Source organism: Delphinapterus leucas, chromosome 1 (genome assembly GCF_059928025.1).
Source record: "Delphinapterus leucas isolate spDelLeu-1000000601 "Yukka" chromosome 1, BTC_Dleu_Yukka2, whole genome shotgun sequence".
Classification (NCBI taxonomy): Eukaryota; Metazoa; Chordata; class Mammalia; order Artiodactyla; family Monodontidae; genus Delphinapterus; species Delphinapterus leucas.
The window spans coordinates 44,105,270-44,177,358 of record NC_143129.1 but is presented as its reverse complement, the minus strand read 5'-3'; the positions used below and the strand labels follow the sequence as shown (position 1 = coordinate 44,177,358).

The 72,089-nt window shown below is 44.4% G+C and overlaps 1 protein-coding gene across 1 annotated transcript; it reads right to left on the bottom strand.

Moving 5' to 3' along the window:
• Positions 1-17,219: 17,219 nt before the first annotated feature.
• LOC149750489 (uncharacterized) lies at positions 17,220-65,853 on the bottom strand. Its single transcript, XM_089909157.1, has 5 exons — positions 25,539-65,853; positions 25,337-25,396; positions 23,961-24,067; positions 21,726-21,885; positions 17,220-19,153 (listed from the first exon to the last, which is right to left on the bottom strand). The coding sequence occupies exons 1-5, from the start codon at positions 25,559-25,561 to the stop codon at positions 19,090-19,092; spliced, it is 414 nt and encodes a 137-aa protein (XP_089765283.1). The 5' UTR covers positions 25,562-65,853; the 3' UTR covers positions 17,220-19,089.
• Between the last annotated feature and the right edge of the window lie 6,236 nt (positions 65,854-72,089).

Sequence of the window (72,089 nt, the reverse complement as noted above, 5' to 3'; positions counted from 1 at the left end):
TCAACCTAACAATTGAACTCATACTGAATATTTTATGCCTGCAAATTTCTTTTTAATTTTCAAGAGCACTTTTTTTGGTCCTCTTAATTCTCCTTTATTAAGTGTTTTGTTTCTGTTTCATAGATGCAGTATGTCTCCTGTTATCCTTCTGAGAACATTGATGATATAAAACTTTACATTTTTTCCCCCTTGGCTTATCTCTGTTTCCTATAAGTTGTTATTTGCTCTTTGATATTTGTGTCTATCTTTCCCATTGGAAGATTCCCTTAAATGTATGGTCATCTGCTCATATTTATGAACAAGCACTCAAAAGCAAACTGAAATCTCTGAGCATATAAGTTGGGGGTGTTGACTTTTGAGCTTCACTATAAGACGATCAGTGTGAGCTATTTGCTGGTAAACCTCCAACGTGGAAAATCTTTAACTTTTTCCTTTTGAGCTGTCCAAATTTGCCAAGAAATGTCTTTCAAACATCTATCTTATAGGTCTAACTGCAAGCATTCTGGAAACTGATCGGAGGGAGAAGGCTCAAGGTCACAAAATACTGAATATAAGTTTCCGTTTTGTGCTTCTTTACGGTATGATCTCTGTCTTCAGCTCTGGTTGGTGTCTATCATTCCAAAGACTTCCTGTTTTGCTTTCTTAGAGATTAAATCTCAAGTCTTCTTGGGTGCGGAAGAAGCAGTAACCCAGTAACTTGGAATGGGAGAAGAGATCTGGTTGTTTAATTTGTAAAATTTTAAAATATTTATACATAATACAATATACAAACATTATGCACAAATTATACAAGCAACATATATAAATTATGACTATTAATTAGATAAATAAGAATTAAGAACTAGGACATTCTAAATATTTTTGCACCTGCATTTGTGCTCCTTCTTTTTCTCATCTCCTTGCCTCCTTTACCATCCTAACCCAGAGGTAATTACCATCATGAATTTCGTATTTATCATTTCTCTGCTTTAAAAAATAGTTTGATATGTATATCACATATGTATATATCCATAAACAATGTATATTTTTGGTTTTGATTATTCTGAGATTTATAAGAATGTTATCATACTATATGTAGTTCTTCTATAATTTACTTTTTTCATTCAAGGTGTGTTTCTTAGAGTAACTGCTTCTAAGCAGACATTAGATCAATAATCCTGCTTTTAGTTCCAACTTCATCCCCACTTCCAGGATTGTCTTGTGCTGCCAATACCTGAGCTGTTGGAGTTTCCTCAGTATAAATTGCTTTACTTGTTGGATTTCTCTACTACCAACTTAGGTTTTAACTTTTTCAAGTTTGTGAACTCACTAAGTTACTCTTTTTTCATGTGTTTTCTAGCTTCTGAAATGTTGTTGCTTGTGCTTTTTTGTTTTGTCTTTGAGAGTTTAGGTTTTAAATCCGTTTGCAATAACATCTGTGAGATTTTAGGAAGAAACAAATGTAGCCGTGTGTCTGATCTGTCATAATTACTTAGAAGTCTTTAATTCTTTCCTTTGGATGGATTGAAATCACCCAAGATGGTCTAAAATGACCAGATTTCAGTTGTTCTTTCTACCAGCCCCACTTGCAGAGCCTGCTCTATAGATATGTGTGTATTCATATGTGCATTTGAGAGAGCGTGAAATCATGTCTATGTACAAGTGTGCAGATAGAGCTCCAATCCTAATTTTTTTTTACCATTGGTTTCATGATAATTTTTTCGAGCATATTAAATGTCTATTATATGTCACACATTGTAATAGATGCACAAAGAGATAACTCATTATGGTTTCTTTCCTCAGAGAGTTTATACTATAGAGAAAGAAAAAATATAAACCCATGATATAGTACAGTATGATACATAACTGCCTTGAAATTGCAAGGCATTGGGAATAGATGGTCTAGAATGGAACAAGGGGAAAGAGAGGAGGGTTGGAGTAGGTAGGGGCTTAGAGAGGGGGGTGAGGCTTTAATGAGCCCTAAGGGCATACTTCAGAAGAGAGAAATGGGGAGGCCATTCCAGGAGTGGGAACTCTGTGTACCCTCTCCCTGGCCTACTGAGTTCTAGCTACACTAGCCTTTCATATCCCTGGCCAATATCTGCCCTCTTACAGAAAATATGCTCACGCTGTTTCCCTGCTGGCATCCTCTTTCTCCCATCCTTCCTTTAGCTCACTTTAGAACTTAAAATTTTGCTTCCTCGGGAAAGCTCTCCTCCATCCTCTCAGCCCACACTCCACTCCACACCTGCGGCAAAATGTTCTATTCTCACATAATGCATTGGACTTTTCCTTCTCATTTTCTCCACAAATTGTTAATTGTACATTTATTCGTGTGATTATTTGTCTAACATCTATTTTTCGCATTCAACAAGAAGTTCCAGGATGGAATTTTTCAAAGTGAGATCCAAAGAAATTGTTATATTAGAATCACCCAGGTTCTTTGTAATATAATCCAGATTCCCAGATCCACCCCAGTCTCACAGAATCAGAATCTCTGGGTGGAGCTTAGCAATCTATGTTCCAATCATTCCCCACATGATGCCTGTTGTCCGCTGCCTGCTCTGCATCTATAAAATGCACTTAGGTACCAGTTAAGTTATTAGGAGGAACTTTCCGCAAGGACCTGAAGGGTCCTGCGGGCAAGATGATATAGCATGAGGAATCTCATTCTCAGAAGGTTTGTAAATGCAGCTTTAATTTTCCATCAGGTGGGTAGATTTAAGTTCTTTCTTAGCCCACGCCAGGAAATCCAGATCTGTGAAATGAATGTACTTCTTTCTTATGCCCACAGGACGTCAGTGAAACGTTAGGCCTATCTTTTAAAAAAAATTCAGAAGAAATTTCAACGGTGCTGTTTTAGAAATAGACTGCTTCCACATTACAAAAGGTAAGCTTTATTTACTAATAGGTTTCTCGCGTGAGTGTTTGAGTTTCTATGCATCCAAAAATCCAGCAGTGCCCTGCTCTTTATAGGGAAAGGTACATTCGCCTTCAGGTTCATAAACTTTAATCCAGCAGTAGGCTTTCCAAAATGACTGTCCTTGGAGCTCTGGGAGTCATTTTAAGGCAGAGAAAATTCTCTGCTTTAAATTTCTCTCAGGCACCTCTTGAGAAGAGTTCAAGATGTCTGGCATATGCTGATTCACATGTCCCCCCAATGGACGTGGGGCAGAAGAATGATTAGCTGAGCACAGAGGTGGGCTAATGCAGGCTCAGAGAGGCTAGACCACCTGACTAAAGACACACGGTAGTGGAATCAGAACATGGGTCCACTTCCTCATCACCCAGGGCCTTCTTTACAAGATGAGATTCGTGATATGGGGTGTTCAAGCCAAGTGTTCTCTTAGCCGGTTTATACTATTCTGTATGTCTTTTATGGAGCTTCTGTCTGGAGATCAACAGTTGGTCTTTTCCCTAGTTCAGTTTCTTTTTTCTTCTTTTAGCATCATGGTCATCAAGTGAGAGTGGAAGAAGTAGGGTCAGGGAAGAGTCCACTGTAAGGGGCAAAGGGGTCTCTGTCCACTTCCTGAGCCCTTGTCACTGCCCTGGCATAAGACCCAGGCTTGCCTTGGGGCTGGCCATAGTGACTGCTCACCCCAGACTCTAAGGCTTCTGGACTCTGATGGGTTTCCTTCTCTCTATCTCTTTTATTTTCATGAAGCCACCCATGCAGGTGGCTTCATGACTAACACATCACAAATCCAGAAAGTGCCAGGTCTATATACCTGACTCCAAGAGAAAGATTATGCTGATCTACATTAACTAACTCATTAATTAATTAATTAGCTTACTTGTCAGATGACGCATGAGGAATTCCTTCATGCCAGGCATTTTCCCTTACACTTAGGGTTTCAAAGATGAGCAACATGTGGGTGCTGCTATGAAGGAAATTGTTTCAAGGGGAGGAGGTTGATAATAAAACCATTAATGACTGAGTTACATTCTGAAAAATGCTACAATGGGGCATATCTGAGAGAATGTAGAGACGTAAACAAGAGGACTTCTCTTGCTTCAAGTGGATAAGTTGGTAAATGACATTTTTTTTGTACATCCCTGAGAACATCCCATGGAAGATTCGTGGCGGTTGTGGAGTGAAAGACAAGGAGAGAAGGAAAAAACATACCTGTGGACAGGGCCTGGGGCTCTTTCCCTTACAAGGCTCCCAGTGGGATTGAGGAATATGGTGGATCAGTTCCACTGAGTGAAATGTGTTGATAAGTTCAGTGTGAAGGGCTCCTCCCTTTGGAGACATCCTGGACAGGGCAGAGCCTTCCAGACCGCAGAGGGGATGCTCCTGTCACCCACCATTCCCTTCCCAAGAGTCCTTGGTCAGAGTAGAGGTTCTGAGTGAATCCTGAGCACCAGTTCCCCTGGATCCACTGAGAGGCACATCTGGCCAAGTCACAGGAAGGCAAGGACGCTCCAGGTCTGGATTGATCTGGATTGGTCTAGATCAGTTCTGCATATACATTCTGAGGGCTGACAACTTCTCCCATCATGCAAACCTTTCTTCTTCCACTCATGTCTCTACTCTCTCTCATTAGATGACCAACTCATCCTTGCTGGCCTGGGATTGTCTCAGTTTTCAAACTGGAAGTCCTGTGTCCCAGGAACCCCCTCAGTCCTGGGCAATCTTGGATGCTTGATCATTCTATTGTTTTGCCAACAATAAGTGGGAATGACCCAACTAGACAAAGAGTGCCAGGCTGGCTCTGAGGCACCCAGCACTATTGGGTCCACACCCATGCCCAGCTGATCTGTTAAGTAGCAGGGATGATTTCTCTAGCAAACCCCACTGCTACTTCCAAAGCAAGTATATTGGTTTCCTAGGGCCACCTTAATAAAGTATCACAAACTGAGTGGCTTAAAAGAGCAAAAACTTATTGTCTCACAATAGTGGAGGCTAGAAGTCCAAGATCAAGGTGCCATTCTTCCCCTGAAACCAGAAGGGGAGAATCCTTCCTTGCCTCTTCCTACCTTATGGTGGTGGCCACCAATTCTTGGCTTGCAGCTGCAACGCTTCAATCTCTGCTCTGTTGTCATGTGCTGTGTTCTTCCCATGTGTCTCTGCCTTTGTGTCTCTTATCTCTATAAGGACACCAGTCAAATTGGATTAAGGGCCCACCTTATCCAGTATGACCTCATCTTAACTAATTACATCTACAATGACCCTGTTTCCAAATAAGGTCATGTTCCAAGGTGCTGGGGGTTAGGACTTCAACATATCTTTTTAGGGGGCATAATTCAACCCATAATAGCAAGCAGGTGAGAAAGGATGGATTGGGGCCACTTTCTTTGCAAGGTGGCTGTGTACACAGCAGGCCCTAAAGCTTCATATAGTTTTCCTTCAGACAGCTTAATTGGCCTTTTGTGGAGCTCTCTTTCTGTTCCTATCTTTTGGTTTTTGTTTCTGTTTGTTTGGCTTCTTTTATCTGTTTCTCTGCTTTTTCCTTTTTCCATTCCCCAACCTACTTTAAGCTGCTGCTCCCAGCCCCCCACGGTACCTTCCTTTAGAAGAGCTCTGCTTTCATTGCTCTAGGACTTACCACAACGTTCATCTCAGCTTGAACCCCTTCCTTGTAGTCGTTGTTTTTTACATTCAGTCCTGGGATCTACAGAAGGGCTGGAGACGTGGCGGTGATAAGGGCAAGGAGACCCCATATAAAAGAGTATCACTGAATAATAAAGATTTAATCTGCCCAGAACTCTCTTTATTCCTTTGATCTCTTCTTCATATTGTGTTTTTCTTATATGATTTCATTTAGCAAAGGAGTTCTGCTTTAAAAAAAAAAAAAGAGAGAGAGAGAGAGAAAAAAAATTACAGCTCTAAGACATAGCGAGAGGAGTCTTCTGTCCATAAGGTTGAAAGTCCAAGCTGGTTGGTTACCCGGAGAGCTGTTAGAGAACTGAATAAGCATTCAGTGTTAACTCTGGCCTGAGACCTTAGAGATCACCCCCTTCAGTGTTTTTCACAGTTATTAAATATGTGAAACCCCACTCCACCTTGACCTGTCCTTTTTCAAAAGCTAAGTGGAAGTCCATCACTGCAAACAGATACAGTCGTCCCTCAGTGTCTGGGGTGGTGGTGGTGAGGATTGGTTTCAGGACCACCACCTCATCCGCCCACTCTTGCAGACACCAAAATATGTGGATGTTCTAGTCCCTTCTATAAAATAGTGTAGTATAGTCAGCTCTCTGCATCATTATTGGATTCAGTTGGTTGAATCCATGGATACAGAGGGCTGACTGTGGCAGAGGTTCTAATAGCCCCCAGAGTCCTGCCTCTTCTCCTTTCCCTTTGGCCATTGCTGAAGGTTGAAGGAACTCTTTATGTTTTGAAAACTGTCAAGTGGTAACACAACCCACAAGTTTTAGATGAAGATGGGGCCCAGATAGGAGTGATGGTTTGCCCAAGGCCCCACAGTGCTTGTTGGCAGAGCACCAAGTGGAGGTGAGCTTTCCCGTGGTGAGAGCAGAGCTCGGGTCCCCAGCCAAGAGCAGAACAGGACTCCTCTTGCTTTGACGTCCACCACCCTGTCTCTTGGCTGGGAATTTTAACCTCTCATTGCTCCACCCGTCCAGTGACCAGCTCTTAATCATCCTTCAAAATTAAGCCCAAGCACTGCCTCCTTTGTGGAGTCTTTCTCCACTGCCCATGCCAACTTAACTCTTCCCATATTCCCACCCTTTGTCATTCATATCAGAGAGGTTCTTATATTCTACCACATAGATTTGTCTGGGGTCAGTCACTGACGCTTCTTATTAATCTATAATGTGCCTCATTCCAAAAAGATTTCAGATAGACATTTTCCCTGCTATTTGGGGTGTTCAGCAGTGTAACTCCAGCATCTAGCACAGTGCCAGCACATAGTAGGTGTAGAGTCATTACTTTTATAATGAAAGAATTATACAGCTGGATGGAAATCAACTTATGCTCTAAGCCAAGGTACCCCAAGCTTTAATGCACTTCAAATCATCTGGTAATTGTGCTAAAATTTAGATTCTGATTCAGGAGGTGTAGGTTAGGGCCCATGATCCTACATTTAACAAGCACCTGTGGATATTGATGCTGCTGGTACTCAGATACTTTTGAGTTACAAAGAGTAGATTGAAGTATGCTCTGTTAACCATATTGAAAACGGACAGGAGAGTAAGGATAGAGCAGGGATAGTCAAGGAGTCCAAGGCACATCCAGGAGTGCACACAGCTGAGCTTCAGAATGAGCCTTGCAGAAGTGTCTCCAGTTAGAGATTCCTGTCTGCCTGGGGCTCAACTAGAAATGGACTTTAGAATTGTTGACTTGGGGAAAACGCAAAGCCGTCAGGAAGTTCCCTCACCATTCAGCGTGATACGGCCTTCAGAAGGGAAGATAGACTGGGAATCTCAGCAGTACTTTCTCACCTTTGGAAAAGAATATACATTTTTACAAAATGCTACACATACACTGTCTCAAAGATTCCTAAGGGAGATGTGTGATACTCCATCGTGTGGATGACAAAATGGAGACTCACACACATACAGATGGCTTGTCCAGGGTAACTCAGGCCACAGGACACTGATGAAAGGGATACTGCAATTAGATTTTCATTACATCTATTCTTATAGCACTTTCCCTATCCTAACATCCTTACTATTTTAGTATTATAACTTGTTTGAATAATTACCTTCCAGGCAAATTGTGACCTAGTCTGAGGTGTTTGTCATCAAACCCTTAGCACCTAATGTGAGGGTCTTGCACCTATGAGGCACTCCAAGAATATTGGTTAAATAAAGGAGTATTGAGTTTCACCATCGGAAGGTCTCCACTTATACACTCCATCAAGATTGTGGGTTGTGTTCAGTTGATTACAGTACAGTACTAATGGGGTCTAGGCTGTGGGTTTGGTTACCCTGTATGAGTGGCACAGCTTTGCCCTCTTCCCCACCCATGCTTCTCAACACGCGCAACAGGTTTTGTGAAAATGGGACCTATCACTGATTCAGGAACTTGGCCTCCTGAAACAGAGTCTTTGGGGATGGGCCTATGAGTCTGCATTTTAAATAAAATCCAGTGTGATTCTTTAGGGTTTGAAGATCTTTGATTTAGGCTGGTCAGACACATCTCCCCAGAAAGAGTTAAAAATCTCTGTCACCTCCTACTCTCACCCCTGTGACTCACTCGGACAGGATTCAGACTTGTCAATCAGTCATGATTTTTCTTTGAAGCCCCTTAGAATTAATTCCACTCCCTTCCCTGAAGGGCTTAGAGTGGGACAAGCACACTTGGCTCAGGAACAAACAGAAATTCTACCCCAAATCCCCATCTTCTCCCCTCTCCTATCCTCCCTGCCTTGAGAAACAGCTCTAGTCCCTCCCTTCCCTGCGTTGGTAGAGAGGAGAGTCAGTGTGAGCAGGAAACTGATCAATCTACTGGTAGACATCAGAGAGATAAAAATCCAATCTTTTATACCTTTTTAAAACCTGCCTCATGGAGAGGACAATAAACCAGGACCCCCTGTACTCCGAGGACCTTGGTCGTTCTTTATCCATGTTGAGATAAATCAGAGAAATTAAGTTCTCCTCAGAACGCAGTGCTTCTCTTTATGCTCAGTGCTTTCCAAACAGCAACTCTGCTGCCAGGGTTTCTGCAGCCTCCCCCCCAGTGCTGCAAGGATGGGGCGTCTCTCCTCAGTTCTGGGACAGCTGATTCTATCACTTGACACAGCAGAGTTTGAACTCAGAGGACCGGATTCAAATCCAAGCTCTACCCCTTACCTGCTCCATGACCTTGGGCAAATCACTTAATATCTGTCTCTATTTTCTCAGCTCGAAAAAAAAAAAATGATCCTATTTTTCTCTACCTTTACTAGGGCTTTTGAGGACAGATGAGATGATTCTTGTTTTGAAAAGGGTAGAGCTGTGAACTATTTTAAGCAGCAGTGGACCTGAGCCATATCCTGAAGTCCCCTCCACCAGGGGTTCCATCTGTAGCCCACAGAAGGTGACCTGCTGGGGCTTCCAGTAGTCCACAAACATTGGTGAGATCAGAGTGCTGCCATTCTTGAAAAATTCACATTCCCCAGCTCTGCCAGAGTGCAGATGGACTAGTGGTCCAGGTATCACATCCAAGCAACCCTAGGAAGAAATGAAGAGAGCTGGCTCGCCCCACGAGGTCAATGGAGAACTCAGGCTTCCATTAACCTCTGGGGATTTTGACTCTACAGCTTCCGGTTTGTATCAAGAGAGCGGAAGTTGCTTATTCAACTTCCCCATAGTTTTCAAACACACTAGAGGAAGGTTTGGGGGAGCTAGGCAGGCTGGCTGTTCACACTGTTAGATTTTGAGGGACTCCTGGCCCAGCCCATCATCTGGGCTTCTCCTCAACTGTATCCTCACCCATCAGCACATCCCTGGGTCTTGGTACTTCAGGTCCATGACCTGGGAATGACCTATGTAGTCAATAGGTTCTGAGTACCAGGACTGACACAGGTTTAGAGGGTTCTAACCCCTTCATGCTTTTATCTTTAAGAGGTTTGTTATTTTCTTTGCCTGAAAATAATTCTATACGGGCAAGAATTTTGAGAATAGTGACAGGGGCTGGCCCCTCATACAACAGGATAGAGGAGCTGGCTCACTGGGCCTTTTAAGAAATTCTTAACCAGGAAAACAATCGCATCTCAGGCTGTAGGTGGCAATGTCTCTTTTTAAATGATACAAATGATGTCAGTCTCCAGTGGTTTCTCATTATACTTGAAATAAAATCTAAACGCCTTACCCTGGCCTTTGCCTACAGCCCTGGGCTCACCTTAGACGCTCAGTGTCTCCCACACTGGCCTTCTTCCCGTTCCTCTCATGTCAACCAGCCATGATCATTCCACCTTTGGGCCCTTTGCAGTGACCATGTCTTCTGCTCAGATTCCCCTTTCCTCTCCTTTTGTAGGACCTGGCTCTTTCTTGCCCTCAGATCCCTCCTTAAATGTCACCTCCTCAGAAGGGCCTTCCCTGACTACTCAATCTCCTGTTTGCCACCATCACATGATCCTATTTTCATTCTCTGCAGAGCACTCAGCACTCTGATATTTTTCCTATTTATTTCTTGATTTCTGTTTCTTTCTACTAGACTGGAAGACAGAGATCTCATGTTTGCTTCGATATTCCCTGCTCTTAGTATAGTACCTGGCACGGAGCAGGCCCTCAGGAAATATCTGATGACTTTGAAGGAACTGCTTTTAGAGCTGGATGATCAAAGCCTCAGTTTCTTCCTTTGTTAAGTGGAGATTGTAACATTGACTTTGCAGAGTTTTAAGTGTTTAATAGGAAAGAATATATAAAAGTCAGACAGAGAAAGACAAATATCATATAATATCATTTATATGTGGAATCTGAAAAAATGATACAAATGAACTTATTTACAAAACAGAAATAGACTCACAGACATAGAAAACAAACTTATGGATACCCAAGGGGAAAGGAGGTGGGGGAGGGATAAATTAGGAGTTTGGGATGAACAGATACACACTATTGTATATAAAATAAACAACAAGGTCTTACTGTATAGCACAGGGAACTATAGTCAATATCCTGTAATAAACCATAATGGAAAAAGACATGAAAAAGAATATATATGCATAACTGATTCACTGTGCTGTACACCTGAAACTAACACAACATTGTAAATGAACTACACTTCAACTTGGGGAATTCCCTGAGAGTCCAGTGGTTAGGACTCTGAGCTTCCACTGCTGGGAGCCTGGGTTTGAACCCTGGTCAGGGAATTAAGATTCCACAAGACAAGCGGTGCGGCCAAAAGAAAAACCAAAAAACCAAAAAACAAAAAACCAAAAAACTATACTTCAGTTAAAAACAAAAGTGCCTTGAACATAGGAGATGCTCACAAAATTAATTATGAATTAATTAAAATAATTCCCTTCCTTCTCCTTCTCCTCCTTTCTCTGGCCATGGCTCTGCCACTTAGGAGCCTATGGCCTTTGTGAGTCATTTTTGTTCTCTGGGCTTCGTGAGGGGAAGAGAATGTCAACAGGTCATCAGCACAGATAGTCTGAATTTACTGTTTACCAGGGGGAAGGAAACGATGTCTCTTTTTCCCCAGCCGCAGGGCCTAAAGGACTTCCTTAAGTTAGTGCAGAGATGCCCCTCCCCTGCCTAAATGCGCATGGTGGGGGACTTCAGAAAGGAAGCTAGTGAAAGGGACTACTCTTTGAATACTAAGCAGGATCTTAATTTCTCCTTGAATTGACGAGCATTATATTATGGCCCTGCCGTTGGCAGATAGGGGAAAACCTTGATGGTGGCTGAATTAAATATGGCTGGGATTTACAGTGGAATAAAAGGTCCCAGAGTAATATGGCTTCTTTTCTCTGAACCGTACATTGGAAGCCCTGTGCCTGATCGGCTACTAAATCTCCAGTCCTGAGGGCTTTTAGATGGAGAGCTCTGGAAGCACCCACCTGGCAGCGAAGGTTCCAGCAAATGATATCACCAGAGGTTTTGCCCTGCAAGTCGTGCTGGGTTGAAGGGCAAAGGGACCTACCATATTTGCATGGTGTTGATGACATCACACTGGCTAAGAGGACTTCAGCCTTTCTCCAATCATCTCAGGGGATGGCCTGAACAGAGGGCAGCAGACGAAGGGCTGGAGGGAGCATAGGCAGGCAGCGTCATGGTTCAGCTGCTTGGAGTTATTTGCACAAGTTCGATAAGCACCTCCTCCCCCTCCCTCTCTGGAAGAATGCTGCAAAGACGGAAAACAGTCAGGACCAGTGACTGCCTGGGGCCATGCCTGCAGGGGCCATGCCTGCAAGCCCCTAAGGACATTTTCTTCGGGAAAATACGCTGCAGCATTTTAAGGAGCATAGTCTGGGTACAGGAGAGAGTAGAGTCCTCACTTGCTTGAAGTCTGGTGGGGGAGGGGCAGAGAACAAGACAAAGGCAGGGAACCTGTTTCATTGTCACAATAAACTTCAGGTTGGGTAGGACTGTGATTGATGTCATTGTAGGAATAAAGAAACCAAGATCCAAGGAGATCAGGTGACTTGTCCACAGTCACACAGTTGGGAAGCAGTTACTAAACAAGAAACAAATTCCCTGGACACCTCAGGCCCTCATGCTCTCTCCTGTTAAAGCTGCCTTCAATCCCCCTGTTCATAAAGAGGGGTACAGATGGTGCTGGGGAGGATGTGAACATGGTGATGATGCAGGGGTTTGTCCTGCTGCTTCCAGCCTTCTCCAAGGCAGGGGAACAGGCTGCGGACTATGAAGGCTGTGAAGACAGAAGCTAAGATATTCAGAGCCTTTATGGGGCTTAGAAAAGATGCCTACTCTGGGTAAATGTAACCCTGTGCCAGGCCTGGACTTTAGCCTCAACTTATCCTTCAGGCTGCGTACATTTTTGCAGAGAATAATGTACACATCCCTCCACATCTGCTCTGCTGACAGGAATTCAAATCTCAGCTTCAGAAGGAGGCTTTCCACCACCAAGACTTGCCATTTGCCCCTCTCCTCTTCCCTCTGCTCTTTTAAGCAACTCCTTTAAGGAACTGTCTGCTAAAGACACCCAGACATCTTACCCTACTGCCTATCTAGGACTTTTTTTTTTTTTTTTTTTTTTTTTTTTTTGCGGTACGCGGGCCTCTCACTGTTGTGGCCTCTCCCGTTGTGGAGCACAGGCTCCGGATGCGCAGGCTCAGCGGCCATGGCTCACGAGCCCAGCTGCTCCACGGCATGTGGGATCTTCCCGGACCGGGACACGAACCCGTGACCCCTGCATTGGCAGGCGGACTCTCAACCACTGTGCCACTAGGGAAACCCTATCTGGGACTTTTGACAGAACCCCACCAGACCATTCAATCCAGGCAGGAAACAGAAAGCCCCAGAGGTTGGGAGACATGCCCTGAGGCTGACAGTCAGGTGGGATCCACCCCAGGCATCACCCCTTCTGGTGTCATCTACCATCTTTCAGGTGTCTTCTACTGTCTTCTCAGCCACTCTTGGAGTGGTCCCAACCCACCTCTGAGCCAGTAGTCATTAAGCTGCTTTGGCTAGAGCTTCCATGGACACATAGCAGGATATTAATGTTCAATCTGCTTTTTTTTTTTAATGTCAACAGCTCAACTTACTTTTTGGCTTTTTCTTTGCTACATTAAAAGTCAATTTCTCTTAGGTGACCTTCTCTTTAATAAAATACAAATATTTTTCTTACTAACAACTGTGCTTCTGAAGACCAAACCCTTCCTGGTATAAAGAGAAAAACCACTATTGTGTGTGCATGTGTGCGTGTGTATATGTGTGTGCGTGCACACAGGTGTGTATGTTAATTAACTAGGATGTCATTAAAATTTCATTTAGGGGTCTTATGAAAGAGAAGAATAAAATAAAACTTTTGAGTTGAGGGCAATGTGAGTATGTTCTGCAAATGAGAAGAGACTGGGAAAGAAGGAAAAAGAAGCGGGGTCTGGTTCCAGGAGTGTGTTGGAGTAAAACAGCCAAGCTGGGGTTCCAGGCAACTGGGCATCAAGGACCAGTGTCGGGGTACTGTTTGAGTTTCTAGGAGGTAGGCTGGAGCAGGATGTTTGTCCAGGGACAACGTACCTAATATTCAATTCACATGAGGGGACCACTTCATCTGCCCCTAACGTCCTCATCAGCCCAAAATCCAGTGACTTGCAAGTCTTTTGTCTACCGTCATATAGATATGCACAAAGCTGTCTCTCTGTAGAGGTCCAAGATCCACTGTAATGGTGGAAAGGGATTTTGAGCAGGCAGCAAGGAGATAGGGAGAAGCTGATGTACCTGTGTGAAGAGGTGAAGCTGAGCAAACAAAGGTCCATGGAATTAAACATGTGGGGCTTGATTTCTCAGATAGGTAACCTCCTCAAAGTTAATAGGATTATTTTCTGGTGAGATCAAATCCAATTGTAAAGGTATGAGGAGAGCTTGCGATTGAAGAACACAACTGCAGGCTGTTTTATGAAATAAAGTATCCTTTGGTCATGAGTCAAGTTTGCCCCATGATTTAACTTAAATAAAACCCTGTAAAAATCCACACTATCTTGGAAGGTGGATTTTCCTAAACCTAACTAGAAATGCAGCCACTCTTTAGCTCCTCCCTTAGAGGAGAAGCAATAGGCCCTCTTGGACAGGAGATAGCAATGCATCACAGGGAGCCCTCCCATCTTCTCTACTCACATTCAAGCTGGAACGTATTGGTGAGGTTTGCTGGGACCAGACTTCTCAGAAGTTAAGACCCATTGGATGCTGTGGTTAGAAAGGATCTCAGAAGTCATCTGGTCTGCCCTCACACCTGTTATAGCAACATCCTGCTCATGACAGATGGCCACTTGAGGACAAGGACCACTGGGTCTCATTTGACTTTGGTTCCCCAGAACCTATAACATCATTTGTCAAGTAGCAGGTGCTCAATAAATATTGATCAAGTTACCTGCTGACTGAGTAAATGAACGCATCTCTCTCAGTAACAAAGATTGTCTCCTTGATCAAAAGTCTCATTGGGCTCTTCTGAACTCTCTTCTCAACTAGGCTCTGACTCTTGTGTTTCTGTGTTCAACTTTTCATTGTCCAGTTTTAGCAAGAATTCTGCTAACTCAGTTTAACCAGAATCCTCCACCCTCTATATCTGATGGAGTTTTTCATCCTCCACCATTCCCCAGCTGATGTCTGATCACCCTGGCATGCCTTCAGCAAGAATCCTATTAGGTTAATTTAGCCAGAATCCTCTCTTACCCCTGATGTTTCCTCTTAGTAATTTTTAATCCTCTGACTCCCTCTCTGCTCCTCGGCTGTAAATTTCCACTTTTCCTTGTATTTGGAGTTGAACCTCATCTCTTTCCCTTACTATAAAACCCCATTGTAGTAGCCACCCCCCACCTCCCGCCTTGAATAAAGTCTGCCTTACCATCTTTTGATGAGTACCATGAATAATTTTTCTTTAACATCAAAGCTATTTGGACACCTCCAGGGACAGGATGCTTACTATCTCAGAAGGCGATATATTGTTTTTGTAGATCTTTCTGATTATTAGAAAGTTGTTTAAATTGAGTCAAAGATGGATTCCTTGCAAATTTTCTACATGTGTCCTGGTTCAGTTCTCTGAAGGCAGCAAAAAAGCTTCTTCCTTTATTCCCTTACTATAGTTTTTGCTGTCCTATTTTTCATGTGCTCTTTCTTCAGTAGCCAGTGACCTCATGCTTTTCCTTGCTGAGCTGGAACATATCCAGTGAAGTGTTTAACTCACAGATGCCTTGCCATGGCTCTATGATTTAGGTCTCTCCTTTTCTCTTGGCCGTGTTCGTGTTGAATGAACTTGTCATAGGTACCATCCTTTCTCAGCTAGCTGCTACCGTAAAAAACTAGCTGAAAGAGAAGATATCTCTGGTGGGGATACTATTAGTGATTTTTTTTTCTTCTTTACATTTTCTTGTAATAATGGAAAATATTTACAATGAGAACGCTTTACTTTAATAATCAGGAAAGAAAATCTATAAAGCTATTTCTATTACGGAAGAAAGATACTGATAAACTAGCTTATAATAGAGTGCTGGTGAACAGCATTGGCCTAGAGAAACTTTATCGAATATCTACTGTCGAAGAAGAAAAAAACTCCTCCACTCTACAAGGTTCATTTGCCTGGTCTAATAATTAAATTGAGATAAGACAGATTAACAGGAGAAAAACAAATTTAATTATGTATGTACAGGAGCCCCATAAGAATATGAGACCCACAGGAATTCAGGCAATTAAGACTTATATGCCATCCTGAGCTGAGGAGAAAAGGGTAGGGGTCTAGGGCTTCAAACGGAAGGAAGACAATTTACAGGAAGATGGGAAAAGCAAATGTTTGGTAAACAAATGTTTGCCATGCCACACAGAGACAATGGGACACAGAGAGGAATTTGGTCCACAGGCCCTGCCTAGCTTCTCCCCACCCAATTTGCCACACCTAGCCCATACTCTTTGTAGCTATCTTTGGTGATAGCTCTCTTCCTGGACCAGGCCCTGAATCTAAATTCTTTTGGGCAGTTAAGGGGAAAGGTGAAAAGCTCTTCCTGAGTCATTTGGGCCTTGAATGTCTTCAGCTCAAATAAATCCACATGGCAAAGTGGCACATTTTGGGGAGGCTCATTCTGAAATCCTCCTGTCCTGCCTTTAAAATTTATTCAAGAAATTTTATAGTCCAGAAGCTGAGCTGGTAGATTGTTCCATCTATTGAACCAGTCTCTTAGTCTGAAAATAGATCAGTTTAGTTAAACAGTTGTGTCTCATTTTAGGAGGCAGTGAGGCAGGTGGGCTCCAAAAGTGAGGCCTATGGTGCAAGCAATCAGGTACTTTATAAGAGGCATTTCTATGGAAACAAAAGAAAACAATGGTTAATGATTGGAGCTGACTATAATCTTAGTTTCTGAGTTCTGAAGGCAGTCAGTAGGGAAGATTTCTCAATGTCCAGCTCATGGCACTTCCAGATGGAGTGAGGGCAGGCAATGTCAATCTGATATATTTACTGGATTGCAGTTTGAATGTCTCTGGTGATTTTTCTGAGTAGCCACACAGTAACAGGCACAAAGATTGCCCCTACATGAGCTGCTATGGTGATTTCTCTAAAGTCGATATCAAGTTGTCCAGGCTTATTTTTCCAATGGGCTTTATTGGTTCCATAAAGTCAACCTTAGTTCCTTAAAGCTGTCTGGTCATATATAAGTCTATATACATTTCTCTCAAATATGACATTTCATTCAAGTCCTTGGTGATGTAACCAACGTTTCTAATTGTGTCCTGTTACAAGGAGAACAGATTCTCAGGGAACTTAGGCAAATAACTGCTGTGAAAATAAGAATACTCACTGAGAGTTTCTGAATTCTGGAGGGATCAGGCAGGGAAAAAAAGTAATTGTTTCATCTTTGTTCCCAAAGATATATTTTACCAAATTACTCTAAGAAAAGAGAAGAATGTTTGCTTAAATCTGGAAAAACAAAACTTAAAAGGACCAGCGATGCTTCAAACAAAAAGTCATAAAAGATTATAATCACCCTCATCAGTCCATTCAGTCCCATGAAATTAATATTTGTTATACTTGAAGCCAGTTTTTCCATTAATTTTGAAATTTCTTACCCAGTTCAGTTTGACGATCTTAAAATTGTCAGAAATCTGTATTCTAGAATACTTTAAAAGTCCTTTCCATGAATCTCTCTAAAGATGAAGTTTTTTAGGAACACTTCTGCAAAAACATCAGAGTAAAACAATGACAGAGTGAATGACAAAAGACTTAAAAATACCCACTTTTAAAGATCTGATGAGAGTTTATTATAATGCAATCGACAAGGAAATCTACTTATGTTTGTAACGTGCAACATTTTAAGATAATGACTATAGTTATGACTAATGAACATTATACCAGGACATATCAGAATTTTAGGAATTTCATACAATTTCTAGAACACTCATATTTTTTAAAATTTAATTTTATTTATTTATTTTTATACAGCACGTTCTTATTTGTTATCTGTTTTATACATATTAGTGTATATATGTCAATCCCAATCTCCCAGTTCATCCCACCACCACTACCCCCCTCCTCCACTTTCCCCCCTTGGTGTCCATATGTTTGTTCTCTACATCTGTGTCTCTATTTCTGCCTTGCAAACCAGCAGAACACTCATATTAATAGTATATATCTATACAAATACAATCTAACACTTATCTTCACTTATTTGATAATGCTTCATGTAACTTATCAAATAAACCTAATTATTTTAACATCTCTCTTTTTATAAGAAGAGAGAAGAAATCTTTTGAGATGTTACAGAGGCCCTCTGGAAAATCCCAAAGTTACTTCTGGGTCAAAAAGACATCATTTAAAATTTGATTTGGGGAAGTTTGTCAAAAATATCAAAAGGTTTGGACACTTGACTAAATAGAATCACAGATCATTATGAAATAATATTTAATTATCCATTTAAGCAAAATGAGAAGAAGATTTCAAAGACAGATGTAGAAGCTTACATAGCTCTGAGCAAAACTTAGCTCTTTTAATACTTCATTTGGTTAAGTAATCAAAAGACCTGAAGATAAAGACAACATGAAGCACAGGAAATTATTCTGATAAAACATAGAATTTCTGCTTTTAGGCATATTATTGAAAAAGGTAAAGAAAAACCTTTTACAATGTCTTATTAGGAGCAGACCAAGAGTCCAACAAAACGTTTTTCTTTGGCAGATGAAAGAAAATTAAGGTTCAGTTTTATATAAGTACACTATTGACATTAAAACTTATTTTAAAAACCACTATAATAACAATTCAATTGTAGCCAGCTTGATTATACAAGGTAAAATTCTCTCTGTCTTTTTTTCTCTCTCTCTTCTCTACCTTCTATACCATTTAGTTTGTCCTTCATTCTTATCTTTCCCATTCTAAAATAACCAGTTTTACTTTAGGACAAATTTGCTTTCTTTTTCCTTAACACAAATGCACCTCCACACCTCTTACATTTTCTTAGCCCAATCCACATCCTATTTTCTTTGTATTTCCCTTATTTCTAGTAGTTTTAGTTACACATATTAGAATTTTTAAATTTAAAAAAAACCTTAATTTCTAGTGAAAATAAAAAAGTAAATAATTGTGAACTATCTTTTATATTAGCATTCTGTGGCTTGGCAAATTTATAAATACTTTTTGTAATTTCTAGAAACACATGCTTAGATCTCACAGTAAATTTTTTGGTGTGGCACAAAACATGCTTACTAAGAGACCCAAATATCTTTTGTTCCTTTGTAATAAGGGGTTAAAAGTATAGAATAGGTAAACTTAGACTTATTTAGCAATTAATGTTTTAGCGTTTTACCTTATTTGGAAATGATCTAGCCATTTAATGAATTCCCATCAGTTAATTTAACTTAGCAGAATTCTAAGGGTGGAAGTTACCAAAGAGATTTGGGAAGCTATTTTAAAACAGACATACCATAAAACAATAATTATTGAAAAGTTACCTGAAAACTCTTATGCCACTTACATCTATTACACAGTTCATTTGTTTTTAACAATCATATTTAGATTATGCCTGAAGATTTCATAAGACTTTAAAGCAGCTAGCCATCACCTTAAATTATTTTTCTTGCTGACATATTTTGTAACAGAGATGAGCTTATTTGACTTTCAGTAAACCTAGGTAAAATAAAACCATTATACTTAATGCTGATAACTCTAAAGACATGTCTGTGCTAATTAAACCAACAAACTTAAACTAGATTTTATTTACCCAAAATTATCCTAGGTCATGCAAACTTGAAAAACATTTGGGTTAGTTTCTATTACATTTCTGAGATTTAAAAATAATTTATAAGTGCTTATTTTAAGCCAATTAAATAGAGTTCTTTTACAAATGAATTTGGCAATACCATCCAGAGGTAGAAAAATATATCTGTAATGCACATACATAGACATACATAAACATGAAGACATAGAGACTGTATAGTTTTTTTTTTTTTTTTTTTTTTTTTTTGCTGTACACGGGCCTCTCACTGTTGTGGCCTCTCCCGTCGTGGAGAACAGGCTCCAGACGCACAGGCTCAGCGGCCATGGCTCACGAGTCCAGCCACTTCGCGGCATGTGAGATCTTCCCGGACGGGGCACGAACCCGTGTCCCCTGCATCGGCAGGCGGACTCTCAACCACTGCGCCACCAGGGAAGCCCGAGACCGTATAGTTTTTGATTTAAAATTGTAGCCATGGGATGGGTATGACGGTGCAAAACTCACTAGTTTGTAGAATAGTGAATTGGAATAAGTTAAGTGTACCTGACTAGATTTTGGGCAAGAAAGCTTTTATAGCAGTTTGTTTAAAAAGGCTCTTCCCTTCCTTTGTCCCTTTTTTCAATCTTAGGAACTAGGAATGGTCTAGATAAGAGTTAATATTTACATCTCAAAGGCACAGGAAATGAATGCAAGTTCCTACAAGAAAGACTGGTTTCCTAAGACCAATATTTACAAGGATTTTGAGGTAAACAGGGGAGGTTTTGGGATTGGTGAAAAGGAATAGGCCTTTAGAGCTGCATTTCTACTTTTGCAAAGATTTGTAAGATAAACACAGTTGCTTTTCATTCTTCAAAGAACGAGGTTACAGCCTAAATGATATGAAGGAGCTGACCTGCCCATCCAACTATACTATCTTCAATTTGCTTCTTTACATCAAAGAGAAGATTTCCAACTAAGATGGAAACCAAAAGATTTATGTCTTTGAAAAGTCCATATAAAGCATTTTTAAAAAGCCTTCCTTTTGAGTACACAGTTCAACCTTGGACCAATTCACCTTAGGGGGAAAGCCTCTAGATTGCTTCTATCAGCCCCTGAACATCAGCCTTCAGCTGATCATTTGTGGGAGGGCCTAGGAGGAATTCTGGCCACCTATTTCCCTGTGTGTGTATTTTTCTTCCCCAGGGGGCCATCTGAATTGTCTATAATTACGGTATAATCACAGAAGGGAAGAATACCCTTTAGCAGTTAATCTAGATTCTGAAACTGAAAAGGCCCCTATAAGGCTCCTGGGCATGGGAGACTTTCTGTGTCCCCCTTTCCTTGTTTTCAGGGAACAGACTCCAGCTTCCATGGCCTTCCCTGAGTCTCAAAGGAAAGATTTGAACAGTTGCTAATCAGGGATGGGAGAGGATGCAGAGATAAGGGAGGAGTAGTCAAGAAACTGTAGTGCAGCTTTGGGGCAGGGTCCTGGTTCTGCCTTAAGAGACACACATCACAATATCTTTGAGCTCTTTATAGAACTAAACCTCCAACAAATGGAAGATGTCAGCATTCTTCATTCCAGAGAAGACCACCTGAGGCCAGATTAAAGGAAACAGAGAAGCTCATCAAGAGATTATCTGAGACCAGATTAAAAGGGTGCAGGACCTGCACACACCTTAATCTTATCAGCAGTCCCACCCTTGAACCATCACTATAAAACTCCTCAACAAATCCTCCTGGGTGGGGACACACGGTTTTCAAGGGCTGGAGCCTGCTGTGTCCCTCTTTGCCTGGCAAAGCAATAAAGCTATTCTTTTCTACTTCACCCCAAACTCGGTCTCTGAGATTTGACTTGGCACTGCTGCAGAGAGGCCAAGTTTTTGGCCTCAGTCCCTGTGAGTGGGGTTGTGAATGGTCACGAATCTTTCAAATTCCTTTCTAAATTTGATACCTAAGTCAAATGCGTCACTGGGTGGAAGATTGTGTGGTATTTTACAGAACACCTTGTTGTACGGAATTTTCTTGAGGTTTGGTGGGTGACCTAGTGTCAATCTAACCTTCTCCATGACCGACTGATCTTAACATGAGAGTCTTTGAGTTAGGTGGTGAGCACTCTAATAGCTTTTAAGTGCTTGATCCATGCCTGCCAATTTCACAGATTTGGCTTCCAAGATGTCCCTTAACAAAAGCCTTTACCTCATATGCACACTAACCCACAGAAAATGTGTCTAAACATACTCCAGTCTGGAGAGAATCATGAACTCAGCCAGTCTGTGAGGTTGACTCAAATATCAGATTTATAGGGCTTCTGCCTACATTCTACCCTATGGCTTTCCTCCTTATGACAAATGACACAACAGACAGAGACAAAGAAAGACAGTGGTCATCTCTATGAGGGAAAGGATCAACAAGAAGCATAACAAATCTTTACTGAAGTTGCTATACCTATAATATTTTCTCCTGCTAATTTAAATTTAGAAAAGTAAAAAAAAAGACTCTCACCACTCTTGCTTCCATTGGATTTTGCAGGCTGGAAGACTGAATTGGTAAGAATTTTTTACCTTCTGCTGACTTGTTGTCAGAGGTCCCAGTTTTCTCAGCTGTAGCAGCCTCAGACTGAGCAGTGTCCAGCCAGTGAAGGTAATCCTATCTGGGTCACCAACTGTTGGGAAAGAAAATATTTTCCTCTACTCTACTAGGTTCATTTGCCTGGTCTAATAATTAAATTGAGATAAGACATATTAACAGGAGAAAAACAAATTTAATTATGTATATATGGGAGCCCCATAAGAATATGAGACCCATAGGCAGTTAGGCAATTGAGCTAACATGCTGTTCTGAGCTAAGAAGGTTGTAGGGGTCTAGGGCTTCAAAGGGAAGGAAGACAACTTACAGGAAGATGGGAAAAGCAAATATTTGGTAAACAAATATTTTCCATGCCACACAGAGACAATGGGACAGAGGGAGGAATTTGGTCCGCAGGTCCCTGCTTAGCTTCCCTCCACCCAATTTACCACACCTAGCCCATATTCTTTGTAGCTATCTTTGGTGATAGCTCTCTTCCTGGACCAGGCCCCCAGTCTAAAATCTTTTGGGCAGTTAAGGGGAAAGGTGAAGAGTTCTTCCTGAGTCATTTGGGCCTTGATTGTCTTCAGCTCAAATAAATCCACATGGCAAAGTGGCCCATTTCAGAGAGGCTGGTTCTGAATCCTTTCACTACTAAGTACCAGGCACTGACCTAGGTAGTACAGAGATAAACAAAAAAAAAATAGTTTTTCATTTAGGTAGCTCTCAGTTTATTTGCTCCAACCATTATGCCCTATGAAAAGAAAATGCTCAGGTTGCTATGGGGGCACTGAGGAGATGCACTGAAAGTAAACTGGGAGAGCAGCAAAGAACTTGTAGGTGTCTAACAGGGAATGAGGAAGGGAGAATTAAACAGGAAGGTGCACTAATATGCAAGAGATTGTGGCCCCTTTGAGGAACTTCCAAGGGTTTGGTGCCCTGGGAGGGCAGGGTGTGAAGGAGGGAGGGGAAGAGCTGAGGCAAGAGGGGTCAAGGTCATGGAGGACTTGCTGCTAGACTTTTAGACTATTCTGTGTGCATGTACGTGAGGGTAGGGTGGTGGGGAAGGAGGCAGGAAAGGTGAGAGCCTTTAAACAAGGAGGACTAATAACTTTGTCCAGAGAAATGTTTGGTAATGGTAGAAATCCTGGCAACATGATTGTTAGAAGGAAAGATTTCTGGGTGAAGAGAACGGGGAGTAGGAGAATATATGTGCTTTCATTTATCAAGGAATATCATACTTGTAACAACTCATCGTCCTTCTGCTCTGCCACAAGAAATGGGAAAAGTCATTGCTTAAGGCATAAGAACACGTGTTCTAGAACCAGTCTTCCTAAATTCTAATCACAATTCCACTACCTATTGGTGATGTGATCATGGCCTCTCTGTGTCTCAGTCTCCGCATCTGTAAAGTGAAAATAATAATAGTACCTACCTTATTAGTTTGTTGGGAAGATTAAATGAATTAGCATATAGGCATGGCTCTTAGAAAGTAATATTATTAGGTATGGCTTATCTTCTAAAGGGTACCAGAAGATGCCACTCAAAAATATACCTCTTTGGGGCTTCCCTGGTGGCGCAGTGGTTGAGAGTCCGCCTGCCGATGCAGGGGAGGTGGGTTCGTGCCCCGGTCCGGGAAGATCCCACATGCCGCGGAGCGGCTGGGCCCGTGAGCCATGGCCGCTGAGCCTGCACGTCCGGAGCCTGTGCTTGGCAACGGGAGAGGCCACACCAGTGAGAGGCCCGCATACCGCAAAAAAAAAAAAAATATATATATATATATATATATATATATATATACATACACCTCTTTGGCATGTGGATTATTTTGAGTTAAAAGGCAATTGAGAACCAAAAGGTGCAGGAAAAGCTCTAAAAGGAGGGCACAAATTTTCCTTTTACAAAGGAAATTTTCACTTGTAGAGATGTCTCTGTTGCCCATACCAGGAAGAGGAGGACTCTTAACAATTCTTATCACCAATGTAAATCTGCATAACAAACCTCACCAAACAACACTTTACTAAACAAGTTTACCATACTTTCCTGGTCACCTTTCCAAAACTTGCCTCCTCATCCCCTCTTTCTACCCAGAGGCCCCAAACACTTTTTCCTTTTTTTTAGCCTAAGATGGTATATAAGCTCAAATTCCAACCACACCTTTGAGTTACTCACTGCTGGATGCTCCTACGAGCAATGCACCTGTTAATAAACTTCTGTTTGTTTCTCTCTTGTTAATCTGGTTTTGGCCAGTCTCATGCACAGGAGTCCTGCTGAAGAACCTAATCTGGGTAAAAGAAAAACAAATTTTTCTCCCCTACGCTTTTCATCATTGTTCTATCTATCAAGGAGAAAGAAGGGTTGAATGGGATTTGGAGTCAGAAACAGCATGCCTCCATAACTAACTGTGTGACTTGCACAATTTAACCTCTACTGGTCCCAGTTTTCCTGTTGGAAATGCAAATAATGATAATTCCCACCTCACAGGGTCTTGTGGGGATCAAACGAGATAATGGGTGCAAAAACACTTTATAAATTGTAAATTGTCGAATACCAGCCACTAGATTAATATTCTCTCACCAGTCCTCCCATGAAGAGGGCAGGGATGGTCTCCCTGCTTAAAAAACTGAAGGCCAAAGGGGTTCAGTAATTTACCACAATTCTTCTGCAAGTCTGGGTCAGGTCTGGCCTGGGACAGGCCTCTGCACTCAGCAATTTCCCTACACAGTCTGGTCAAGGGTGCTCTGCTGGCCACCTCCACACCCAAGAATTCATATGATTAAAAGCAAAATCCTGGGCCAGCCCCCCCCCCCACCCCCGCCACTTCACTGGGTTCTAATTGCCCTTTCCTTCAGAAATAGGAATAATTAAATAGCAGCTTCATTTTAATAAGCCTCAGGTCAGGCTCAGCATTCTGCATCCTAGGTCAATTTCCTCACGTTTCTTAGCTAACCTGGGGGAGAGGAAACTGTCCAGAAGCAGCTCATTTGCATCAAAAGCACTATAATTTGTAAGTAAATGGCATTGCTTTTAAATGCAAAGGAGCTTCCGTGAGCTGACAGAGAAGACTGTCTTTGATTCTTCAAATAACTGTGACCCCTAATGTTCTGGAAATAATCTTTCCTTCTCTCCAGTTACACCCATCCCAGCGGGATCCCCCCTTAACTCCTCTTCAAAATATAGCTATTAACATTTCTCCAATCAAAGGCAGCTCTCCTTGCCCACAGGAGGACTTATTTGAGGAACAACCCTCAATTGGGCAGACACATTGAGATGCTACTAAATGCCAAGTGTTGGGAAACAAAGATGAATAGGACACTGTCACGGCTGTTAGGAAGTTTACAATCTTGGAAGATAAGGCTGCTACATGTGTAATAGAAGATAGAATATGTTGTTTGAAAAGAGATGCAAAATGTTCCATGAATTAGTCTGAACCTGCTTGGGAGATTAGGAAAGACATGGAGGAAGATTGTTACTATTTTGAAGCTCAAAATCTGATATGATCTCTCCACCAAATCAGTTCTCCTCTGTCCTCCACAATTCTTACTCACCTCACAGTCTCGGTCCAGTTCCTTTGCTCATGCTTGGTCTTCCATATTTGACAGTCCTTCCTGTTAAAAACAAGACAACAGCCCCAAAAGGAAGTCACTTGTCACCAGACGTCATCAAACCAAGACTTAATACCTAATTTAATGACACTTTCAGTCTTTCCCAAGAATGAAATCTTAAATCAGTCAACTGGACTGGAATTACCTGGTCAACATTAATGAGGTCATCTAACTGATAGATCCCTGCTGTCTCCTATAAGAAGGTGGCCTTGCCACAGACAATCCACTTTTAGCAGGTATAAATCCCTTGTCCTGATCTCTCCTGCATATGAGTCTTCTATTTTGTACAGCTCCTCAGAGCTCCTTTCTAGTTGCTAGATGGGATGCTGCCCGATTCATGAATTGTTGAATAAAGCCAATAAGATCTTTAACATTTTGCCAACTACGAGTTGGCACTTGCCGTCTACCTCTGCAAGGATTAAATCATGAGCCACCGCAGCTGCTGACTTTCAACACCCCCTGAAAGGAGCTCAGGGTGGAGATCAGGAATGAGGCACTCTGTGCTCTGGGAAAAACTGGCAGAACAGGCCTTCAGATAGTTAGATATTTCCAGGAGAAGATTTTATGAGCCCAGCTCTTGCATCTCCTTGTATCTAGAAAAGTGCTGAAATCATTAACGGTGATATTTGCTCCTCGTGACTAGCAGCAAGCCTCTGCCAAAATGTGTGCTTGACTGCACGTGCCCCCTTCACTAAAATCGTATATAACACTGACCTTCCCCCCTACCTCTTTGAAGCAGTTCCTCAGAGCTATCCGAAACGCTGTCTCCCAGGCTATAGTCCTCATTTTTCCCCCAATAAACCTTAACTCACAACTCTCCCGTTGTGCTTATTTTTTTTCAGTCGACAGTTAACTCAGTTGAATTTTGTTTTTTTAACAGTCCTTAGTTAAAGCATCACTCCCTCCAGGAGTCCACCAGGAAGAAACTTCACCATTGTTAAAAAAACAAAATTCAACCAAGTAAATTTGAAGATCTAATAGGCTTTATTCAATGATTCATGAATTGAGTAGCATGGTATCCGGCAACTAGAAGAGGACTCCAAGGGGTTGTACAAAATGAAAGGTTTTTATAGGAAGAAGGGTGGGGTAAGGGAGCTATTAGAAGAAGAAAAGAAAGGATTATTTTTAGGCCAGGATATCTTCTTTTCTGGGAGAAGGGTTTCATCATGCAGCTTGTCTCTTCTGCCTCTGAGGGGATGGAGAGGGTCCACATGACAGATTACCTTATTGGTGTTGACCAGAAGATTCCAGACTGGTTGATTAAGGTTACATTTCTAGTGAAGGTCTAAACTGCAACTAGGTTAGGTATTACATCTAGGTTTGGTATCATGGGTTTTGCACAAGTGATACCATGTTGGGCCTGTGCTTATTCTCTTTGACACCATCTAAAGTGACTTGGTGTAGCCTATTAACTAGCTTCCGGCCTCTTTTCGAGCCTTTGTTCTGTATACTCTGTGCCTGAATTCTTTCTCGCTTTGGGCAGACCCCTGAATGCTGAGGATAGACGGTTCAATGGGAGATTAGAAGTGGGAGTGGATTGGAATCCAGCCTCTGACCCTAGCCAGCTGTGTAAATTTGGGGAAGTTATACAGCCCCTGAACTTCACACTCCTCGTCTGTAAAATGATAGTAATAATTATCACTGTACCAAGTTATTGAGGAGAGATGGCTAATGGATATAAAGCAGTTAGAAACTGTTTCATAAAAAAATGTTTGTGTTCCTTATGGCTATACATTATTAGTTTTGTTGGGTGTGTTAGGCCGTTTCCTGAGTGTGTAGGAAGATCTTTTCTCGGTATTTAGTAGATGATAACTAAGTGCTTACTGAGTGAGTGAGTGCTCTGTTTCATCTCTATAAGTTTGTGTATGCTTTTGCTCGTATTTGAAATGTCAGCATCGTAATCCCTCTCTCCCCACCACATAACTTGGTTAACTACTATTAATTATTTGAAAAGCAGTCCTGCAGCCCACTTCCAAGCTAGACAGCTCCTGTTATGGAGTAGAAAAAATAAGGGTAAGAAGACTTGGTTTTTCTGGGGTGGCATGTCACTGACTACATTACTACTGTTCAAAGGTAACCACTGCCTCTTCCCTACCACATTGATGGCTGGCTTGACCATGTGACTTGCTTTACCCAATGAAATGTGAGCAGCAGAGTCACGTGTCATTTCCAAGAAAGAGTTTTAAGAGCCAGTATGTGAACTGCCACAATCTCTTTTCCCTCTGCAATCCCACCAGTCATGCTCTTTCACCTGCATGGGAACTGCTTAGAGAACATGCGGCAGAGCCATGAGTGACCTGCAATGCAAATGTGTGAGAAATAAACCTTTGATGTTGTAAGCTCCTGAGGTTTGGGGGCCATGTGTCACTTCAGCTTACCCTGGCTGATATAATAGCATATTATCTGGCTTTTCTTCCTCTGAGGTGCTGCCCAGCCCTTTTCTCCCATTCCGGTGATTGCGTCAATTCCATGCCTTAATATTTACCAAACCTATATATCTCAAGCCACAGTCCTCACCGTGTGGATTGCCTGCTGGAACCTGAAACTCAGCAGGCACAGAACCAGACTCAGTTTGTTCCCTCCCCTCCCCAATTCTGCTGCTTCTCCCATCATCCTTTCTATATCCATGGACTAACTAGAGAAATCTGAGAAGTCACTGGTACCGTTCTCAAACCCTTCATTCCACTGAGGGGTGAGGCTGATCACTTCTACTGCTGAAATGTCTCTCACTTCTGTTTTCTCCTTTTAAAGTCTCTAACCCGAATCTGGCCTTCCATTTGTCACCTGAATGCCTACAGGAGCCCTGCAGCTAGACTCCCTGGCTTTTGTCTCTTTCCTAATCAATCTGTCAATCCTAACATTTGCAGGGCCTGGGATAAAAATGTGAATGGAGACCCAAACATTACATGTCTAAATATTTAAAATTTATAAATCAAGATAAAATACATGCTAAACAGAATATATTCTGGTTTCCTGTCTTAACAAATAGACCTTCATAATGACTTGGAAGCCCAGATCAAATTTCAAATTTTGGGGGGGTTACATGATGGAATATATAGAACGGGGAGAACTGGATCCTGGACACCAGCTCATCACCCACACCCTTTTCTCTTCCCACTCCTGGCTTTACTCATGACATAGGAAGCTTTGCACACACGTGTGAGAATTCTGAGCTTGCATGTGTAAGATTCACCCACACGCCATGCAAGCAGCCAAACTTTGCCCACCCTTCAGCCTAGGGTGAATATGACAAAACACAGTCTTCCCTTAGGATGAAGAATCAAAGATGGTAATAGTTTGTGCCATGGAAGTGGGCTTACAGCCATGTGTGTAGGGAATTCCACGATCTCGACACGCTGAGGGAAGGACACTCTGGAGGGAAGGACGTTGGTTAGAATGCTTTGTCCTCCTGGTTCCTTGTACTTTCACCCTATGGGAAGGGCATGACTAGAGATATGGGTCAAAGTGCATCCTTCTAAAGTGGAAGGCCTAGGGCAGGGGTCCCTCTTCCTGAGCCTAAGAGCAATTCTATAAACCATAATCACAATCAACATTGATTGAGCATCACTGATGTGCCAGGCATTGTTCTAAATTACTTACTGATGAAGAAACTCAGCACATCTCTTAATTTGCCCAAGTTATACTGTTACTGGACACAAGTTTGTGTGCCTGTTGCACAGGGAGGCCGAACTGAAGGCTTGGAGTTCAGAGAAGAGAAAGTTTTGTTGCAGGGCCCAGCAAGGAGAATGTGGCTCATGGCCAAAAAACTCTTGAACTCCCTGAAGGGTTTCAGCAAAGCATTTTAAAAGTGAGTATTTCAGCAAGGTGAGGGAGGGGCTTCCCAGAGTCTGTGACCAGCTCCTGCACAGTTCTCTGATTGGTTGATGCTGAGGTCACAGGACAGGTAACATTATCCATCCTTAGGCACCAGAAGGTCTGGGAGCTATGTGCTCACGATCATCAAGCAGTTAATTTCTTCCATTTGGTGGTGGTTTTTAGTATCCGAAAAATGCAGGAAGTACGCATGAGATACTAATATCTAGATACTTCAGAGAGGAGCTACAGCAGAAGATATGGGGGAGGGGTCTGTCCTGGAAAGACCCCAAAGGGTCCTGACCAATTACAATACAGCTCATAGGAGGCAGAGTCAGGGACTGAACCCAGGCAAATCGAATCCCAGAACCACAGCACATAACATGCTACACTGCCACTAGAATCAACTGAAAATCCCGGATCTGATTGAAGCCGTCTCCTGTTCACCAAAATGCAGTGTGTGACCCAGTAAAGATAATATTAGGGAAAGGACTCCAAGATTTGGAGCCGGAAGATTTTGGTTTTAATGCTAGCTCTGTCTATTAATCAAGGAACTTTGCCTTTCCATAAAATTAGGAGAGTAATAATATGTCTCCCATTGGGGATTAAGTGAGTAGTGAATATGAAAAGCTATAAAGCCCTGTTATTATTAAGTCTGTTATTAAGATATTACAGTTACTATGGATACATAATAAATTACCCTAAAACTTAGTAGTATGAAAGAACCATTTGTGAAGCTCCTGGATTCTATGGGTCAGGAATTTCAACAGAGAAATTTCAATTTCTCTGCTCTGCAACGTCTGGGGTCTCAGCTGGAAGACTTGAAGAATGGGAGCTGGAATAACTGAAGATTTGCCCTCTCCCAATGATGCTGGCCGTTGGCTGAGACCTGCAATGGGGCTGAAGCTGAAACACACGTGAGGCCTCTGCATATACCTGGCCACCCTCAAATTGTGGTGGCTGGATTCCATGGGTGAGGAAATAGAGAGATAGATAGAAAGATAGTGATAGAGACAGATAGAGATAAAGATAGAGAGACAGAGAGAGAGAAAGACAAAGAGACGGAAATGGTAAACAATGTTGAACAAATCTGCCCCTCCTGGTTTGTATCTTTCTGAAGTGACATTATCTCTCCACACTTTCCACGTTAGCTGGGGATTCAATTACAAGGTGTCCTTGCCATGGCATTAAGCATCACAAATCAGGGTGGATCCTTGTCTGCTTGACTGAAACATCCCTCATCTTTCTGGCATATATTGGACGAATATTTTGTTAAGAGCAGGTAACTAGCTGTGCAACTTTGCTTTTGAATGGAGGAAGTTACGGTGCATCAAGCAGCAACTTGCCTTCCAACATCATATTATGTTAATTCTTCTCCGTCATACGAAGGTGATTTGACACAGTGTAATGTGATGTGACTATAGAACATCAAAGTAAAAGATGGGGGGCGGTTACTGCCCAGCTTCCTGTTCCTGAAAAGGAAGATGTTCCCAAATGGGCTGTCCTAAACAACCTGAGAGCCCAGGGGATCACTACTGTTGACTAAAAGATTTTTGTGCACAGCATCTCATTTACTCCTTACACCATAATCTTGTGGGATAAGCATGGGTAGCGTTCACATTTTACTATTGAAACAGTGAGGACTCAGAGAGTCCAAGTTACTTTCCTACAATCGCGTGGCTGTTAGGATGTGGAGCTGGAAGTCTGGAGGAACATGAGGGATGTCCAGTGTATGAGCTTCGAAGCCTGGGTTGCCTGATACTGAGCTAGCTGGGATCAAGGGATCCCCCTTCCACAGAGGGAGGGGCTGTGTCAAAACTTAGCTTCCCACTGGTCCTGAGGGCCCCAAGCATCCCAGGCGACATGGAGCTGTGTTTCTCAGTATCCCCCTAAGAGCCAGCAACTAAGCTTAGACTGCTAGACATTTGAGCTCCAAATGTGTATCTCCCCATACAAAGCTGCTCCCACCCTCACCCCACAAAAAAACGAGCAGATGGAGGTGTTGGGGGCCTCTGCTGGGATTCAGCTGCACTCTGGCCACTTCTATGGCCATAAGACGTAGAGAGAAGGCCCCCTGTGTGCACCTACTGAAGTCCTGCCCAACGGTGCCTTCACCCTGATAGGGCTTGCTGGTGGTGTTGGAGCCCTTGTTTTACAAAGACAAATCCACATCCTCTACTGGACATCCTCTGCTTCCTGTGTTGTTTGAGGCCATTGCATTTCATGTGGACCTGTTCACATTTATTCAACTTTAATTTATATTAGCTCATTACCTACATAATCTCATAGAATCCAGGAAGTTCTGGGAATGCAGCATGAAATACTATTCTACCTCACAAGGAAATTTGTTCTTTCAGATCTGCATCCTAAGGAAATGCTTGGAGATAAATAGAAATAAAATAAGCTTTTTGAAAACAAAGCTGTTCTCCATTGACAATTGTTTTTCTATATCTAGGTAGAATTATGTTCCCAAGATCAGGGTAGATATTCCTTTGGATTTGAAGAATCTGTTTGGAACAGTGTTTGAATCATTATCTCCAAAATGAACCCCAGTTGAAAGCTCTCCTAAGATCAAGTCTTAACAGGGAAAGGGAGCTCACTCAGCTACCTGGGAATGATGTTGCTGTATCAGTTTGGGCAAAAGGAATGATTTTGAAACGACACAGACAATCTGACATAATGTAGATCCAGAAGTTGGAATCAGGAGCAATGAGACTGCTTGAAAAGTGAATGGGCTGCTTGAGAACAAAGTAAATTCTGCTTCTCAGAGGAATTCAGATGGGTGACCGTTTGGTGAGGTTACATTAGAATGACCAGAAGAATTAGATGGGGGCAGTAATAATAATAAGAATAATGGTAATTTTTATTTTTTGAAACTTACTCTAGGCCTAGGAAGGAGCTAAATTCTTTACATACACAGTATTACTTAATCCTCATAACAACCCCATGGAGCAGGTATTATTATCCACATTTGGACGACGAGAACACTGAGGTACAGAGGTTAAATAGTATAGTCAAGCTTAAACGTCACAGAAATAGGTTTAAATCCAAGTCTTTTTGATTCTAAAAGCCCTTGTTCTGGGACTTCCCTGGTGGTGCAGTGGTTAAGAATCTGCCTGCTAACGCAGGGGACAAGGGTTCGATCCTTGTTCCGGGAAGATCCCACATACCGCAGAGCAACTAAGTCCGTGCGCCACATCTACTGAACCGGAACTCTGGAGCCCATGAGCCACAACTACTGAGCCTGCATGCTGCAACTACTGAAGTCCACACGCCTAGAGCCCGTGCTCCGCAACAAGAGAAGCCACTGCAGTGAGAAGCCTGTGCACTGCAATGAAGAGTAGCCCCTGCTTGCCACAACTAAGGAAAGCCCGCATGCAGAAACGAAGACCCAGCACAGCCAAAAATAAATAATAAATAATTTTAAAAAAAAATTGGAAAAGACACCTTTAAAAAATAAATAAATAAAAGCCCTTGTTCTTGACAGTTAGTCCTGGAAGTCAATGCCATTCTTCTAAAGAATTCTCTGACCCCTGCTAAACTCTTGATTTCTTGATTTAATAGTCATGGAATAAGTCCCCTTACGAGGGAAGTTCAGAGCCCTCGCACTGTGTGTGGTTACACTGGAGGTTATTTTCCTACAATATTTTCCTCTGTGTGGTCCCCACCTCTCTACTGGCAGATGGAGATGAGCAAAGTCAGGCCTCCTAGCAGACAGTGAGCGGGGGCTACCTGCCGAGAGTAATGACCTGTTGTATTGTAAAGTAGAGGGCTGCAGGACAGGGTTACTCCAGGCCACTGAGAGTGCAGAAGGCTCCTTTGAAGTAGAGAGTGTAGCTTCTTTGGGGAAGAGTTCCCCAGTGGGTGTCCATGGCACCGATGGGTCTTAGGGGTGCCAAGATACTGATTCCCCCAGTCAGCACGGCAGGAGGGCAGGTCCTGGGATAGCCAGAGCCTGGATCCCAAAACCCTAATGGCCTTTGGCCACAGACAGGCTCTCTGATTTCCCTGGCGTTGTATAAGCATTATTTTGTATATGTGCCTTGATGTGAAAAAGTGAGAAAACCCTATTAAAAGCATATTGCAGACGGACTGTTAGTTAGGAGGAAATCACTGAATTTTATGGGAAACTGAGGCTCAAAAGATTTGCTCTGGAGGCTGTTCACAAGTTCCCTTCAGGTTCAGTCAGGATGATAGTAAGAAGGAGGAAAGAAAAATAAAACAAAAAGAAAAAAAGAAGGAAAACAGAGGATCTCTACTGTCAAAGGGGAGGGAGCTGGTGTGAATGTTGTGGAGCCTTCAGACCCATTACAGTCAAGCAGGACCTTAGCCAGGGACTTCTTAGCAAGGGGAGATGAATTATTGAAACGCCGGAATTTAACATGCTATTCTTACTAATAAGTGCTCTTAGCTACAACCCCCAAAACGTCACTGGATGTCAAGAGAGGATTCATAATGACACTTAAGTTTGCAAAGAATCCCATATTCTGAAACTGCAGCCAATACATAACACATTACCCACATCGTGCTGAGCTCGTATTTAATTCTGACAAAGGACAAATATGAGGTGGTGAGAACTTGATGCTTTTCTCCGCCGCCGCTAGAGAGGAGAAGCGTTGGGGCATATTGTTTTTGACATGGCACCTCAATTAGGCCTTAAAGAATAGGTAGTACATGCTTGATGAAATAGGAGATGCTACACTGATCCGAGGAGAATTCAGCAGCTTGGTTTGAGGTTTAAGTTTGATGTTCCCCCACCAGGGACCCAGCAGTCACAATAATTACATTGCTGTCTTTTCATAATATGATTTATTTAGATGTTGCTTTATGAATTAATTCCCTCTAATTGCTGCTCCTCTCACTGTAAATCAAGGTTTCTTGCCTTCTGTAGTACGACGAACATTATCCTACAGTGCAGTAATTAGTCCAATTAGGAAGCAAGGCAGATGCGGAAAACCAATTAGTTTCAGGAATATATCTGTGCCTATGTATCCCAAGCACTATTCAATTGAAATTTAATAGCAACTTAATAAAACATTGTTTTATTCATAAACCATCTCTTCTTTCCAAGCTCCCATTTGTTTGTTTATCTGTTCATTTCTAACGGAGCCAGCGCCAACTTGCTTCATGCTTGGCGAGTCTCTTTCCATGCAGAGAAGATTATTATTTTCTCCCTGTTATTGGAGTGAAGGGATCCTTGCTTGGAGAAGGAGGCAGAGGCCAGTGGTTTGGGAAGGGTTGAACTTTTGGCATCCTCATCCTCTTTATCATAAATGTAACCATCATTTGATCCAGGGACTTAAACCAGGAGGTGTCAGCTCTGCATTCTACATACACACATGTACATACATTCTTACACACACAGAAATAAAACATGTATACACAGATACATACACATATACACATATATAGATACACATGCGCATACATAAACTCACACACGGACACACATGCACACACACAGATAGATACACATATTAACATACACACTTACACGCATACATATACACATACACACATACACACAGAATCATGCATGCATATACACACAGGTACGTGTATATATCCAAACATACATGTACACTCATACATATGTATACACATATACATGTACACACACATGTTCTTGGCCACTGCCCCTCAAAGGAACCTTGTTCCTAGGCCCCTTTCTGAATCTAGCAATCTCGCTGGGGCTTTTGCTGCCTTAGTCTGGGCATGACTCAAGAGACATCCTACTTCCTGAGGTTTATTTCATTGGAAAATTAGAATAAAATGAATTATTAATCCCCTGGGTCCAAAAAGTAATCTATTCCTCAAAGTGTCTAAGTATTAACCCACAAATCACCAACAAAACAAAGTGGTTTAACATGCAAACCGTTTGTGCTCTAACCCAAGACAAATTACTGTGGATAACACCACCCAGCTACTCACGTACACAAACAATTTCACCAAGTGTAAAAAAAGGAAGAGGGTTATACCATCCCTTGATTTAATGTAGGATCTGGGGAGTGAAGCATTGCACACAGAGTGAGGAAAAACTTTAGTTGATGAAGGGCTGGCTGACTTTCACTAAAACTGCAGCTCAATTCTCTCTAGAAAGTGGAAGGCAGGAGGTGTCCTGTTGCATTTTGTCTGAGGAGTGTAGGTACCTAGAATCTCAGCGAGAAAGGGACCTTCAGGGTTGCAAAGACCCTTCTACATACAGTATTTGATGGAAGAATCTGAAAGCCACAGAAGGGAGCTGGCTTCTCTCCGCAAGGTGGCAGAGCTCAATCATCTCAAGCGTCTCTTGACTCATCAAGCTGCCATGTTCTTTGCACAGTATTCTGCTCCCTCCCTTTAGGAAACACATTTCCAGTTTCTAGAACATCTTTGTACAAGAGTTATTTAAAAAAATCTATCACAAAACAATCACAATAACTGAAAATCCCTATTCACTGCTCGATCTGATAGGTAAATTACTGAACTTTTGATTTATGTAACTCATTATCACTGCAGGGTGGTTGCAGTGATACGCTCCGTTTGTTTCCTTGATCATTATGTGGTTGCTTCTCTCTATGTCCTGAAAGCAAGGCCTTAATAATAGCCAACAAGGGTAATACAATTAGCAAGATATGGCATTAGTGTGTGCAGTTAGCTGCGTGAGGATGTGTGTTGTGAAGGCGCAAGTGATAAGGATTTCAGTGCAAGAAGCTCATCTTTTGGGACCAGTGACCCCCTTCTCTCCTGACCCAGGAGGGGGATGGGGCCTGTGAAAGTTCTGTTTATATGCCTAGACAGTCCAGTTGGGGGCCCTTGGGTACAAGCTGTAGTGTTGGGGGGAGGGGAAGGGAAGAGGGAATACTGTCAGTGTGGAAAGGAAGAGAAAGGATGGCGGTAAATCTGTGGTGGACCTCAGAAGAGGGCTGCCCTCGTGACCTGAGAGATGAGGTTGTTCATTGCAGCTCCCAGAAAGTCATTATTGCTCTTCTGATTGCATCTCTCCCTGGGGGGGACATTGTGACAGTGCTGGGCTTACAAACGCCTAGACACTCCAGAGTGGATGACGCACCCACCTACGCTGATGGAGGGGTGTTAAATCAAAGCTCGAGGAGCAGAAGTGTTTTCCTTGCCTTCCCAGCCTTTCACCTGTACAGGCACTTTTGCGGGGTGGGTGGGGTAAAAAAGGCAACTGTCAATCAAATCAGTAACATTCTTAAAAAGTCAGACTCCTTTCTGACAATTCCATACAATTTAATTCCACAAACGCTTATTGAAGAATACCTGACAGTTATAATTATCATTAATGATATAAATAATAATATACTGTGCTGGAGTGTATGGCTTATTTAAAGAAGAATCATATAGGTTTCCTGGCCTCAGAGTTTACAGGCTACTCAGTCATGAGCAAATGGTCCAGATGCCTGTAAGACATAGATAATGAGTGATATAGGAAGCATCCAAACGGTGAAGGGTCTGAGAGAAAGGGGGAGGGGATCAGAGGAAGCTTCATGAAGAACATGATATGTGAGCTGTATCTTGAGGAATGGTGGGTTTGGGGCAAGCAGAAGACATCATTGCAGACAGAAGGAACAGCCGGCAGCCACGTGGTCATAGGAGAGTAGTGGTAATTGGTAGCAGGAATCCAATTTGTCTACAACGAGGATGGCAGTGGACTTTAAAGGTGGGATCTGCTCTTAAGTTTGGCGGGCACGGGGCAACAACGATAGCCTTGACCAGGTTTTCTCATATTCTTGGGACTTTTCTAACACAGAAAACACTTCAACGATCCATCCTATCAGCTCTGCTAAATGATTGTTTTGGAAAGTGAAATGCATGAACCCTTGCAAATGACATTTTTTAAAAACATTTTTTTAAATATATATTTACTTATTTATTTGGCTGTGCCGGGTCTTAGTCATGGCACACAGGGTCTTTAGTTGCAGCATGCGGGATCTTTAGTTGCGGCTGGTGGTCGAATGGCTAAGACTCCGTGCTCTCAATGCAGGGCGCCTGGGTTCGATCCCTGGTCAGGGAACTAGATCCTGCACGCGTGCCGCAACTAAGAGTTCGCATGCCACAAATGACATTTAATTCTGTGCCCCTCACAACTCTTTATCAGGTGAGTCTTCAAGCACACGCTCCTTGCAGGCTTGTCTACAGTGACAATATTGTATTATTCGTGAGTCCCAAGATTTATAAACTACTGCTGTAAGGTCAGTTTTGTAATAACTGAGCAGAATAATCTTTCTCTGTTATTAATGCATATGTGTGTGCAGGGGGAGGTGTTGGATACTAAAAATAGCAGTTATTTAAGTTTTTCCAGGGACTTCTCAGGGCCACACTTCTCCAGGAGTCTGCTATTTGGAGGGAACTGGAAACGAGGACAAAAGCTCAAAGACTTCTCAGCCTTCCCTGGGGCCTGCACTGATTGTGGGAAGTACTGCATTCAGGGCATCTGCTTTCCCGAGAAATCAATGCAATAACACAAGTGAGAAATGAGTAACAGCAACTACTTAGCATCCATTCTTCCTTGTAATTAATATCATTTGGCTGTGCGAACAGCCCGGAGCTGTCTGGTGGAGAAATGCTCATTCAGGGAAACCAACCAACCAACAAACAAACATGAAGAGACATGCTGGCACATAATTCTTGCAAAATGCAAAAAAAAGAAAGGGCTTACTTCAAAGCTGACTCTAACTGAATTACCACTGGGGGTTTATGTTTGGTCTTTTTTCTTATCCTCTGAAAAATCAGCTCATATATTTTCTTGCAACCAAGACAAGCACTCTCTTAATTGTTCCATTAAAAGAGGTGTTGAAATGTTACTAATTGTCAAATGCAATTAAGTGTAGCAACATGTCACAGGCAAATTAACGGGAAGCCAGGTGCTTGGGGGGGCGGGGCACAGCATTTATACTGATGGGAATAATCATTATCCTTTCTTGTAGGTGACTCCTGCTTGCCTAACCACAGAACTATGCATGACACTGGCCCCTGATTAGAGCTTTTAAGGGTTTCTGACTCATCAGTGGCCATTCGCTGTGAGTAGTTTTTAGCTGTTCTCTCTCTAAAAGCTTGATCGTGATGTTATGAGCAGAGAGAGTGCTGCTAACTTGAAAAGTCAGTTGTTACCTTTGAGTTACCCAGAGAAAGGGAACAGTATTTGCAGAGAGTTCCCAAGCCCACACCTGAAATTGCAGACAAGGTGTATCCACAGAGAGAGAGGTGCCTTACACATGAGGTGCTGTGGTCCCAGTAGGTTAGGTAGGTTTTGCAATCCTTCTTTTGATTTCACATTTATTCACTGCACACATGTTTCCACTATAACACGTGCAGTGAGACAAATCCTGAGACCCCTGCTTTGGTTGTCAGCTACTTCATTGAGGTCAAGTACACACATTTTCAACTAGACTGTAAGCTCTTTGATGGCAGGAACCTGATCCTATTCTTTTACTGTAGCTCCAACATCTAGGGCAGTGCTCAGCACATATTAAGAACTCAATAAGCATTTAATGAACCTACAAAAAGAATTCAGCAAGTTGGGAGAGGGAATTGCTCTGGAGGAAGAGGGTACATTTGGTTGGGAATTCATACTTGCGGAGGCATTCGAAGACTAGCAAGACACTTAAAAGACCAAATTCCAGATGAGGTCAGAGCTGGAGGTGGAAAATTGAACATCAATTATAAAGAAGGGAGAGCTGAACTGTGGACTGAGATCTGTTCCTGATGGAAGAGCAGTGAGAGGCCTAAAGGCTCAGCCGGGGCAGGTGCTCATCGTGCAAGGTGGGAGGGACTGTGGCAGGGGCAGAGGATGCAGACCCCTCTGTTACCATCCATCCTGCTGCTAGGCCCTGAGAGGGCTGGGAAGGCAGTAGAAGACATTGTCTTCCCAGCTGGCCGGGGCTTTCTGGATGGGGACACAGCCACAGGAGGGCAGTAGTCTGAGGGCCTGTGTGGTTTTTATTTTTCTGATACCAACAACCAATTATCTGACACCAGCTGGGTGTTCAAAAATCCAATTCAGTTCAGATGCTAAGTATCTGGAGTTAATGCAGACCCCACAGGTCAAGGGCCAGTCCCATAGGACTGCCCCCATTTCAGACACCAGCCACAAGTGGGGTGCCCAGGTTACCCACCCTTCTGCCCAGCTGCCTGCAAATTAGAAGATTCCCACCACTCCCTCCTTGGGTTTGATGATTCGCTAGAACAACTCATAGACCTCAGGAGAGACCTTTGTTTACTATTACCTGTTGAGTATAAAGGGTACAGCTCTGGCACAGCTAAGTGGAAAAGAAGCATAGGGCAAGGCATGGAGGGGGGTAGGGTGGGAGGTTGGGAAGCTTCCATGCCCTCAACCATCCTCCAAGCACATGGATGTGTTCACCCACTGGGAAGCTCCCTGAAACCCACTAAGATTTCATTATGTAGGCATGACTGGTCCAACCATTCGTGATGGAGCTCAATCCCCAGCCCCTCGCCCCTTCCCAGTGGGGCTGAAAGCTCTAACCCTCTAATGGTTGGTTTTTCTGGTGACCAGCCCCCATCCTGAAGCTATCTACTCACCTCGGTTATGCCATCAGCACACAAGACACTGTCATCACTCAGCAGTTTCCAAGGGTTTTAGGAGTTCTGTGCCCGGAACACGGATGACAAAGACCAAATATTTATTTATTTATTTATTTAATTATACCACAGGGCCCATTTTAAAGATGTGCCCACGGGGAGCTCACTCCACATGGGACTGTGATGAAATGGGCTGTCCTGGGTATTTCCCTCCTGTCCTGGTCTCACTTTGACTCCAAATTTTCACACTTTTTGAGGCAAGAAATTTGCAGCTCACAAGGTCTCTCCCTGTCAACCTATTAACAATTGCCTCTTAGGACTTTACACTCCTGCGTAGATTTCTGTGGAAACCCAGTATTGTGGAAGTTAGCCTGGGGTCAGGTAAGGCACAAAACAAATACAAGCAGGTAATGGGGTTCAGGGCAGTACCCCCCAAATATGCAACTTTGGCAAATTGATTAGCTTGAATTGAAGTTGCTTGAGAAACAGTCAGTGCAAGAAAAAGACACCTACCTTCCTCTCTGTCCCCCTAAACACAGGAAATAAATCTCCCATGTAGAAAGTACCCTCCCTGTACCAGGGAGTAGAGAGACATACTTTTGGATTTTCTTTTGGCTGTGGATCGCAGCTATGGGATCTTAGTTCCCCGACCAGGGATGGACTCTGCTGTGGAAGCGCAGAGCCCTAACCACTGGACTGCCAGGGAAGTCGCTAGAGAGACATTCTTACCACCAGAGATAGGAAATTCAGGGCTGAGAAGGCTATGTAAACAAACCCTGCTTCGTTTCTTCACTAATTATTACCCAAGCCTAAGTTTCTTTGCCTTGCCAGTTCTTCACAAATTTAATGTTTCTTTGTCTAAAAGGTGTAAAAGCTGCCTGTTTTGGTCGTTTCTTTGAGTCTTATATTTCTATGACCTTCTGCATATATGAAATTAAAATTTGATTTTTTTCCTGTTAATCTGTCTCATGTCAATTTAATTATTAAACCAACTGGAAGAACCTAGAAGGGTAGAGGAAAAATTTTTCCTCCCTACCTAGGCAGTGTATAAATTTACTTCCAAACTTGGGTACCAGATTTTGGATTCCTTTTGTTTTCAATTTAAAATAGTAGTTGTGTTGGAATAGACATAAAACTGAGTGGTCATCTTGTCAAATAATTCAAAAGTGGTGACCAAAAGTTCACCTGAAGAACTCCTAAAAAATAAAGATTTCCAGGCTGTACTCTGAGATTTATAAAATCAGAATTTCTGGAGGATGGGGACAGGAGGGCAAGAATCCATATTTTATAAGCTCCCCCATGTGAGTCTGATGTCTAAACTTATTCATTTTATTCATCCAATCATCCCCTTCAAATTTGTCTGGAGTCTTTTTTTTTTTTTTTGCGGTACGCGGGCCTGTCACTGTTGTGGCCTCTCCCGTTGCGGAGCACAGGCTCCGGATGCGCAGGCTCAGCGGCCATGGCTCACGGGCCCAGCCTCTCCGCGGCATGTGGGATCTTCCCGGACCGGGGCACGAACCCGTGTCCCCTGCATCGGCAGGCAGACTCTCAACCACTGCGCCACCAGGGAAGCCCTGTCTGGAGTCTTTTGAAGACACATACATCCTCTCTCCTACACCTCTCCTCCTGGCAGCATATAAAGAGACTCTCATCTCCTGCAGGGGGATGAACATAGAAAGTTGAAGACCTGGCTCAGGACTTAATCAGAAGAGTAGCCAAGTTCCCACTCTAGGCCAAAGCAATCCATAGAGACCTGGGTTATGTAGACATCCCGCAGAGGGTCACACAGGTCCACTATGTTGATGACATGACATCCTATTAATCAGACTGGATGAGCCTGCTGGAGGCCTTGGTAAGACAACATGCACTCCAGAAAGTGGGAGATAAACCCTAAGAAAATTTAGGGGACCGTCATATTAACAAAATTTTGGGCATCCAATGCATTAGAGCATATTGAGATATCCCCTCTAAAGTAAAGGACAATTTATTTTGTCTTGCACATCCCAACCCGAAGAAGAAAACACAATACCTCTTTGGATTCTGGAGGCAGATATTCCACACTTGGGAATACTCTACACTCCATATACGAGGTGACGTGAACGGCTGGCTGTTGGTTTTGAGTGGGGCTGAGAGCAAGAAAGGACTTTGCAATAGGTTCAGGCTAGTGTACAAGTGTCCCTGATGCTTGAGTCATATGATCAAGCAGACTCAATGGTACTAGAGGTGTCTGTTATGATAAACAATGCACTGTAGAGGTTTTGGAAAGTCCCAGTGAGAGGATATTAACATAGGCACCTGGGATTCTGGAAAAAGGCCATGCTATCTGCAGAAGAGAATTACACAGCTTTTAGAGAAAAAGCTCCTAGAGTGGTACTAGTCGTTAATGCAGATGAAACACTTGACCATAGGACATTAAATGATCATGCATCTGGAATTTCCCATCATGAGCTGGATTTGATCATATCCACCAAATCGTAAGAGCAGGAGGGCCCAGCTTTCCTATGACGGAAGTGATATATGTGGTATTGAGCACAAGCAGAAGAAGGCACAAGCAAGTTGCACAAACAAGTAGCCCAGACCTCATGACCTCTGTCTTGCTGTACCAGAGCCTTTTCCTCAGCTCACATGTGTGACCATACTTGGGATCTTGTATGACCAGTTGATGAAGGAGGAAACAAGCTGATTTTGGTTCATGAATGGGTTGGTTTGGTATGTGGATGTGTTTTGTAGCTGAACTACAGCTTCACGCAGGAGTGGGCTTGAAAGACGGTGATGAGGGAAAGCCTCCAAAATGGGAAGACCTCAGGAGGTCCACCTAGTCATCCGTCTAACAAGTGGCCCAAGGTTAGAATATTTATGGACTCATGGGCTGTAGGGAATGGGTTGGCTGGAGGTATGGGCAAGAGGCATGAGGATGGAAATGGGCCAAAAGTGCAAAGATCTTCATACTATATATTTGTGCCTAACAGAGTGTACTCTACCATGGTATAGGTATTATAGAACCATGTACACAGAAAGTTTGGCCAGGATCTGTCATTGGCCTCCCCTGTGTTGGCCCAATGGACAAATGACGGTAAGAGCCATGTTGGCAGGAACGCAAGATATACATGGGCACAGCAGCATGAACTTCCAAGGTTGATTTATGTATTGTCACTGTCAAACGAGCAACCTGCCAGCTACAGAGAAAAATGATGGACCCATGATTTAACACCATCCCTCAAGGAGACAAACTGGCCACTTTGTGGCAAGTGGACTGCATTTGGACAAAAATAGAATCATACTCCAATGACCACTTAAGGAACATGTGCTTCTTACCCCACAGATCTGGGCCACGAATGTGTAAAAGCACTGTTTCTTTTTTTTCTTTTCTTTTCTTTTTAGCACTGTTTTTTAAAGGGGAAATTCTGCTGGAATTCTATTGAACCCTTACTTCCTTGGCACTTCAAGCACCTTGTGTCCGGAGACCAGTAGGCAAAAAGAGGAGTTACCATTTTGTCTGGAGTGATTTACCCTGGTTAGAAGAAGGAGGTAGGGCTGCTGTTACTCATTGCAGGCAGGAAGAAACATGTTTGGAATTCAGGTGATCCACTTGGAGGCATCTCTTGGTAATTTCTGACCAGTTTTAGTAGGTATTATGACTTTGTTAACTTAATAATTGTTAAGTGGAGCACAGGGTGTAAGCTGGTGAATCACAGTTCAACAGCAGACCACAGAGAGATTGAAATAGAGAAGCTTATTACTCACGGGTCCTGGAAGAAGTACACAGCATGCCTCAGGTCACTACATGGGGCAGTCAAGGAAGGGTACTGAGAGAGAGGAAAGGCCTGGGGCACATGCCTTTATTAAAGTTCATGGGTGGAGTGCTTTGTGATTCCTGGGCTAGGGATGGTTTGGTCAATTCAAACCAAAAGTGTGGGGTTTTGATAAACCCCTTGGGGGTTTTATCTAAAATGTACGTAAAGCACACAGGTGCTGGGAGGGAAGGGAGACTTGATCAGAAGGGCTATTGAGGAATTCATATCAGTATCACAATATCACAAGAGCAGGAACCTACCTTTGCTTGTGACTCTGTGGGCTGCTGTCTAGAGTAGGTGCTCTCATGAGAGGGCTAGTGTCAGTTTAAGATAACTGCAGGACACCTGGCCAAACAAAACGGATGCTGAGGCAGCAATACCGTGGAGTAGCTTAGCTAAACACTCAAAAGTAGGAGATGGGTAAATGCATCAGCCCTGGCAGGAGGAGGGCATGGTGACCAAGAGCACAGACCCCAAGGAATAAAGGTCTGGGTCGTGCCACCAAATAGGCCACCAAGAGCAGCAATGGCACCAGCTGAAGGTGGGGTGATACGAGTGGATAGTGGAGGAGACTCTCAATCCATGTTTGATGCAGAATGAAATGCACTTGGTTTTTCCTGCTGTGGTAGCCAGGACAGGTAGTCTAAGTTGTCATCACTGTCTAGTTATTCTTGGATGTGTTCTTGTTTATCCAGCTTAAGAGAAATCTTCCTGACGTTGCACAACTTTTTACTTAAAAGTTACTTTTCTGTCTTTCTGTAGAGTCTATTGCTCTACACTTGTCTTCTTTCCTCAGTAAGAACTTGGTAAACTCTAACAGATTTCCTGAAACACAGAGCAGAACAGCCGGGTGTGGCCCTGGGGGAAACTGGGAGGCAGGAAACATTAGTCTTCAGTTATTCAGCAACTCTTTCCTTAGTTCTTTCCCCACTCCCAGCACCCCATTACCTCTGCTCTTTCATCCTTTTCATAAAACTGAGCTCTACGAAAGGGACTGATTTAATCACTTATAGCTTGGTGTGACTTTAAGTTAGGATACTATCTCTTTCTGGAGTATTTGCACTTTTTGGCCTCATTTTTTTTGACCTTGGAATTTTTTAAAAATTTATTTATTTTATTTATTTTATTTTTGGCTGTGTGGCTCTTCATTGCTGTGTGCGGGCTTTCTCTAGTTATGGCGAGCGGGGGCTACTCTTCATTGCGGTGTGCGGGCTTCTCATTGTGGTGGCTTCTCTTGTTGTGGAGCACAGGCTCTAGGCGCATGGGCTTCAGTAGTTGTGACTTGTGGGCTTCAGTAGTTGTGGCTTGCGGGCTCTAGAGCACAGGCTCAGTAGTTGTGGCGCAAGGGCTTAGTTGCTCCGCAGCATGTGGGATCTTCCCGGACCAGGGCTCAAACCCATGTCCCCTGCATTGGCAAGCGGATTCTTAACCACTGTGCCACCAGGGAAGCCCTGGCCTCATTTTTGATTGGGGGGGAAAAACGCTCTATAGAAAGTCTGATGAACTCTGTTCCATCCCTTCAGAATATCTATTTTTGTTTTTAATTTGATAAAGTTAATTTGTGTATCAGGAACCACAAAATGAGGGCACCCCAGTGGCCTGGCCCACATCACAAATCTGAACCTCAGTCAGCCCACACTTAACGCCTCACTGTCAAGGAAACCTCACACACACTGGTCACAATCCCCCAACTCAGCTTTAAGTAGCTTACCTTACCTAGAAGATAGGGTCTTCAAGCCTTATAAGGAAATCCCCCACCTCCTGGTCATTCAAGCCCTGTGTCCGAATTGCCTCTCCTAACACCCCTATAAAACTTGCTCCTGCCCCAGATCCATGGGGAAGAGTGTTCCACTGCTGGTGAGGCCTTGCACTCCCCCAGTCCATGGACTGTTTTCTCTGTGGCAGGTGCGGTGTAAGCTTATGGCCATGCAGCATCTCAAGTCTAAATAGGTCGGCATTTTATTAGGCCCATTTTTTAGAAAAGGAAACTAGTACTAATAATAACAACAATAGCTACAGAAGCCACGTCAGCTACAACTGTTGGCAGTTATCAGGTACTTATACGTCTTAACATTCTGCATTTCATACATCATCTCATTTAATAGGGCTAATATATAATATATATACTTTCCCATATTCTTTTCCATTATGGTTCATCACAGGATATTGAATATAGTTCCCTGTGCTACACCGTAGGACCTTGTTGTTTATCCATTGTATACATAATAGTTTGATTCTGCTAGTCCCAAACTCCCAGTCCTTCCCTCCCCCACCTCCTTGAGTCTTCACATGACTTTCCCTCTGTGCCTGTCTGTGCCCTAATCTCCTCTTCTTAAAGTCATATTGGATTAGGGCCCATCCATATGACCTCGTTTTACATTCATTACCTCTTTAAAAACTCTCTCTCCAAATACAGTCACACGCTGAGGTACTGAGGGTTAGGACTTCAAAACATGAATTTTGGGGAGCACAATTCAACCTGTAACAGTGACCCAGCCAGAAGGAGGCAGCTAACCCCAGAGATTAAATATACTATATTTAGAGTCAGGAAGGCTAAGGTTGGAATTCTGACTTTACACTTATAATCACTTGGGTATGTTGTTTAATTTCTTGGAGCCCTAGTTCCTTCTTCTGTTAAATGGAAATAAAAATCATTATGGCACTAGACCTATTAAATGAGCTGATGTATGAAATGCAGAATGTTAAGATGTATAAGTACCTGATAACTGCCAATGGTTGTAGCTGACGTGGCTTCTGTAGCTATTGTTGTTATTATTAGTACTAGTTTCCTCTTCTAAAAAATGGGCCTAATAAAATGCCGACCTACTTAGACCTGAGATGCTGCATGGCCATAAGCTTACACCGCACCTGCCACAGAGCAAAATTTCAAAAAAAGTGTGGCCATCGCATTCATGGGACAAGAGCCCAGTTTTCCAGGTACTGTGTCTTCCTTTTATCCTACTGAATAGGATCTGATGTAGCAAAAGTTTATCTATATTTAATAAAATGCAAATTTTCTTGTCAGGGAAGTTTTAACCAGAAATCTAGCTATTTTATGCAGGAGCTCATATTTTAGTTATGAAAACCTGAAATGATATTTTAGTTATTAAAACACAGGAGAATGCACACCTTAGAAAATTATTCAGCTAAAGGGAGGTGAGATCTGTATTCTGAATTACATAGCAAAGAAGTGTTCAGGTTCAATGTGGGTGATTAACCGTTTGATACCTTGTCAGGCTTTGACAAGTTCTCCCTCTATTTTTTTTTATGTCTCTCACTATGTCTTGTGTAATTAAGAAACGGTGCTGAGTTCTTGTCATCCACCATTAAGGACTAGTCATAGATAGTTTCATAACATCTGCTTCTTGCAACCTTCTAATTATCCATAAAAATCTGGCAGAGGGACCTGACAGTTTATCTGGAACACAGAATATGAATACAAAATAGGGCGCTTTGCTTCTCGCTATAGAGTATGGTGTAAAACAGTTTCTCACTCACCTCTTATTTCGCATGCAGCTATGTTGCCTGCTCAGATCAGATCTAGGTGCATGTCTTCTCAATAAAGACTCAATTTTGAAAAGCATCTTTTGACAAAATGAATGTGGGTCAGGAGTATGTTAATGGTGCTGTGTCAAAATCTGCTGTCAGGCGCTGCCCCAATATTCTCTTTGCAACCCAGCCAGACGCTGTTGATTCTGTTATCTCCTGCCCGTACTTGCAGGCTTGGAAGCCATCTATGCCCTGATAGAAAGCACTGAGGGACTCGACTGGGCCAGACACTTGCCTCCAGCAAGGTCAATTCTTAGCCTCCTGTTGCTTGTTTCTCGTGGTGGGTATGTTTCTTGCCCACCAACCTGTCTGGCTTTCCAACTCATTGTCTCACCTTTATGCAGGGAAATGCATCTTCCTGAACCCCTACACTGTGTGGTCTGCTGAACCACTACTTTATTCTGATTATCGGTCACAGTGTGTCTTCCCTCTGCCTATGTATACCTCCAACATCCATTTGGATCCAGGGATGATTTGCCCTTTGGAATCCACACTTCCCTCTCTGCCCATTGTGTTTCAGACTCCTACTTTGTTGAGGCCTCTGGGTTTTTTGTGTGTCTTTAATCTCCTCTGGCTGCGACCTCACAGTCTTTCCTCAGCTCTCCTGCTCCTGCTGTCTTTCATTGTCTCTGTGTCCGACTACCAGTGAGATGTAAAATAATACTCCTATTCCTATCTACCATTCACTGAGTACTTCTTGTACCTGCAATGAAATGACTTTGAGAGATAAGGAACATGATTTGCTTTGTAACTTTTTTGTCAGCTGAAGCACAGATAGGTTTATTATTTTACTTAAGGCCGCAGACTCTGGATTTGAACCCAAATCTGTCCTGCTTCAGCTTGAGTTCTTTCCACCCAGTCATTGATTTCCTGAGCCAACATAGTACTGCTCAGAAGAGTCATTTATCTGTGGTATTCACTTCTCCAGTAACCGCTGAGAAAGTAACTCAATATTATAAGTATACTTTTATAAATATATATGATATTAAATATTTAATTTTTGCATTTTAACAGCTCTACGGTCCCCCTGTTACAAAAAAAATGAATTGAGGCATTGAGTTTCAGGGTGTTGATAAATCCACGTGGTAATTAGCCAAGAGAGCAGGAGGTTCTTAGCACAGCGACAGAGTGGCTTGTTGAAAGTAACACTAGTCTACAAGGCGGGAGGACTAGGTCAGTTCAAGGTCTGGCCCAGAATCTTAATCTTTGGTAAATTATCTGACAACTTCTTTCATCTTCAAAATTGCTCACTAAGTTTAGCTCTGAGTTTTCTGGCAGCCAAAGTATACTCATGGTTCCTAGCTCCAGATCAGTGGTCATGGGCCAAGATCCTTGAAGGTGCTTCCTCTTAGTTCCTGGGTCCCAAAGATTTTATCCATAGTAACGTACCTCGTATATTAGGCATTGGAGGTACAATTACTATTCTAAACTGCTGTGGGTTCTTTGAATTGGGATCGCCTGGGCCATTCTTAGGTCCAGAAAAGACCCCAACTTCTTCATCACATGTCAGAGCCTGGGCTGCCATGACAAGCCCAAACCCCCCTTTTGCCCTCTGCGGCTCTCATGTGTCCCCGGAGTGGCTAAGACGCCAGGGACTTGAAAGAAAAAACAGAGGAAAAGGAGCAAAGGAAAGCTGAGAAGTGGGCCCTGGCCCTCTGTTGAACTGAGAGGCGGGGTGTTGGGGAAACTGGCTTTGAGTCTCAAGCCCTCTAGTTCTTTGCTATTCCAAGTGTAGGCCTGGTGCCACAGTGGCATCGCCTGGGAACTTATTCAAAATGCAGTCCTCAGGCCCCACCCTACATCTGCTGAATCATTTTTACAAGATTCCCAGGTGCCTTGTGTGCACATTCAAGTTAAAGAAGCCCTGCTGGTTTATTAACCCATAGAAACATTGAAAATTAACCTCCTAGGGGCGAGACATGTTTAATAGACCCCGCTTGGAGGGGCCCAGGGAATTTGCTGCCATTGTTGGCATGGGCTTGGCGGAGGAAGGAAGGACTCTGGACCAGATTGCAGTAGATAAAGCAACTTAGCTAAAAGCCAGGCCTTCAGGAGGGCAAAGGGGAGTGCTGTGGACTTTTGAGGTGAGGCCGTTAACAGCTGGATTATAATGCAACGTGCCATAATGGTTTAGTGATGAAACATAATTGATATAGTTATGTTATAAAAAAGGAACACTTTCTTTGTTCCAGGCTCTCTTTCTTAGAAAGCAAATGGTCTGGGCTAAGGTAATGAGACAAAAGGAACAGGTTCTGTAAACATTTCCCTTTCTCTTTTAGCCTTCCTTTGTCCAGCTGCCGGTGAGAACCTCCCTGGTACTGGCACCTACCAGATAAGCAGTCTCCAGCCAGTACCCTCATACTCTGAGATCAGCTGGGCACTCTAGGAGGGAGTGGTGACCTGAGAGCCAGGTACCTGGCAGGTCCGAGTGGCATAACAGCCCCACTCCCATCTGTGAAAACCCTTGGGGAATGAGCCCCAGCGGGGGGATGGCACGCTTGCTGTCAGGACTGCAGTCTCTTTACTGGGACCTCCATGTCATGGCTTCAGCGTGAAACTGCTCCTCAAACCTCAGCCTCTGGCTTCAGGGTACTGAGCTCAGAGCCATCGCAGCCTCCTTGCTGATGGTCTGTTTGCTATTTCTTGATGTCTTTCTTGATTCATCTCTTGAATGTTCTACTTTCTTGGGAGCTGAAACTATTTTTTCTTTATTAGCTCTTCACCAGTTTCTTTTTCCCTCATATATTCCACTTGCCCCAGGGAAAATAGAGTGAAAATTTGAAATGACACTTATCCTGGAAAAATGGTTACTTACTTCTGATTTATGCCACGCCTATTTTGAAAAAAAAAAAAATCCTCAAGGCCTTAAGGTACGACACATGCACTGAATGTGAAGCTAAAAAACGAAACTCCCCTAAAATGAAGATGATGGGAGGAAGAGAGAACTGTTCTAGAAGCCGAGGTGGCTTGTAGTTGGGACTAAACTGCACAGTGAACTCAACACTGGATTGCTGGCAGCCAAAGATGTGCATATGGTTACTTATTCCTGGTCGGCAGACACAAGGCAAGCTTCTCAAAGGTACTTGTCTTGTTATTGAGGTTACAATAGTAAATACTATTTTTGAATCCTTACGGTTTACTGGACACTTGCTGAACCCTTTGCCTGCATTATCCTACCTCATCCTCCCACCAGCACCAAGAAATGGGGGAGAGTAATAGTCCCGTGTGTGAACTCCAGGGCCCGGGAGCCCAGGGTTGCTGCTCACAAACTGGGTGGCCTTGGACAAGTCCCTTAACCCTCTCTGTTTTACTTTTATGGTGATAAAACTGAAATATCAATCATACCTTATAAGGTGATTGTGAGCATTAAATGATTTAATATATGCAAAGCATGCAGTGCCTGGCCCTTAGTAAATACTCGCCATTATTATCATTATGTCCACTTGACAGATAGGGAAATTGGGTCTTAGAAAGGTTAAGCGTCTGGCCCAAAGTCCCCTAGCCAGATCACATTGGCACCAGATCTAATCTGACCCCTCTTAAGTACTTCACACACTGACTCAGAAACCGCAGCCTGCTGCCAGCAATGCACTTGGGTGCAAATAAGGAGTTGTATTAGCCTTACGCAGTCAGTGTTTGATTATCTTTGGTGAGAGTTTCTCATCTATAGATTATCTTCTGGGGAACTTCTCCCAGCTGTTCAGCAAGATGAAGCCTCTGGGATGGTATCTCCTTTCAACATGACTTTAAGTAAATTTAAAATAATACGGGAGGGTTTCCCTGGTGGTGCAGTGGTTGAGAGTCCGCCTGCCAATGCAGGGGACACGGGTTCGTGCCCCAGTCCAGGAAAATCCCACATGCTGCGGAGCGGCTGGGCCCGTGAGCCATAGCAGCTGAACCTGCGCGTCCGGAGCCTGTGCTCCGTAACGGGAGAGGCCACAACAGTGAGAGGCCCGCATACCGCAAAAAAAAATAAATAAAAAAAAATAATAATAATAATACGGGAGTGGTATTGCAAATCATAGTGTATATTTGTTTATTTATAAATTCCAGTTACTTATATTTATTCCTAGCCAAATACTTCCCCAATACAGTTGAACATAGCAGAAACGTAGGTGGGTATCTACCGAATTGCTACTATATTTAAAGTCCGCTTCAATTCCACATACCCTAGCAGCTGCTTGCCTTGTTATTTCCCACGATCTCCGAGGGTGCACAAGTCTCCTTAGACCTGTAGTGATGCTTGAGAGCCAATGTGGGTGTAATTCCCCTATTCACCACCAGGTGTCCCACCCAGCCCTGCTATCTGACACGCATCAAGGAAAAAATGGCCTTCTTCACCCCTCCAAAGGGGAAAAAGGAATCGAGGGGGGACGGAGGCGTTGTGGGGAGGAGGGCGGGAGACTGTGACGAGTCTTCTAGAAGCTGCTCCTTGCCTCCGGACAAAGGTAGTCTTTTGCATTGTTTTTCTTTGATGCATAGGTGTCTCTCTCCAGAAAGCCTAGAGTCAGTTCCCTACAGTTTAGGAAGCTTTTATTTCCACTAACGAACTGGTGTCTGGCCAGCCCTTTGCATTTCTGAGTTTGAGTCTGAGGCAGCTGCCTGCTTGCATTGTCTTCCTTTTGCCTGAAAGACCCTGACAGGCTCTTATCCCTCTGTGGGCTCTTTCTTTCAGGGTCTAATTTAAAAAGAGTTAAGGGAGGTACTGATTCCTCCTCACGTCCTTAATCAGAGGAGGTCAAAGATGGGAATCAGTGTGTGACTATGGCCCGAACTAGCACTCTTGTAAACAGTAACCTAATTCGTCCCTGATAGCAGTATTACCTTGACAGAAAGCCTTCTTCCTCACTTGCAAATGAAATTGTCATTTGCTTCTCTGGGGACAGGGGAGGGGACGCGGGGACGGGGGTTGGAAGTAGGAGTAAGGGGATTTGGATCCACTGACTTTTAAGAACTAGGGACTTTTAAAATTCCAGAATAAATCTCTTATCTTTTGCAGGTGCTTGGCTGCTTGCCTGTTATCAGTCCTCCCTCCCTTCTTCCTTTCTTTTGGAGGACCACAGACAGGGTCAGAGTTAGGGTCAGGAAGAGAGCTCTGAAGCCATGTGGTTTTTCCTTCTGACACTGCCGTCTGCACTGGGGCTCTCTGCAGACCCCTGTCCATCGTTGTAGGTCACTCCCACAGACCCTAGACATTTACCACGGACCCGAGGCATTCAAAAGGATGCAGTTCTCTGAGCTGTCTGGCAAACGGAGGCCCAGATTGTAGCTTATTCTGTGACTGAAGCTTCACCCAGGGGTCTGCCGAGAACGTGAATGGGATTTCTTTATTTAGCACCGGCTTTAGGATATTTCAATGTGGGATATTTCTTCCATCAAGGACCTTGATAACAAAGACCAGACTACAGCCCTAGGGGAGCAGGTAGCTTCTGTCTCATTATATGCATGGCTTTTACTGTTTGGAGAGCCTTTTGCCAGTACACATTTTCTCGTGAACTAGGAAACCAGAGCCCGGGTGTGATGTATTATTGATAGGATTGTAATTTACTCTTCTCAGGTTGTATCTACAGTGTATACCATTAGCACAACCTATGAAATTACCAGTGGTTGTATATATTTGTCTGTTCAGGTTTGGCTTAATGATATTTGCCTTTTGCCTCAATAAAAGATCATGAATAAAGCGAGCAGGGCAACATTGCTTGTTGTTGCAGGGGAAATTTGATTAAATCATTTTCTCTGTGTTGCGTTGTGGCGAGCCATGCTTTGCAATGAAGATATGGGACATAAAATAGCGGGGGCTGGATGGGGAAGATGGATGGGGCAGTTCGCTCCAGCTCACAGCACACGCTGGCTTCCCTGGCAGGTTGCTCCGGGCTGGCTCACGCTCCTTCCGAATGGGAGATTAACCACCCTGCCCGTGCTGCACCAGCAGGGGGAGGGGGCAGTTCAGACTCTTGTGTCCCTGCTGCGAAGATGGCGTTGGAGTGCGATTTGGGGTATGGAGACCCAACAGTGCATCACGTAGAGCGTAGAGGAAAATATTTTGGAGAAATGCTTATTCCTCTTGTCTCCTGCCCTCAGTCTGGGAGCCCTGTATTCCTGAGGGGCGGAGTCCCAGGAAGGGGTGGAGGGGTGAAGAGGCCCCTCCCCTCAGGGGTCACTGGCTGGGGGAGGGGGCTTCGATACCCAAGTGACAGGCGTCCATCTGTAAAGCTGGACTCTCCTTTATAGCCGGCTCCTAAGAAAAACACCACTCGGCCAAGCCAGGGGCATCTATTGACTTTACCATTTGGGGCACATTCTGGAGGTGAAAACCGGTTTTTCTGAAGTCTTGTCAGGGGCAGGCTTTGTTCAGATTTTGCCTCTTTAGTGGACTGGCTCCCTGAAGGAGCCCCTGTTTACCTGAGGAAGGGGCAATTCACAGAAAGGCTTGGGCATCTCCTCAGTAGCTGGGTGGGACTTCCTTTGGACTTAGGGGCCCACCCTGTTCCCCACAACCTTCTTCTTCCCTAAAGAAGAGACGTGGAGAAAAAAAAGGCAAATCAGACAGGACTGTAAAGCCAATGAAATCAATGCTAAATCTCTCAAAGCAAATCATAGAGCCTGACAGCTGAGAAGTATTATTTGTTTTTTCGCCTTCCAGATTTCCACCAAGCCTGGTGTTTTAGTCATATGTCTTGGGGAGAAGAGACCCATATAAGGGCAATTACAATGGATAAATGATTAAATGTTAGACCTGACATTTTTATGTGTCAAATATGTTGAAGTGCATGAACCTTTACAGAATTTACACCCGTACTATATGAGATATATCTTGTATAGCGTCTCAGATATCTGCAATCTGCCCTCACTTAAATCTTACTTACATTTATTTTATTACAATATAAATGGGTTTTAGACATCTTAATAGAGTTTTTTTTACACCATTCTGCAGGTCCTGCTGGCACTGCAGGGAGGCTGAGGGCAGTAGGGTTCCTTGCTGATTTCAAACAGTGTTCCAGCCACCCGCCTGGAGAACCCAAGGAGAGCAGGGATTCTGTGTCAGTTGTTCAAGCCCATGTCTCCGTTTTAGCTCAAAGGGGAGGTGACTTAGAAGGCCAGGGAGTCGGCATCCAACAGCATGAATCACAGAGACAGAAAACTTTTAATTTTTATGAGTTACAGAAAACACACGTGTCCATAGCATCCATTTTAGAAAGAATAAGCAGATCCCATCTGTGGTGCTTTTGCCAATCTGCCCATCGCCCGTCCCATCTGCGGAAGGATACTCACAGCAGATGTCTGCATCTTTCACACCTCTCACTGGGCCTTTCCTTTTCCAAGTCAAAGCTACTCTTGCAGCTGCTCTGGTGTCAGTTCCACGCCTCCTGAACTTCACTCCACTGAAATCTGGTTGGGTATGAGACAGACTCCGGTGGAATGAAGGACAAGAGAAACACATGGACGGTCTGAGGTCTTTTTCTCAGAGGGTGGGCCACGTGTCAAGCCCGGCCTCTGCACGCAGGGTTGTTGCCTGGCTGAAAGCCTTCGGGATCTTTGAATCACAGACTTGGGAGGTGTGGGAGATCTGAGTACTCACATCTTCCCCAGGATCACTTCCTCCCAGGAGCTGCAGAGATCCAGCTCACCAAGATCCCCCTGTGTCTGCAGCACCAAAGATGCTGAGTGGTGGGGATGGCCTGCGGGACTGGGACCCTTGCCGTTTCTTGCCCTGGAAGCAGCCATTCCACACCAGTCCATGTGGAAACTTCTCTGCGTTTACCTAGATGGACGCTGGTCATCCTCCTCTTTGGTCTGTGTCCCCCTGCGTGGGCCATAACTGAGCTTGGCCCTGGCTGCAGAAGGCAGGTGTTCTGAAATTGCTTTAGAAGAATCCATCTACTGTGCACTTGCCTACCAAGGCAGAGGGAGGCAGGGGCGGGGGCGTTGCCCTACAGAACACACTGTCCAGAAAGCGTGAACAGCAATTGGCAGGCCCATCTGCGGGTGCGAAATGGGAGGAGGAATGGCTGGCTAGAGCCAGACACCCTCGTCGGGGCTGGGGCAGGAGGGCACATGAGGGCGAGCCTTCTTCTTCTTTTTTTTTTTTTTTTTGCGGTACCCGGACCTCTCACTGTTGTGGCCTCTCCCGTTGCGAAGCACAGGCTCCTGACGCGCAGGCTCAGCGGCCATGGCTCACGGGCCCAGCCGTTCGGCGGCATGTGGGATCTTCCTGGACCGGGGCATGAACCCGTGTCCCCTGCATCGGCAGGCAGACTCTCAACCACTGCGCCACCAGGGAAGACCTTTCTGTTTTTCTTTTTGTTTGTTTGTTTGTTTTTTTTGAGGGTGAGCCTTCTTACTCTCACTCCTACAGACTCATCTAGGATGGCCACTTTCCGGGGGCCCCCCATGCTTTCCCAAACCTTCCTGGAAATGGCACCACTACATTTTCTCGGGGCTTGGGGATGGGGAATGTGGAGAGGGAGGCCATAACCTGGATTTCAGAGACCGATAAACAGAGAGGATGGAAACCCTCTGAGAGCATTCTGTCCTCCTACAAAGAGATGCCATCCACCCGTTGCTATGTAGTTACTGCCCCTCCCCTTCCTCGCTGTGTCCAGACGTGCCCTGGGCTCAGTGTAAGCCCCATAAAAGGCTGTTCTCAGCACCGACTTGCTGACTGGGTATGTTAGGGCAGATCCACCCTGTTGTTTGGAATACTTTCTTCCTGGGGCTTGTTCTGGCCCGATGCAGGGAGGCAGCGGCTTGTAATGTGGCTCCCCACCCCCCATCCAACCCCCTGGGCGTTGGGCATCTCAAAAAAGGCTCTTCAACAAGGGCTCGGGGTTCCAGCCATTGCTGAGGCAGAGCCCCACTTTCCTTGGTCAGGGCGAACACAGGGTGTGCTCTGGGCAGGGATCTGGGTACCAGGAGGAAGGAGGCTGGCCCATCCTCTCCCATCAGCCTTCTTCGTAAGTACTCGTGGCTCTCAATCATGAGAGAGAAATGTGCCTCACTTGTGAATGATCTAGATGATATGGTCCCCCTGCACTGTCTTTGAACCATTTCATAGTTAAAGGAAGAAAGAGACCAACCTGTTTGGCTCTGATAAATGATGGCAGGCTATGATGGGAGGAAATAGCTCTGGGATGGAAGGATTCTTTGCTTTCTCTCTGGATTTCAGCCCAAGTCAGAGAGCACAAGGGACAATTCCTCTCCCTCCAGACCCCCCTTACCCCACTCTTACCCCTCCCAACATGTACCGTCCACCAGATTCTTCAAATCCTCAATCGGAGTGTGCAGAGAGCATCACCCTCATATGGGGTCCTTAACCTCCAGGGTGGATACTCCAGTGATGGCAGAGTCTGTAAAAGCACTTTAACTGTGAAAGGCCGTGCAAATAGGAGGTAGCACTGATATTAGAGAGCCCAGAAAAGGCAGGCCCTTCCCTTATCACCCTAGCCCAGAAAAGGCAGGCCCTTCCCTTATCACCCTCCCCTCACCCTACAGACCTGCAGCTGCAACAAGACAGACAGGAAAGGATGAGCTGAAACCTGTATCAGGAACCTTGACCCACTCTGGACCCCATACCTCAAGTTCAAGATTCTTCTGCCCAATATGCCTTCGCCAACTTGATGTCCCAGTGACCTTTGCCTTGGCCACTTGCATTGTGGGGTTTGTTTGGAGAAGCAAACCACACATGTATTTGGCTATAGAGTAAGTTCATCCCCTGACTGCCCTGCTGTGCTGCCCAACCGCCTTCAAGACTGTGCCTTAAATGACTTCCTAATAAAACCAACTTGGACATGAGAACCAAAGAACGGAACCCAGGTCCTGAATCTACTGTTAGGGCTGCACCCTCTAGCCCAGGACTGAAAAGCCAGTCACCCCCCTGTTCCTCTAATTGGGTAAATTTTCACGAAACCAGACAGAACTGCAATCATGGTACTTAACTGATTAGCTCCCACCTCACCACACCAGTTCCGATTATCAGTGAGATTTATTGCCTGGGATCCCTGGCAGTCTCCAAGAGAACATGGAACTGACTGGGGATTTGGTGAAAATACAGCAGGTTCAGTTCTTTTAGCCTTGGGGGAGGTTGATAATCAACTTCCAGTGGCTGTGGCTTTTTCCACAGATCACTCTCTTCTCTTTTTGCCCAATGATTCTCTTGATGGAGCCTCTTGGCTTTGGTTTTCCACTGCCCCCCACCCCCCAATCCAGAGATTTCAGACTCACCTGTCAGTATGAGTGTCTGTACCTTCAGGTAACAGGGCCTCCTCTGAGCTTGATTCAAAATAATACATAGATTTTTTTTCATCAGATAATTCAGAACAAAGAGATGGCTGGAGACTCGTGCGCATGAGAGGAAGAAAAGGAATTCCAAGTCTTGGAATGTTCTTTCACTCCTAAGGTTTGAGGACCGGGAATAAGAAACGAGGAGCACTTACTGTATAAAGTGTCCAGCTGAGCAGGCCCGTGCAGAACAGAAATGGGTCCTGAGGGCAGGTGGGGGCCGGTCCTGAACAGTCACTTTACCTTTAATTAAAAAAGCATATGAAAGCAGAGGAAGGGGGAGATGGAGTAGAGGGGAGCAAATTCAGCCAGAAAGAAAGAGTTTGGAGTACGGTGGGGCTCAGCTGAACTTTCAGCACAGACAATAAAAGAGAGAGAAGCCGGTTTTTCCAAGGCAAAGGTGAAGAAGTAGGACTCAGCCCCTTTCAAGGAGGTAGTGCTAGTTCCACACTTTATTTATGCACCTCTCCGCCAAGCTTCGGGTTACCTGCCGAGCCCGCCCAATGCGGAGAGGCCTGGGCTGCTGGCTCCACCTCTCAGCACCCACACCCCCTGGGGGCCAGGAATGGCGAGGCCCTTCTGCACCTAACCTCGCTTTCTTACTGTTCTGTAAACACCAGAAAAAGGAGGGGAGGTCTCTATCCTTGGAGAGACTCAGGTGATCTGAGCGCTGTTCCTGGCCTCCCAGAAACCTGGGGAAGGAAGAAAGGGAATCTCAGATCTTATCCCGGCTAGGAGGGGCTGTGTGTGTGTGTTTGTGCGCGCGCGTACGTGCACGCAGGTAGTGGAACTGGATGACCTCTGGAGCTTTTAGCCGTACTCCCGGGTCCTAGCTCTATGCAGTGCACATCAGGAATCCAGCAGAGATCCGCCACCCCATCCAGGGACCCTTGGGTCCGAGGAGAGGCCCAGCCAGTGGGTTATCCTGGCATTTAGTACAGAGTGAGTTTGCTGCGCTCCTCGTGAAGAGTAAGAGGCTTTTATAATCCAAGAGGCTTTCAGACCCTCTTCTCTTTCATTCCAGGGGGTGGGGAAAAACACTACCCTGTGTGAGAGGAAGTTGGGAAGAGACAAAAGGAATTGGAGAAAGAGCCAGATAACTCATTAGGAACATTAAGGAGGTTGGTCTATCAACCACTGATTATTTTAATTCCCCTTCCCCCTCTCCTCCCCATCTCCTTCTTCCCTCTCCCCATTTCTCCCTCTTGCCCCACCGGGAGGGCAACGGCACTTGAAGTCTCCTCAGATGTGGTGTATTTTGCCGAGACTCCTAGCCTGACTTCCATGTGCTCTTAAGGCAGATCTCCTGGTGCTCAGGGAAAGTAGATTCCTCCCCCCTCCCAGGAAAGGAGGGGAATTAAAGAACCCAATTTATAGGATATCGTGGGGCCGTGCTGTCCCACAGCGCTTCGTAGAACCCAAATTCTCCCTCTGCTCAAAATCTCTTCAGACATCAACCAATCCAAACTTCTTACCAAACAGATGGGAAAACTGAGGCTCTAAGAGGAGAATTTCTGTCTCAAGTTCATGCAGCCAGTGTAGGGTTAAGATTCAAATATACCTGGATCTCCTGGCTTCCATTAAAGGGCTCTTTACAGCAGACACTCCGTGATTGCCTTCCCCAGTTCTGGAGGGCCTTGCGTCTGCCTGGAGCATTCTGCACTCTTTCTGGAAGAAGAATAGGTTCCACTGGGGCTGATGGGAGGGAGATTTTCCAGGTGAGAGCTTTCTTAAGTCTATGGACTCCTCCCCCAGACCATCAGGGCACATGATTTCCCTGACATCTGGACTCAGTTTGCCTTATCACAGCCTCAGCTCTTCCATTTCCCAACCAGTAATGTAGACTGAGAAGTAGAGATGACCAAGATGAGCCACACTTGTGGAGTAGAGACCCTGTGCCCTTGTCCATCCCTCCCTCCCTGTATTTCATTCATTCACTCTCTGTGCCCTTGTCCATCCCCCCCATTTCATTCATTCACTCTCTGTGTCCTTGTCCATCCCTCCCTCCCTCTATTTCATTCATTCACTCTCTCCCTCACTGCCTCACTCCACGATGGCATCAACTCTGTACCAGGTGAGTGAGGGACTGTGCTTACCCTTGAGGAACTCCCAACTTAGTTACACATGTACATGGACAGACAGAAAAAACAGGCCAATGGGAAAAACACGATGAATACCCCCCAAAAAGAAACTGCCAACTTTTGTCTGTGAGATTCAGGGAAGGTCCCACAGAGAAGGTGACACCTGAGCTGACTCTGAAAAGACGAGGAGGGGACAGGAAGTTGGTAAGGACCTGGCTTGAATGAAAGACCTGAGGAAGGAGCCCTCGCCCTCTAGTTCAGAAGCTCACCCCGCTCCCAGGTAGGACTAGAGGTAGGTGGCTCGCTGCTGGCCCCAAAATGTGGGGTGAAGGGAAGGGAACAAGGGGTACCGAGGGCAGAAAATAGGCACAAATCCTGCTGGTCAGATTCTTTCCCCTCCAGGGGTCATCTTAGATCTCTGAATTTGTTCAGCAAAATGGGAACAAATTATAGCCCAGCTGACATGGCCGGGAAAGTCTCACCTGCCCTTTATTAGTAGTAGTATTATCTACCTTCCCCTCAACTTGATTCACAAGGGTCCAGGAGGATGCTCTGTGGACTGGCTGGACACTGGTTTGTATGGCGGGTCAACAAGGGGTGGGAAGCACATCAGGGTGGCTTTGCTGAAAGCCTCCTGTCTCCCCACCCCGGGTCTGGCTCTTTGTTCCAAAGTCAGCTTGAGAGGTAAAAGCCCTAGGAGTCCTCCTTGCCCCCAGACTTCTAGGTCCGCGTCTCTAAGACGCTTTCTCCAGACTCCTTTCAAGGGTTGCCGCCCTGCCTGCCTGCCTGCGAGTGTGTGCTTTTGGGCAGAGGAGAATGGACTGGGGAGGGCAGGGCTGTTGGGCTGGGAGCACGGGGCTCCCATCTCCACTCAGGAGCTGGCCATTCTAGTGGTATTTGCTCATTTTCTCCAACTGAGCTGCACATTTTGGTTTGACTGTGTATCCCTGATCCTGACTCCTTCTCCCCTCACCATGCCTGAGTCAGGCTGCTCTGCTGTGGAGGATCTTTTGTCCACACATGCCTCTCTGGGTCCTGGAAACCCACGACAATTCCCTCTGCTCTGACCTCCAGCCCCTTATCTGACTGTCACCTCTTTATTTCTGAAGAAACAGGCAAAAGACTGCAAAGTCTCCTAAATGTTCTAGCATCTGATTCAATTAGATTCTGGTTACAAGCTCATCGAAGTTTGCAGCTGTACCTCCACACCTTGCGCTGTGCCTGAGGTCTTCCTTTGAAGGTCTGGAATCAGCTGCAATTCTTTCTACTGGGGAGGGACAGCAGAGGAGGTTCCAAAGAGCCCTGTTGTACAACATTTGGAGCGGGCTGGCCTCTTGGAGTGAAACAGGAAAGAGACACAAAGAGACAGCTTATTCCCAGGAACCTGCTGGGGACATCAGTGCCTATGCCTGGGGGACGGGGAGGGCCCCCTTGGGCTGCCTGCGGACTGGAGCTTTCATTACCAGCTTTCCACTGGTCCTGGGCCTCCACTCTACATACTGAAGAGTCAGGAGGACCTCTTCCTGAGAGGTTTCTCAGGGCCCAAAGTCAGGAGGAATGCATGCTAATTCATCTGCCTCTACCTAGTTCTGTACTTTGGCCCAGAAAGTAACCGCACAAATGTAGGGTAGGGAAGATGTGATTTAGCAGCAACATAAATAGAAAACAAAACAAAACAAAAAAACTTAGGATTTGAGCTTATGGTAAGCTTTATGGGACTTAATGTTTTGATGTGGCTGCCAAAAGAGGAAACTCTATCTTTGGTTGTATTATTAGAAATATGAGACCAGAAACAAGGGAGGTGATATTCCTACTCTGTACTGCTCGGATTATACTTGGTTTACTATGTTTGGTTATGGGCTCCACATTTTAAGAGGGGTCAAAACAAGTCTGAAAGTGAGAAAAAAATGATCAGAATGGTGAGAGGACTTGAACATAGATCACTCTGACGAAGGATTAAGAGACAGGGGCTGATTAGCCTGGAGAAGCAATTACTGGGGAGCAGAGGGAGGGATATGATAGCTGTTTTCATCAATACATGAAGGTGTGCCATGTAAAAGAGGTTTATATTTGTTCCTAGTGGCCTCATGGGATAGAATGAGGGGTAACTTCTTTTCCTATCCCCTGTTCCCTATAGAAGTAGCTTCTTAGAAATAGACCACAAAGGACACAGGCAGGCAGCAAAAGAAACCTGATGGTTCTGGAGTCAATAGAGCCCCCTCAGAGAGGGTAAACGCTCACCCCAGAGTGGAAAGACTAGGCATCCTTTCTGCATACACCCACCAGGTGGTACAGAACACCTGTCTGAACAGGTGGAGCCAAAGCCCTAAACCCAAGTCAGTAAATCAAATGGAGGCCCCTTCCTGCCCTCGTGAATGCACCTTCCCTCCCACTTCATGGTATCTCCTTAGTTGACTTGCCTGGTGCAAGTGTTGTGCCCTCAGAAGCTGAGTTTGGGGTTGCTTTTCACTAGCCAGCCCTTTGTACATTGACTGTTTCCCGACACCACATCCCCACTCTGCACATACGATCCTGCGATCAGTGCACACCTCTATAATACATTACATTATAGGTATTGATTTCTTGTCTTTCTGTCTCTCTAGACCTTGAACCTCTTTAAAGAAAGCCAGCACCTAGAAGTTCCTGGCTTGTGGTAAGTGCTCAGTAAACATTTGTTGACTGGGTGAAGGTGAGGAGAGGCCTGAACTGGGAATTCTGACCCTCTGTTACTGAGGGGACTTGGGGTCTGGGGCTAACACTGCCGCCTCCAACTCCCCTGGCCCCATTACACTCCAGTATGGATCAGAACTGTCCCAGAGTTTCAGGGCCTGCCACCAGATGTCTTCCTGCTCTGGGAGATCTGACGGCTTGTTGTTCACTCGTCTATTTCTGGGCTGGGGTTGGAGACCCCTCATTCCTGAGGTGGGCACATTCTCTGGAAGCTGTAGAGGCAGCAAGGCGGGCTGAAGCCGGCCCTGTTGTGGGTCTCCTCTCCCAGGCCCCTCCCTCCCAAGGCCTAACCTAGTCCTTCAGGTGAGAGAAACAACTTCGAGGCCTGCCCACGTGCCCCTCCTGGACAGAAGAGGGACCCCAGGGGACATTATGGTGCATGAAAGCAAAATCATTTGTCTTTAGCACATTTATCACTCTGGACATTTCCTACAGTTATTGGCTCCAAAAAAAGTCTCTCCAACTTGCTTGGAGGTTTTCTGGGTTGGGGGAACTTCCATTTCCATGGAGAATGGTTGTTTGAGATTTTATTTTTCTGCATCAACATCTGAATACCACTTTAGGAAAGCAGAGGGGTGGGGGAGCATTCTTAATAGAAGAGGCTTTGAAAAGCTGAAGCAGTTCATGTTATTTGACATCAAGAGCAGAATCAAAATCTATCTCTGAGCTAGAGATAGCTTACACCTTCCTCTGTCCTCTACTCGTGGCCCTCATCATTTGGAGAACTAGAGGGTTTGGAGAACACAGAGGAGAGACAGGTGTCATTTGTTCACTGATAACTTCACTCAACCTTTCTTGTGCACCTACTATGTGCCAGATACTCTATCAGATGCTGGAGATCAATGGATGGCTAAGATTGAGCCCCTGGACACAAAGATTTTACAGTGCAGTGAGGGAGCCAGTGTGGTGACATGGGCTACAAGAGGAAGGGGCAAGGACAGTAGCCCCTGTGCTAGCTAGCACTGTAGCAGCCAAGAGGGAGGAGCCTCTGTCCCTGCCTTGTATATCAGTAAGGCTTCACGGAAGAGGTTCTACCCAGATGAGCTCAGAAATATAAGAGAAAATGTGCCAACTGGAGAAAAGAGAGAATTTGGTGTGGGGACTCCTTGGGGTGGCAGGGCTGAGCAGGGGTGGGCAGGTTGCCTTCTTCCTAAAGAAAAAGATAAAAAAGTGCAAGCTCTACCCTGGGTCACTGCCCAGACAGCAGGTTTACTACCTGGGGGATCTGGAGTGAAGTATGGGAGGGGATTGAAAGAGCCCACGCTGCCTAGGAGGAAAAAAAAATCTAGCCAAACTTCATCAGCACCTCTGCAAGGTGGATCTACACAGGTAATCAAGTTTGGCAGTCTCTGTTGGCTGCCTCACCGCGTGTTTCTGTGTGTTTCATGAGATGCCAGTTAGAATTTGCTAAATAAAGAGGGAAGATCAGCAGTAGAGGGGCGAGTTTTAATGGGGAGAAACTGACTGGTGAGCTGGTAAAGGGAGACAGATAGACTTGAGGCCACCAGAATGCTTAGCTCGGCACCAGGTAGGGTTGGCCCGCACATGCGTGTCCGTGCCCATGTGTGCACGTGTACCTGAAGGTAATTACAGCATCAGGGCATTTTAGCCCAGTTTACCTGCTAGTCACAGAAAAGCGATTAGGTGGGCAAAATGAATGAGGTAGAAAAAGAGGCGGAGCATTGGACAGTTGCAAAACTTTTCTGTGAAAGCTTCCAACCCTTGCTGAGTTGTTGGAGGGGGAAATAAGCCAAGTTTGGGTCTCTCTTCTACCTGCCACTCTTAGAAGAAATAATTGGAAACCAAACCTTCAGGTGGGGAGTCGTTTTGGGGCTCGGAGCACAAGTCTCTGCTCTCAGACGCTGGCGGGTGCCAGCTCATCCATCATGCATAGTCCTGGAGGAGCCGGCGCTGGTGCTGAGTTCAGCAGTTCTGAGCAATAGAACAATAAACCAGTCCGGGAGCCCTGTTGCTGCAGCAGAGTGGGGTAATCCTACAATTTAATAAGCAGGAACATGCAGCAGGACTGAAGCAAATTGTTTGGAGGTGATGAGATTGCAGTACCTTGCCGGGCCAGAGAGAAGCCTGAGAGAAGGAGTTTGGGGTTTGTCATGCTGGGGTGGGGGATGGGATGAGGGCAAGCTGAGGAAGAATTGGGCCAGAGCTTTACCGGTAACCCTGGGATTCACATTCCAAAGGCTAGGAGGATGGATGACCTAAGCCTATTCAGGATCATTTGAAACTCAGGATGGGGTGGAGGGCTCACTCTTACTGAAGTGGGGCTGAACCAGGTGCTAGGCAGTGAGACCTCCTCTGGGTTGGGCAGAGGGGTCAGACTCCATTCATTGCTAATTGTGCCATTTAGTCAAGTCGCATGTCACTCTGTTTCCTCATCTGTAAAATGGGCATAATAATGATGCCTGGATAATGCATGGGTATATTCTCCTAAAACTATGAAGGCTTTCAGAATCATGATGAATGTTTATCACACCTGAGATTCCAAAATGTTAAAATGCAGAGTTTTATGGACTCGAGTTGCTAGGTATATCCTGTTTTTGGGTTCTGTGTTTGGCACTGAGGACCTGGCTGGTATTCCCCAGTTTTCCTCAACCCAACCCAGAGATGTACTGCAGCTGTGAGAGCCAATTGTCAACATTTCAGGAAATAGTTTCCCATCTGGTTGTTAAATGTGTTGGTAGCTTGAAATCAGCCACCGTGGAGGTACTTATACCATGCTACAAATCAGGGTCCTCCTGAGAGTTTGTTGTTAAGCATTTACGAGCACACCTCAGATCTCATCTTTCCCTCTTCACTGGTTTTCCACGTTGCTTCCCTAGGGCCGGCTTCCCTGCCTGTTTTTCTCCTCAGCAACACTGAACACATTGGAGCAGGGATGCTGAGGGCCCTGAGGGGGGCCTGGTTCTGGTCCTGCAACCCAGGCTCCAGTCCCACTGGGCTGCTTCCTGTTTCCAGTAGATGCTATCCACACCATCCACATTATTTTTTTAACTCTGTGTGTTTTTTTTTTTTTAGGGTGTATAAGGTTTTATTTTGGTTTTTTATTGGGGTATAGTTGCTTTACAATGTTGTGTTAGTTTCTGCTATACAACGAAGTGAGTCAGCTCTATGTATACATATATCCCCTCCTTCTTGGACCTCCCATGTCACCCATCTAGGTCACCACAGAGCACCGAGCTGAGCTCCCTGTGCTATACAGCAGGTTCCTACTAGCTATCTATTCTACACATAGTAGTGTATATATGTCAGTCCCAATCTCCCAGTTTATCCCACGCCCTCCTTCCCCCACACCCCACCCCGGGTCCACCATCCGTTCTCTACATCTGCGTCTCTATTCCTGCCCTGCAAATAGGTTCATCTCTGTGCTTTTGATTACACTCTTCTCTCCATGAATGACTCTCTTATGATGGTTATGCCAGGCTTTCCTATAATACTCGTGGCACAGACATTTTACAGATATGGAAACTGAGGTTAAGTTGTATGAGGTAACTTAACTAGGAAGCGTTAGGATTGAGATTTGAAAAGAGATTTTTCCTGACTCCTTGGGCCAGGGCTTTTGCCATTACTCTTCCCATCACATTTTCATACCTGTAGTCATTTTCCTCGTCCTCACGGAACCCAGCACAATGCCCTGCACAGTGTCAGGGTTTAATTCCTGCATGATGAATTGACTAAAACTTCACTTCCTCTCAGTCATGTATTTTTTTGTGACAAAAATGAGGTGGGGATTAGGGAGGAATCATAGCATGATATTACTTCTACAAAATCAACCTTGTCTTCAGCAAAGCCCTGAGGATATTTTCCCCAGTAGGTACTTGGCTAGATGTTCCCTTCAGAGTGAAGCCTGGAGTCTGTGTGAAGGCAGCTGAAAGGGTTTCAACAGAAATGGATATGTCTGTGGACTTTCAGCAGAAGAATATTATTTAACAAAATGTGCAGGTATGATATTGCATGTGTCAGACCTTCCAAGCTTTAGTAAAGTTTTTCTGCCTCTTGTTCGTGTTGTAGCCAGGACAACAATTGAACATTTCCCTTAAGTCTGAGGATGGGTAGATCCATGTGAGAATGAAAAATGGACAAGTAAATGGGCTTTTGGCAATGAATAAGAGATGCTTCACCGCGATGAAGAGTGGCCCCAGCTTGCCACAACTCGAGAAAGCCCTCGCACAGAAATGAAGACGCAACACAGCAAAAATAAATTAATTAATTAATAAACTACTACCCCCAACATCTAAAAAAAAAAAAAAAGAGAGATGCTTCCAAAGGTTTTCGTTGTATATTTCTTTTATTTATTTATTTATTTATTTATTTATTTATTTATTTATTTATTTATTTATTTATAAGTGTTCCTTTCATCCCCACCTCAAGAAAAAACATAATAAAAGTAGGGAATGGTAACAATTTAACAATGAGAGTTTCCTATTTCTCCATACTCTTAGTGCCTAATTCTATTTGGGCTTGGAGATATGAGTCCATTCTTATTTCTCAACCAGTTTCAAAGGAAATAAGAGACACCTCCATACTCCTGTCTTTTCTGAACCGTAAGAGAGCCAATGCCACACAGTGGTCAAGAGGCACCAGTTGGGTTGTCCTCTGATGGCAAGTCAAGAGCTAAGTGTATCTACTTTCCCATGAAGGCTCTGACAGGTTGATGGTCAGTGAAATTATAGGTTTACCTCTGGCCAATGTTTTGAAGAACCGCGGTATTCCTATTCTTTTCCAGCTAAGCTCTGATGTGTGCAGACTCCCTGTAATTATGGTATAATTGGATTTAACTATAGAGGTAGAATTAGTTTTCAACCAAGTCCCCCTCAAATAATTTGTTGCTTATTAGAAAAAAAGGGTAATCGTACTGGCTTTAGTGGCATGTATGGCTCCCCCCAACTCCCCAAGGGAGAAGAGAATTGCTGGTATGAGCTCCAGCAATTTAGTGGGGTTGGTTGAATCACAGCGCCCTTGTATCCTAGCTCTGAACATTCCAGAAGGTTCACTTTCTCTAAAAAGGAAATCAGAGATGAGGCCTTCCTAGGGTCCCAAAGGGAAATGTTTCAATCTTTCTCACTCCTGTGGTGAGGAGATTATTCTCAACTTCCAGAATTGATAAACTGGAGGGGCGAAGGGATGTATGGATTGAACCTGAGAATGGGTTAGGGCCACAGATGTAAATTAAATGGTTTCACATAAAATTCCGGATTTCAGCTTCCCCATAAAAAAAAAAAAAAAAAATCTGTCAATCCTGGGCCAGAAGTTCTTCATTACCACACTCTGCTGGACCTTGAATCTCAGGTCCTTTCAAGAAGGCAATGAGTTTATCACTTGCCTTCCAGCCCTCTTCACTCATTTACTTAAACGCCTTGACTGCTGGCATTTGAATGATTTGTATCCTTGGGTCCCTCTCTGTCTCTCTGTCAATTTGCACCCTCCCACCCCACTATCTCTCAGTAATATGAACACATCTTTTATTGAAGGCAGTGTGATGTAGTGCAAAGAAGAAGGTCTTTTGAGTCAGAGAAACTTATTTAAATCCCGGCTCCCTTGTTCACTAACTGTGTTACTTTGGATGAACAGCTTTACATTTCTGATCACTGTTTCCAGATCTGAGACTTAGCTAATACCACATCACAGACTGGTGTGAGCCCCAGCACAATCCTTGGCAGATGGTGAATGGTCAATAAATACTAGTTTCCCATGTTCTCATTCTGCCCTAAATGGAAGCAGTGAAGAATATTGGTATCAGCCAATGTCACAGACTCCATACACTGAAAGGCATCTGGGGACATTGTCTTGTTTACTTCTCAGCCTCCAACTTAACTCTCACACATAGGTGAAACACAGAGAGAGGTAAACCCCCTTGCTCAAGGTTACTCAGTGAATAACAAATAAACCCAAGTGTCCTGGGCTCTCAGCCGAGGGTTCATTTCACTCATGACAGCCTCCCAGACCCACACACAGATTCTTTCCAGCAGAATTGAAGATGGAGTGAGTGTGGGATTTCTGTTGCTTGGGGCCTGAGGAAACGGTTGCAGACAATGAGTGGTCTGAATGTCTGAAAAGAAGCATCAGGGAGTGATCTGAATTAATCATGCTACTGTTGCAAGATATAACCAGGGTGTTCATAAGCTCTGCTTTGCCATTTCACTCTTTAATGATGCAGGTTGCCTTACCTTCCTTTTGAGGTGACTGTGCAATAAAGGTGTGCCATCTAGGTCAGCACCTTAACTCAGCATTTCTGGCTGAGTCTCAAAGTGAAGTAAAATAATATCAAATAGCTGACCCAGGCTTTTCTCCGTCCCATCACCGGGATCCCTTATGGACTATGTGGCCATCAGATATGTGTCTTCACTTGAAAATGGCTCCAGGGATATGGTTAAGTTGAGACCAGGTAGGGTCTCGGACAATAATGCCGCCTTCTCATAAGGTGATTCAAACTGCCTGAGGTCTGGAAGTTAGAAGACCAGGATTCAAGCTGCCCACCTGCTACTAAGGAGCTGTGTGACCCTGGACAAGTCACTTCACATCTGTGGATCTTAGTTTTCTCATTTGTCAAGAGATGGGGCTGGAGAAGACAGACTCTAACGCTCCTTCCAGCTCCAACAGTCTTAGATGATAATTAATGTAGAGCTTAACTCTTCAGAAGGTTGCAGGTAGACTTTGGAAAGGACCCAAATCAAGTTGCTGAAAGACAGGAGGAAAGTTATGACCCTAGTATGGGTCAGAGAGAGGCAGGGGTAGCAGAATCAGATTCCATGATTTTTTATTTACAACCCTTGGGAATCCCACTGAGCTTGAAGAATGCCAGGCTGCTGAGTTGTGTCCGCTGAACACAGTGCAGAGGTCGGAAGATGGTGCCATATAGGTGGGCGATGAGGTGGTGAGGCAGAAAGTAGAAGGCTTTGCAATTCCATCCTTGGGTTTATAGACTGAGCAGTGCATCCTTGGGAAGTGGGTTTCACTCAGACTCCCTACCTCAGAAATGTAGATGTGGGAAGATTGTATGTGAGTAGGGGGTGAGATTTTAATAAGGCTCACTCTTGATCTTTAGTTGGGATCAGACCAGAGATAGGAGTGAGGAGAAAAGTGGTGATGGATTTCTCTTTCATAATTGACTGAGTGGTTTCCAACAAAGCATTTAGTCTCTCTGAATCTCTGGGGTTGATGTTCTTCTTGAGGCTAACCTGAATCTGTTCCTTGAGTGTATCCAAGTCTTTGAGTAGAGAGGCTTTAGCCAGAGCCAGAACAATGCATGGGTATTGATTTTTTGACATGTGACCTTGAACTTGGCTTAGGATCACCATGAAGTGGAGCTCAGCATTTCTTCTGTTGCCTGTATCCTGCAGAGCTCTTGAAGTTGTCCAATAGCTTGAGAAATTAGAAAAACCCTGTGGAAATGCAGAGGCAGATTTGAATCGGCCTGGACTGGGTTGGATCAGTCGTGGTTCTGCTAGGACTCTGACTCCAAGCCAGCTATGCCCTCCCTTGCTTTCTTGAAGATGTAACTTCATGTTGCACCCCTACAGATGCTGTTTATAGCACCCACTGGTTCCTCTGACCACATGGATCACCATCCCTGACTTATTTCTCTCCTCCTGTCTTAGTGTACCCATCCTCTAGGCTGCTGTATGGCCTTCATCACGTTTTTTTCCCCCAGCTGCTTCAACCCATGGTGATCTGTTTTGCCCTGACCTGCTGTGGCCATTACATTCTGAACGCTTCAGTCTAGCTTTTAATTCCATGCTGTTTTGTACTGTTCTCCAATTGTTTCATGTGTGTTCTTTACCTCTTCACAACCTCTCCAGATTGTAAGATTCTTGGGGCCAGGGACCATGTCTTCTTGAATCACCCCCTGGCCTAAGCTTGCTGGCCTGAGTGTCTGATCTTTTATGGCCACAGGTTTTGTACTAGACTTTCCCCCTGCCTCCACACACTTCCCCCAGCTCCTGCTTTGCTCCTGCCCATGACAAACTTTCTTTTTCAGCTGGAGCCCTGCAGCCGCCCTAGCATGCCTGCTGCAAATCAGCTTGAAGTAAGCTGTCTGTAAGTGCCCTGGTGAGTCAGTTGGGCCCCTCCTGGAAGACAAGGAATTCTGAGGTCTTGCAGGCACATGCCTGCCCATCCGTGGAACGATTCCACAGCCAAACCCCATCTTGCCTCTGGGAATGCTCCTTACTTTTACCTTGCTGCTTCCCTCCTCGGCTGGCTGCCCTGACTTGTCAGGTGTAGATGGCAGGGCACCTCTGAAGAGCCAGCCCTTGGTGGGGAGAGACAGGACTCTTTCCTTTGAGAGCCAGAGCATTGTGAGGTTCTGCTGGGTTTACTTTGGTAAACCCAGGAGAAAGAGGAGAAACCACTGAGTCATGGCTTTTTTAAGTCTTTGCCCAAAGAAAGCAAGAGTAGCGTGGAGAAAAAGTGACCAGGGCTTCGATTTGGCTTGGCCACCCATTTGCTGTGTCATCTCGTGTGACTCACTTACCCTCTCTGACTCTCAAACTCCCCTTCTGTAAAGTGAGGTAGTTGGAGTAAAGCAGTAGATTTCAAATTTATAAAACAAAGGAACCCTTTTATCAAATGAAATCTTATGAAGAATTTCAATTTCTATAGCAGAAAAGCAGAGCCATTCTGATTGAACCTGGGGTGCAGAGAGGCTCTTGGTTTCCTTCTGCTCTTTCAAATTATCCCCTGAAATATCCCCCTTGTTAGAACTTCCCAGGAACCCAGTTTGAAGAGCACTGAGAACATTGCTCTCTATGGCCGTTCTAGGTCTGACAGTGTTCATACCCTTGCCACTCAAAGTGTGGTCCTTGGGCCGCAGTAGCACCTGGGAGCTTGTTATGAAGGCAGCATTTCAGGTCCCCTACAAGACCTACTGAATCAGAATCCACAACCCCAGATTCACAAGATCCCCAGGTTTGAGAAGCATTGGTCTGTATAGTTCTGTGACACAGAGAACTGAGGGACACGAGGACCAATGGGGCATCATGTCTTTCATCATCTTATGTGGACCTGGTCAGCTGAGTTTGGAAGTGTGGGCCACATCTCTTTCTTGAGACTCCTATGCTTCAGTGCCTTAATTGTTCCCTGGATGGGGAACCAGCCATGGGAAACAGCAAGGCTTGTCCTTAGGCTTGGCTAAGGAGGGCCTGGAAGGGGTACGAGTTGGCCCTGAAGAATGTATGTTAGGAAATGCTGGAGACACAACATTTCAGAGGGGGATTTGTGTTTCCAGTATGGAAGTGCTCACTGCAGATGCCTTATGAGAATGACTCTACTAGGTGTTTGTGCTTTCTTTTCCTCCCCTTTCCTTTCCTTTCCTTTCCCTTTCCTTTGTTTTCTTTAACATGTGTCCCTTGCACTGTCATGCAGGACTCTTGACCTCTCCAGCACCTGGGGTCTGACAGCTGGGCTTAGACTTAGAAGACCTGTATTTTACTCCTAGCTCTGGCCTTTTCTAGTGTTGTTCCTTTATTTTCTCTACCTCTCTGGGCCTATATATAACACAGCATGGTAACCTAACAGAGCTGTGAACTGAAATATGGGAAAGTTCTTCTGGTCAATTGTAAAGTGCTAAAAGCTCAGGAATATTTTTATATTAATTCTAATCTGTAAAAGCACCCAGAGTTTGGCTTCAGCTGACCCAGAGGCCACAAACACCCCTGTGAGGCTTACAGCTGGTATCTTGTGTCAGACTAAGCTTTTCCTTGAAGTCCAGGTTTCTTCAAAGTTAGACAGTCCTGTTGATGGGTCTTAAATACCCTTCATCAGAATTGATGAAACAATACTTGATTTTCTTTTAAGTAGTATTGTGGGATATTGAAAAGAAAGGGAAAGTCAATTTGAAACTGTTCTAAGATGAAAAATAAAAAATTTATTAAAAAATCCAAAATAAAAGGA

Excerpts from the sequence above, each read along its gene's own strand:
- LOC149750489 (XM_089909157.1), bottom strand. The coding sequence starts at position 25,561 with ATGACCTCATTAATGTTGACCAG. Across the intron at positions 24,068-25,336 it reads AACTGGACCGAGACTGTGAG|GTTCTTCAGCAGGACTCCTG; the intron begins GTGAGTAAGAAT and ends TACCCAGATTAG. Across the intron at positions 21,886-23,960 it reads GCTCGTAGGAGCATCCAGCA|TTGGTGACCCAGATAGGATT; the intron begins GTGAGTAACTCA and ends CTTTCCCAACAG.